Source organism: Nilaparvata lugens, chromosome 14 (assembly GCF_014356525.2).
Source record: "Nilaparvata lugens isolate BPH chromosome 14, ASM1435652v1, whole genome shotgun sequence".
Lineage (NCBI taxonomy): Eukaryota > Metazoa > Arthropoda > Insecta > Hemiptera > Delphacidae > Nilaparvata > Nilaparvata lugens.
The window spans coordinates 7,691,457-7,763,545 of record NC_052517.1 but is presented as its reverse complement, the minus strand read 5'-3'; the positions used below and the strand labels follow the sequence as shown (position 1 = coordinate 7,763,545).

At 33.9% G+C, this 72,089-nt stretch overlaps 2 protein-coding genes across 3 annotated transcripts in view; one reads left to right on the top strand and one right to left on the bottom strand.

Annotated features, from left to right (window-relative positions):
* The window catches only part of LOC111060702, a 56,451-nt gene extending 44,595 nt beyond the window's left edge, over positions 1–11,856 (bottom strand). Inside the window, exons 1-5 of one of the 2 annotated variants that reach the window (XM_039440681.1) lie at positions 11,755–11,856; positions 9,894–10,059; positions 5,683–5,890; positions 3,794–3,854; positions 954–1,073 (exon numbers count right to left, since the gene is read on the bottom strand). In XM_039440681.1, the coding sequence (XP_039296615.1) occupies positions 954–1,073; positions 3,794–3,854; positions 5,683–5,890; positions 9,894–10,059; positions 11,755–11,855 (656 nt within the window). In that variant the 5' untranslated portion in view covers position 11,856. Of the gene's footprint in view, positions 1–953; positions 1,074–3,793; positions 3,855–5,678; positions 5,891–9,893; positions 10,060–11,754 lie in introns of both variants that reach the window. The other variant, XM_039440682.1, reaches the window with a different exon arrangement.
* Positions 11,857–28,022: 16,166 nt separating this feature from the next.
* On the top strand, positions 28,023–68,185 carry LOC111055028 (WAS/WASL-interacting protein family member 2). The gene is made up of 10 exons (XM_039440680.1): positions 28,023–28,440; positions 39,057–39,247; positions 45,075–45,242; positions 49,965–50,035; positions 53,446–53,544; positions 58,000–58,321; positions 62,384–62,724; positions 64,675–64,750; positions 64,881–64,982; positions 65,725–68,185. The coding sequence occupies exons 2-10, from the start codon at positions 39,070–39,072 to the stop codon at positions 65,811–65,813; spliced, it is 1,446 nt and encodes a 481-aa protein (XP_039296614.1). The 5' UTR covers positions 28,023–28,440; positions 39,057–39,069; the 3' UTR covers positions 65,814–68,185.
* Positions 68,186–72,089: the final 3,904 nt, after the last annotated feature.

The following is a 72,089-nucleotide window of genomic DNA, read 5'->3' as shown; positions in this document are numbered from 1 at the left end:
CTGACTGCTTTCAGACAGAAACTTCGCATGTGTAGCAAGAGCACATGAACAGTCACTAGAAGTTGGAGAATGCTGGCCGCTTCAAAACGGCAACATCGCACCTTTGTATCCCTCCCGCTGTATGCTTTCTCTGCTGCGCATGTCCATCCCAAGTAAGAAGTAATTTTGTACAGATTATAAGGCGTTGCAAATTTCAGTCTGCTAGTGCTACCTGGTCGTGGGTTCGAATCCTATCGGATAGGCATGGACATTTGATCATCTCATAACTCACTCTCTCACTTCCCATTACCCACGCACAAGCAGAAAGCTCATTGGGCATCATCCGCAGTAAAAATAAACTTTCCTCTGGTGATATTTCTCAATGTGAAGTTTTTTGATCAAGCTATCAAAATGGGTTTTTCGCGATTTTCTCGAGAACGGCTGCACCGATTTTGATTAAATTTATATCTGGAATAGTCATTGATAAGCTCTATCAACTGCCACAAGTCCCATATCTGTAAAAATTTCAGGAGCTCCGCCCTATCTATGCAAAGTGTGATTTTAGATTCCCAATTATCAGGCTTCAGATACAATTTGAAAAAACAATTTCAAATTGGAAAAGATTGAGCATGAAAATCTCTACAATTTATTTTCAGTAACATTTTCACCTAAAATTGAAAATAAGTTCGAGATTCGAGGAAAAGTGATTATCCATTGCAAACTGTTGGCAACTGTTGATTCTATTAATGATTCACTATGAAGAGATAGCAGACCTTGTGTGTCTCCAGCGTTATCCCCGTGTGGCTCAGATCTTTGTTTATAAGTAGACTTGAGATGCGTGTAAACACTAGCGTCAGGTGATCAATTTTCATAACGGCAAGGAAAGTTGTGTGAGTGCGCCACACCAGATTTTTGAGATATGAGCGCAAAAAGTTTGAATTTTTGTGACAGAACATTTCATGTCAATAACTTACTTGAAACTATCTCCTTCCATGACGTTGGTTGAGTTGCCTTCCCCCACTCTCAAATCATATCCCTCTGGACCAATCAGGGTGCGGTAGAATGTGGTGGGACTCAACGAGAAAGCAATGTCTCTGAAAGTAAAGTTTATCGTATTTTTTCACTTTACACACGATATTGGATCTTGTCGGACTAGCTGGTAGAGTTGGACTAAATTGATGAAAGATCCAACCAGTAGTCGTACTACCAAATCATTCTTTTTAACTAATTATTATTAAGTTATTAATAATCCTATTATATTAAGCGAGCAATTTCTGTATATCTGCTATATATTTTTAATATCGGGGACCGAGCTTCGCTCTAGAGCACAAAAGCATAAAAAATTTATTACGAAAGAGGAAATTATAATGACATTTATACAGGAATGTTTTATATAATCACAGTAAAATGAGATTAATTCCTAGAGGAATTTCCCTCACAAAGGCCTAGTTGCACAAAAGCCGGTTGAATTTTAATCCTGATTAACTCCACGTGGACCAAATCAAAGAGAACCATTTCAAAAAGATGGATCTACTGGAATCAATTGGGATTGAAAATAATCTGCTTTTTTGCAACCGGCACTAAGTACCTGATTAAATGATTACAAAAGTTCAACAGCTGAGTCATAATTTTGACACTGTCTCACACACATGAACTCGCTCACTCACTTCCATCACCAATAGAAGATTAATAATAATTATTATCATTTTAATGTCCTTCAGCGAGGGATGAGACCTAGTGCAATCGAATCTTTATATTATAAACCTACTATGTACTGAATGTCGTGAGAATCGTTAGAGCTGTCATACACGACATCAAAACCTATTCAATTTTTGAAATATTATTTTGTGAATTGGAAATCTGGTCGCGGTTTTAATTATTAAATATAATTGATAAAGCGAGAAGATCTTCAATGTACAAAGATGAAACGTGTGTTTTATCACGTTTCGTGAAGGCAATATTATGGTTTTTAGCTCCATGCTATGCAAACAAGAGTGAGTTGACTTTTGGTCTGTGAATCAAGGCTGCATGTGTTTGTCACATAAATAGATTTTGAATTTTTCTTTCGTGGCCCGTATACTTGAACCGTTTGTGAAGTGAGTTGTTGAGTTAAGGCATTGGTTACCTGAAGGATTCTGTCTTGAGAATTCAATTATAGGCTGGAGTGATCCGTGGTCTAGTGGATAGAGTGCTTGCGTAGCAGCATAGAGATCCCGGGTTCAAACCCCACTGAGAGCCAAAAGTTTTTTAAACAGATCACTCCCGTGTTATCGGATGGGCACGTTAAACTGTCGGTCCCGGCTGAAGTATGACAGTCGTAAGGCCCATTGACGGCTTAAATTATATATTCAGGCGGTGGAACATTCCCGCAAGGAACTCCCCACCAACAAAAGCCATACGAATTTTTTTTTTTTTTAATTATAGGCTGTCACAGTCCGGGCAGTTTAAACCGACATAATTGTTTTTCAGGATTTGAATCTTGTAGAGAAAGCTGGTGTTTTAGATTCAATCAACTGGCAGAGATTTTTTTATTATAAATTCGGGAGTGTTTTAACTGGACCTTGAAGAGCAGGCCAAGGGACTTTTTGTTAAGGTAAAGTAAGATATATATTCTAAATAGTAATTTTTGTTTTTATTATCATAAACTGAACGACCACAGATCAGCAAAGCGAGTAGCCCCTGGAATATTCATCTGATTATTATTATTTCGTAATAAATTCTAATTATAATTCTAATTTCGTAATAAAATAATTTATTGTTTTGTTTTAATATCAAAAACCTGTACGATCTTTTTTTCTTGTTTTTCATTTTCCTACCCTTACATATTTGGTGAAGGCATATCTTGCTTACAGAGCCATTTTCGAGATCCGGTGAAATACAAACATATAAACATCTAAACATCCAAACATCTAAACATCCAAACATCTAAACATCTGAACATCCAAACATCTAAACATATAAACAGAAGTTCCTTGTTTAATAGTATAGGATATTTTTATATTTGGTTATTCATGTTCAACGGATCTCGAAAACGGCTCTAACAATTTTCACGAAATTTGGAACATGGTAGGTTTATGATATAAAAATTCGATTGCACTAGGTCTCATCCTTGGGAAAACTCGCTGAACGACATTAAAAGGATAATTCATCCTTGGCTGAAACAGCTGAGACTTTCGTCGTCTGTGGATAGTAAAAAGTGAGCGAGTGATTCTGTTGAAAATCAAAATAATTATCGCATCCCCGAAATTCATAAGCTGACGTATAGCCAGCTGTAAGATATGAACACGATGATATTAGAGAATTGTGTTCTGTTTATCAATGAATAAAAATAACGAGCGAAGCTCGGTGTCCCGATATTTATTATCAATTTTTCTTGAACCAAATTCTCAAATAGAGACAAATCTTTACTTCACTTCACTTTACTTTTCTTGTTTCTCATAATTATTAAACTGCATTAAGGGAGCAACGATCCCGCAGTATATGACACGTCAAAGTTTAATCTAATATCTACTATCCTTCATATTTCAACAAAACAGATTTCACATAATAAATCAAACATTGATCAACAAGGAAGTCTGCTAACACAATACAATAAGGAATTCCCTGAGTGTTTTTTTGAACTCCTTCAAGCCATCAATTTCTCGTATGCGAGATGGGATTGAATTAAATATTTCCATTCCCATATAAAACGGGCCACTCTCTAGCAGGCTAAGTCTATGATGTGGGTGAACAATACCTTTAAATCTTGTATTAAATGCCCAATAATTATAATAGTACAAAAAATTATTAGTCAAGTTATTGAGTTGAATCTTACATGCTTTTGTCCAGGTTTTGTATGGATGTTGGACTTTCAAAATTGGTAACCTTCTCCCTGTCTGTAAAACAATACAGTGTCAGACTAGATCCTCAAATATCTTTATATCCTAAATACTAGTAGTTCTGCGAACAGTAGACCTCGCGCTCAGTTATAGTTACATTGACCTGTTGTTATGTTTTCTCAAAAATTAATAAATAATTTATCATAATAAGAAAACAAAGATATTGTCAAATTTCACTAAAATTTTTTTAATGAAATTCGACAATATCTTTGTTTTCTTATTATGGAGAGATTTCACAACATCACCATCGATTCTACAAATAATTTATCAATTTAAAAAGTCTAGAAAAAATCCTAAATAAACATAGACCTTTCTTTCCTATCGTACCGTGACGTTTCGTCCCGGAAAGTGAGTGTGAGCGCTGTTATCAGGTCTGGCTGCAATACTGTCTACAACGTTGATGGAAAGATACATTTTCAAGATGTTCGATGCTTTTGAATGAGTAGTATTATAGTCCACCAGACAGCTGGTTTATGATGAATAATTCTAAAGTCCTATTTTTACGGTACAGTAATATTGGCGTTCAAAGGAGACTCCTTTTCCTTTTGTATTGTCCTTAAAATGCAAAATTTCAAAAAACCGTATGTATGTATTTATATTTATGTAGGTCTATGTATATTTATGTATGTGGACGCGAAATTCAAAAAGGAACATACCTGTCAAATTTCATGAAAATCTATTGCAGCGTTTCGCTGTAAATGCGGAGCATAAAATAATATAAACATAAAGAGAAATGCAAAACCGTCGCCTTGAATCTTAGACCTCACTTCGCTCGGTCAATCAGTTATAAATATCTCATGTTATTCACATTCTAAATATCAGGCTATTAAGAGTGGCCTGAATATCAGGCTACTAAATATCTCATGTTATTTATATCCTAAATATCAGGCTATTAAGGGCAAAAAATAATGCGTATATGCCTTTTTGATTGAATCAGCTTAAAAGCAACAATATTGTGTACTGAGAAGGCTTCATTGAGGAGACGGCTCCTCTGGATTGGTTCACGTGGAATTAATCACGATTAAAATTTAACTGGCTTTTGTGCAACTGGCACTTATAGTGACATCTACTCACATACTCAACGCTTTGAACAGAAAAGATGGAACTGGCAGATTTTTAGGGCCGGTTTCTGAGCTTGGGATTTGGCTAAGTTGTAGACTTTAAACAGCTGGATGGAGTCAGAAAATAGGCTTTCCAAAACGGAGCGTAGTTACAGCTTTTATAACAGTAGTTGTAGTTTTTATTTTCTCATTTCTATAATTGGAAACGTTTTTCTTCGACGAAATTAGACATTCCTAAATAATTTAAAATATCTGAAACTTTACACTATTTTCTCTTTATTTTATTTTGTGTTTAATTTTCTAGTTTTTTGAAATTTAATTCAAACTTGTGACAATGACTTTGACTACGCCCCGTTTCCGAAAGCCAATTCTCTTACTCTAGCTGTTTAAAGTTTCGAACTTAGTCGAATCCCGAGCTCGGAAACCGGCCCTAAATGTACTAAATAATCTTATTCTTGCATGATCAATCAATATCAATTTAGTATTTACTAACAGGTAACCAGTGCTCCGCAAGGGTCTACTTTAAAACATGACAAACTGAAAACTTGACGTAATGAAATCTTGGAGAATTGAAAATAGGCCTATAACAATCCTTGGTTGATTATTTCGAAATTTCAAGTTAATCAGTTGAGTAGTTGAGACATGATGATTCGTCAAACATAATTTTTCTATCCCGTACGTGAATAAGACAGTTCTTTCCTTTATAATGATAGATTAGTATTAATATGATTTATTGTTATAGCTATAGTTATAACCTCACCTACCTATCCAGACAGGTTGCCACGAGAGTGTACCAAAGAACTTTATTTCCTTGTATCGAACAGTAACGCCATCTGGTATTGATAGATGCATAACTATTGTCACATCATCGGAATCGTGGATTAACTGCCTGACAGCCACTCTACCAATCGCTTCATTCTCCACACGGAAATAGATATCGCTATCGCCAACAACCGCCAAGTTTTGCTTTGACTGAAAAACAGTTAATACCAATCACAGTAAATTCAATCATTAAAGACAATAGAGAAACAATAGCATAAGTTATGCTACTTATAATCACTCCTCTCTCTCTCTCTCTCTCTCAATTTCATTTATTGTATAAAGCACTATAATCATAATATAGATTATAGAATATATAATTTACTAGCTTACCCGGCGACCTTTGTACCACCAAAAAGTCAATGTATCTCATGTCACACTTGACTTTATTTGGTGAATCATGAAATTTATCTGACAATCAATATTTTTATTTCCTACAGTTACGTTGAAAAGTGGCCATTGCTGCACTGATTACAGAACGCAAAGAATCACTTTTCCGCTCTAGTGCGGGAAAAATTTTTCTGCACTCCAGATTTGCAACATGGCAACGCAAAATACTTAGTAGGTTATATGGAGCAACAGTGCAGCAAAATCAAAATGAAGTTGGTAACAGTGACTGCTGTGGCTGCTATTATAGTGAGCAGAGGTGCAACCAAGCACAACGCGCTAATTATTATTCATTATATATTATAACCAAGGACAACGAGGACTTTAGGATTTTAGGATTAAGGTTTTTATCAATAATAAAATTACACAGAAAAACATTTGATGGAATTCAGGCAATTTTACCCATAATTACCCACTTTTCATATTCAATGGTAACTGTAGGAAAAACTTAATGTGAAATACGTGCGCAAAGTTCCTCTGCTGCACTCAAGAAACCATTCCGCCCTCGCCTACGGCTCGGGCGTAAACGTTTCTTTCGGTGCAGCAAACTGACACTTTGCGCACTAGTTGCACAAATAACTATTTACATCTCAACACGGACTTCCTATGTGCTTAAAACTACCGTTTTAATACCATTAAACAATTTTATCACAGAGTGACGTGTTTATTACAGCTGGTAAGTTCATATGCTAAATCATATACAGTATCACAACATGATCTTAAATCATGATGATCTTTCCGTTCTATGTTAGCCGGTCAGTCGACCGGCAATTTCATTCAATGTTTTTGAGACACCACTAGCTTTGCTAGTTCAAACGTATGGAAATACAGGTCTGTAAAATGGATTAATATATAATTATTATTAGCCCCCCTATTGAAATTTCCAGTCAGAAACCATCCCAAATATTCACACAACATATTCCCAAAGTTTCATGCCGTTGTGTCAAGTAGTTTTCGAGTCTATAGGGAACAAACTAACAAACAAACAAACAAACTAACAAACAAACAAACTAACACACATTAACAGACATTCATTTTTTTAATATATAGAGATTCTGACATTGGAGGAAAAACTAGGCTGAGCCTGTACTATTTATCTCCAAAAATTTTGATGGAATGGTAATGTTTTCCAAAAGTTGAGGTTATGTAATCACACACTGCTTCGTCACCTGATTTTTGGTCCAGGAATAATTATTTGAAAATTTCTAATTTTAAAGGTCAAAATCACAAAACTACTCATTATTAGAAATTCACAGCTGATATTGTTTTTGAAATGGCATAAGCTATGCTATGCTATTTCTCCATTGTTCCATAGAGAAACGATGGCATAACTTATGCGATAGGCCTAGTTATGCTATCGTTTTTCTAAGGAATAATAGACGAATAGCATAACTTATGCTATTGTTTATCTATGGTAACACTTGAAGTGCGTACAGATTTACGCGCCGCGAGCATGGGCAATTCACTTTTAATCAGCTGGTGTCAAGCTTTTTATATCTGTATCTTACCGTTTCTGTAAAAATACAGATATAATCAGCTGATTAAAAGTGAATTGCTCATGTTCGCGGCGCGTATATCTATAGGTGCGTATACAGATTTACGCGCCGCGAACATGAGCAATTCACTTTTAATCAGCTGGTGTCAAGCTTTTTATATCTGTATCTTACCATTTCTGTAAAAATACAGGTATAATCAGCTGATTAAAAGTGAATTACTAATAGTAACCTAATACCTTCACACCAGAAAGGGGTTTTACAGTGCGCGTTCCACAGCTTTACCTCCGTGACTTTGAGACGGCACATAGGCAAGGTATGATTCGCGGGGTGATATCATAGAGAAAATATGGCATAAGGAGATATGCCATGGTATAGGGCGTTTATATTGAAAATGTCACTGTTGACTCAATTAGTCCTAGTAGTTATTTTTCGTGAAGTTATGTGACGCTGATAGTCTCTCATACTGTGTCTTTCAAGTTTTTTAACCTAAAAGGTATGTAGCCATATATAGACAAAAGATAGCATCATTATAGAGAAAAGACAGCATAAGAAGATATCGCATGGCTTGTGAAAAACATTCATAAAGTTCAAGTTTTGTATCAAATTATGGTGTTGTGTATCAAGTTGAGATGATACTGTATCGTATTGTGGTGATAATGTATCATATTATGTTGATAATATATCATGTGTGTTAACACTGTATCAATTATGGTGATATCCCATGCTATAGGACATATTTATGGTACAACATTCAATGGCAACTCAAGCTGGTGGTCTAGGTGAAGCTATGTGACGCTGGTAGTCTCTCATACTGTGCCCTTCTTACACTCTCACACTCCCAACAACACACTAATAATAGACAGTGTATAGGGTGTCTATGTTGCAAATGTGAGTGTTAACTGAAGCCGATAGTCCTAGTAGTTGTTTTTGGTGAAGCTATGTGACGCTGGTAGTCTCTCATACTGTGCCCTTCTTACACTCTCACACTCCCAACAACACACTAATAATAGACAGTGTATAGGGTGTCTATGTTGCAAATGTGAGTGTTAACTGAAGCCGATAGTCCTAGTAGTTGACTTTGGTGAGGCTATGTGACGCTGGTAGTCTCTCATACTGTGCTGCTTTTGCACACTTACACTCCCAACAACACAGTAATTATAGACAGTAGTCGACAGTAATGATTGGGTTGAGTTCAACACCTCGGCTTCAAGTTTGGAACAAGAACGAACAAGATATCCCATGGTTTAGTGCGTTTATGTTCCAAAATGCAATGTCAACTCAAGCCGGTAGTCCAAGTAGTTGATTTTGGTGAGGCTATGTGACACTGGAAGTTTCTCATTCTGTGCCGTTCTTACATTCTTACACTCCCAACAACACACTAATAATAGACAGTAGTCAACAGTAATCGGCTCCAGTTAACAAAATAGCCTACGTAAGAAAGTGACCTCATTATAGCAGAAGTCTTCCAAGAGGTTTACACCATTCAACTTTGGATTTTCGTTCATCAATAATTAAAATTATTATGTGAATTATGTTGGACGAAGAGTGCAGGATTTGGTTTTGGATGGTGTGGGAGGACGAGGTAGACCTAGGATGAGGTGGGGAGATAGAATAGCGGCTGACTTGCGGAAGAGTGGTTGGAGGAGAGAGGAAGCATTGGATAGGGCTTTGTGGAGAGGCAGACTAAGAGGAAGGAATGCCGACCCCATCTAAATGGGATAAGGCACAGCCAAAGAAGAAGAAGAAGAAGAATTAAAATTAAGGTGAAATGAAAACGATATTGTCAGTTTTCATTACCTCATTATTGAAAATAAATCATTAGTATAAATTAGGTCTGTTCAAAATAAAGGTCTGTTGACAGTGATGTCGATTGAAACTTTGCCCGATGCCAGGACATTGGTGGATAGAAGCATGTATGGAAAAATGTGAATAGAGCTGCAGTGTGACCTATGTGTGATGCTAATTCGAGATATAGCTAAATGGGTTCCGGCAAACGACTGTGCAACGACCAACCATTTATGTCAGTGATTTTGAACTATGTCTCACAAAGCTATGTTTGATTTTATGTAACGACTCTGCAACCGGGCGTGAGGCATGTACGGTAGGTATTATATCAATTACAATAAATTATTACACTTTTATGCATTTTGGTTTCAGTTTTGGTTTTTCCGGGCTGTTTCCACATATACAGCAGTTTTCATTTCACCTAGATATGGAGAAATCCCACAATATCTCTGTTCATAGTGTAAATAATTGAAATATTTTACACTCACTTTATGACAAAAGAAAACTTCTCTTTTGATAATGGTGAAGTATTTGGAGAATTCCTTGTCAGGTATTTCTGCTTCGATTGGCGGGACCCCCTCTATGGTCACCAATTCATACAAATGAGTGTTAAATATCGGGGAATGTTGACTTCCTTCCGTACTTCTTGTGCAACTATGGAAATTGAGATTTTCATTGAGATTATTTTTTTTTGCAAAATAAAAATAGTTACAAACATCATGAATTGAACACATCAATGGAACATAATAATAGTACAGTACTCGTCCCGTAGCTTTGCCTCCGTGATTCTCTGTGACGACTGTCTCCACATATTGTATGTTATATGACAAATATTGGGGCACCGAGCTTCGCTCGTTATTTTTATTTATTGATAAACAGAACACAATTCTGTAAAATGATCGTGCTCATATTATACAGCTGGCTATACGTCAGCTTATGAATTTCGGGAATGCGATGATTATTTTGATTTTCCACAGAATCACTCGCTCACTTTTTACTATCCACGGACGACGAAAGTCTCAGCTGTTTCAGCCAAGGATGAATTATCCTTTCAATGTCGTTCATCGAGTTTTCCCAAGGATGAGACCCAGTGCAATTGAATTTTTATATCATAAACCTACTATGTTCCAAATTTCGTGAAAATCTTTAGAACCGTTTTCGAGATCCGTTGAACATAAATAACCAGATATAATAATACAGAAATTGCTCGCTTAATAGGATAAACGATAATTTGATTTGATTTGAAACGGCGTAATAGGCAAGGCATGGTTCGCGGGGTAGTATTCATGATTTTGCAAAAACATCAGGCTTCAGATACCCTATAGTGAGGTCCACGTTATATGGCAGTGAAGAAAGATAGGAGAACAACGTTGCCGATCCTCACTGTCTTGTCAATGCCTTCTATAGACGATAGCTGATACAAGTTGATGAATCCTATACTATTAAACGAGCAATTTCTGTTTATATGTTTGGATGTTTATATGTTCATATATATGTATGTGACCGGATCTCGAAAACGGCTCTAACGATTCGCACGAAATTTGGAAGAAAGTAGGTTTATGATACAAAAATTCGATTGCACTAGGTCTCAACCCTGGGATAACTCTCTGAAGAACATTAAAAGGATAAATACGTCCTTGGAGAGACAGCTGGAAATTTTGTCGTATGTTGATGATGGAAGTGAGTGAGCGAGTGCATGTGTGTGGAACTGAGATAAAATTATGACTCAGCTGTTGAATTTTTGTAATCATTCAGTCAGGTACTTAGTGCCGGTTGCAAAAAAGCCGGGTTATTTCCAATCTTGATTAATTCCAATAGATCCATCTTTTTGAAATGGTCTTCTCTGATTCGGATTAAAATTTAACATGCTTTTGTGAGAGGAATTTGTGCATTCTTTTGGGAATTAATCTCAATCCACTGTGATTAGATAGAACCATTCTGTATGAACTATAAATTAATTATAATTTCTTCTCTCGTAATAAAAATATATGTTTTTGTACTCCAGAGCGGAGCTCGGTGCCCCTATATTGTAATATGAATTGTTCATTCTCGTTTAAAATAATCAATATTATATTATTCTCATTGAGCAATAAATTATATTTTTTAGAATTTTCATAATTATCAAGAAAAAATATTTTGTTAATTAATTAATAATTCTACATTCAGTTATCAATTCTACATTGTTAAAAGACGATCTGGCAACAGAGCAAAGCGAGTAAGAGATAGCGCTATCCGCTTTGTTGGATGATAGACAAGGATAGTAATACCATTGCTAATCAAACACTGCCATTATAACGTGGACCTCACTATAGAGCTAATGTGAGAATAATCCTCAGCAAAAAAACTTACCTTAATTCAGGTGGTGTATAATGTCTGCTTCTTTTAGAATTAAGGCCTTTTATTTGCAGTGTTTTCCCAGTGTTCTCCACTGTTTTGTCTATGACACCCATGTGGAAGCTGAGTAGAAGTACAAAAAATGAGTAAGTTTAAGGCTAGGCTCACCACACCAGTTAGTCAAGACAAGACAAGACATGATCAGACACAATACTTCACATTGCTGCTTATGACGCAACTCACACTGATTAGTCATTGCAATTAGACATGTCTTCATAAGCAACTATGTGAAGTATTGTGACTAAACGTGTCTTGTCTTGTCTTGACTAACCAGTGTGTGCCTAGCCTAGGGACTATTATAGAACCTGATGAACTGAAAAAATGACGAATGAAATCTTGAAGAATTAGAAATAGGCCTATAAACTAATCAGTTAATCAGTTAACTATAAGTTAATCAGTTGAGTAGTTGAGACGTGGTGATGCGTCAATCGTGAATTTCCTATCCCCTACGTGTATTAGCCAGTTCTTTCCTGTACTCTGTACTATATTATTATACATGATTAATTTTCATAATATGAGATGCACAAATTTTGTTAATCCATTATTCTTTTTCATCAACAAACGATTTGACAGGAGTGTGGAGGTGGGTAAAGATATAGAGCTATCTGCTTTGATGACAGACAGAGATAGCAAACGTATGTTAATCAGGTGCTAGCATTATCACTATAATAATCGTATTCTATTCTATTTCGGAACAATTGCCTGGACCAATCTGCTAGACGAGTTAATTAGACCGATTGAATAAAGACTAGAATATAGTGACTATAGTCCGAGAGATATTACTTTTGAAATGAAGAGGGGAAACCGATTTGAGGTTGCACAGTTTTTAGCATGGACAGAGAGGTGAGTTCATTAATATAATATGTAATTATTATGATGTTCGAATTGAGACGAGGCTGGTACGTGTGATGTGACATTCCGTGCCGACTCGTTTAAAAAAACGCCTCGTCTAAAAAAACGCCTCGTGTGTTTCCAGCCTAATTCAAGAGCTGGTTCACCAGTCTTTAGTTGGAGTGAAATCAATTGGAGCCAATCTACAAGAATCGTTTCTCCAGACGCTTTAAGGCTGTGCAAAGGCTAAAAATAAACTTTGTACTGGTGATATTTTTCAAAGTTTTCCGATTGGTATATCATCAAGCCATCAAAATGATATAGTTTTCTCAGGAAAACATTTTTTTCGATCATTGCTTTTCGAGATATGAGCGCCTAAAGTTTAAATCTTTGGGACAGAACATTTCAAATTCGGTAAGAGATAAATCCATGGGATTTGAAGGATGAATTCTTCATGGTAGTTTTGATCAAATGAAACAAAAATTATCTTAAAATATCAATTTTTGAGAAAGTTATTCAATTTACTGAAAATAACTTTTAGGTTAGTTATTTTTGGTAAATTGAATTACTTTCTCAAAAATTGATATTTTCAAAAGATTTTTGTTTTATTTAATCAACAATACCGTAAAGAGTTCATCCTCTAAATCTCATGGATTTATCTCGTACCGAGTTTCAAATATTCTGTCCCAAAAAATTAAACTATAGGCGCTCATATCTCAAAAAGTAATGATCGGGGAAAAATTCTGAGAAAACTTTTTCATTTTGATAGCTTATTGATGATATACAGATCGAAAACTTATTATTTATAAACTGTTTATTTTTAGCCTTTGCATAGCCTTAAGACGATGTCGCAGAGCAGAAAGCTCTGCAGACGTCTTCGGGTGATTTACAGCATTAAATTTGGATTCTCGTTTAATAATAATTATTAAATATGAAAGTATTGTATACTCACTTCGGGGTCATTTTTGGTATGATATCCTTATCCTGAAACTTCAGAAGGCAAGCAGATCCTCCTGCGGAATTTCAAGTCATTAGATTATTAATACTTCATATTTTCCATCACACCTAGTTGGAGACTAATAAGATATTCTAGTCATGTTTGTAATATTCATAGTTTTGGGGCCCTTTACACAGTATCAGTTTAAATCAAAATTGGATCAAATCCATATCAAGTCTTGCTCATTATGATGTGGATCATCTTTAGTTTAAGCCACCACCTGATTGAATTCAGTTTAAGCTTTGACTGTGCAAACGGCCCTTGAGGTGCGTACAGATATACGCGCCGCGAACATGAGCAATTCACTTTTAATCAGTAAGATACAGATATAAAAAGCTTGGCATCAGCTGATTGAAAGTGAATTGCTCATGTTCGCGGCGCGTAAATCTGTACGCACCTGTAGGACCGGTTTCCGAGCTCGGGATTTAGCTAAGTCCTAGACTTTAAACAGCTGGAGTCAGAAAATTTGCTTTCCAAAACGAGGCGTAGTAGCAGTCATTGTCATAGTCACGTTCGAATTAAATTTTGAAAAACTAGAAAATTGAACACAAAATAAAATAAAAAGAAAATAGTGTAAAGTTTCAGCTATTTTGAATTATTTAGAAATGTCTAATTTCGTCAAGGAAAAACGTTTCCAATTTATAGAAATGAGAAAATAAAAACTACGACTATTGTTATGAAAGCTGCGACTACGCCCCGTTTTGGAAAACCAATTTTCTGACCCCAGCTGTTTAAAGTCTAGGACTTAGCTAAATCCAGAGCTCGGAAACCGGCCCTTAACCTAGCTCCGCAGTGCAGGCTGGATGCTTGTCTGACTCGGACTAGGCGCTGAGACAGCAAATAATAGCAGCGTTGGTGGGAATGCGAGCGGCCGCAGTATCATCTTCCATCCAGCAATGGTCTGCGTAGTTCCGCCTAGCGGACAGACGAAAGATCAATCCAGTCGGTTATTTGATCCCTCCAGCCAGGCTCAGCCAAGCAGCCGAGACAATAGAACAATGGAGTGGCGGTCTTATTCGCGTTCATCAGCAGTTTTCTTTCTCACGATTATTTTGATTTTTTTGTTGCCTATAAACTCCAGTCACCAGTAAAAAGTTTCCAGAAACGTGGTATACTACCATATTGATGACTTTTCATGATGATTTTTAATTATTTGAAAACATTGTTGAAATTCTGATCCTTCAGGCTAAACTTGGGGTCGCTGAGAACGAATCTGCAATCAGAATTTCTCTATCACGAGAAATAACGAAAAAAACCCCAGATGTTGATCTTCCGGCAACTGTTAACAGTCATCCTGCAATGCGGCCGAAACACTTCCAAGCCAGACACCCATCTCAAATGACAACAACGCCAAGCTGTGAGAAACCATCCTGCACTGCGGCGCTAGGTTTAGAGGTGTATACGAAAAATCAAATACACCTTTGAACCACCCCCACCCCCTTAGATGGTAGGGGTAGAGACTTTGGGTAAGTTCACCTCCTTACTAACCTCAGGACTGCGGGGTCAAAAATTGTATTAAAAACTTTTCCCTCTATAACCTTTCCTTGACTGGACTAATGGGATAGATATCATCTTCTCATGCTCTAGTGAGGTCCACGTTATAATGACAGTATTTGATCAACTTTGGTTTTGCTATCCTTGTCTATCATTTGACAAAGCCGGTGGTAACATCCTTCTCTAGGTCCACAACCATGCCAATTATGTTTTTGACAGTGTAGAAATATAATTAATTAATACAGAGAATCGGCATCGCTATTCTTTTATCTTTATCCACTGCTATTATAATGTGGACCTCACTATATCTTTCCTCAATGTTATCACCTTGAATGATACAGAATCACCACAAATATCATCTCAACTTGATACACAACACCATAATTTGTTACAAAATTTCCAAACTTTTTAATGAATTCTACAAATCATGGAATATCTTCTTAATGCTAAATTCCCTCTATTGTATCATCATACATGATACAGTATTACCAAAAATAATGCAGTATCAACACAATATGATACACTATCGTCGGAACTAGATACACAACACCATAATTTGATACAATACTGCCAAACTTTTAATAAATTCCATGTAAACCATGGGATATCTTCTTGATGCTAACTTTCCTCTATTGAATCACCATAAACGATATATTTTCTCCACAAATGATTCAGTATCAATACAAATGATACAGTATTATCTCAACTTGATACACAACCACATAATTTGATACAAAACTTCAAACAGAATGAGTACTACAAACCGTAGGATATTTTCTTATGCTATCTTTCCACTATGACATCTCCATAAATGATACAGTATCAACACAATATGATACAGTATCAACACCAGATAATACAGTTTCAATGCAATATGATACATTATCAACACAATATGATACAGTATCATCGTAACTTGATACACAACACCATAATAACACAAAACTTCCAAACTCTGAATGGATTCTGCAAACCATGGGGATATTTCATTATGATATTATTCTTTTCTCTATGGTCTAGCAGAGACTCACCAAATCTGACCTTGTCCCATACACTTCCAGCGGACTTTCTGATGAACTTGATCTCTTCAATTTTAGTATAGTATTTGTCCTGTTCGTAGTTAAGACTTGTCACTTTCACTCCGTCATAATACTGCACTATGGCGACTTGTTTCGTCGTTATAATCTCATTTACAACTCTCTGCATATCTGGTAACTATGCAACAAAACACTATCAGTGAATAATCTATATATATAAAAGCGAAATGGCACTGACTGACTGACTGACTCACTCACTCACTCACTCACTCACTCGCATAACTAAAAATCTACCGGACCAAAAACGTTCAAATTTGGTAGGTATGTTCAGTTGGCCCTTTAGAGGCGCACTAAGAAATCTTTTGGCGATATTTTTACTCTGAGGGTGGTTTTTAAGGGTTTAAAGTTCGTCTTTTAACATGTATATTCTTCTTATCCCAATATCTTAAAATTATAATTGAAATATGTTAATACAGAACTATAATCTAGAGAGAGTACCTCTTCGAAACAGTTGTTCTGGTAACTAAATTCAAAATTTCGTCAGGTTGGCATTAAGTTGACGATTGAAATGCATTTATCCAGGACCTCCTAAATACCTATTTAGGAGGTCCTGATTTATCGCGGAAAAATTGATTGGGTACTGCTACTTCAATCAGAGCTATTCCTGGGAATATTATATTACTAGCCGTCAGGCTCGCTAGATATGGCGAGCGAAGCGAGCCTAACGGCTAGTCTATAATATAATAAAGGAAAGAATCGGCTTATACACGTAGGGGATAGGAAATTCACGAATGACGCATCATCACGTCTCAACTACTCAACTGATTGATTTGAAATTTTGTTTATAGGTTCTTAATTTACCGAGGATGGTTATAAATCTATTTTCAATTCTTCGAAATATCATTACGTCAAGTTTTCAGTTTGTCAAGTTCTAAAATGGACCCTTGCGGAGGACGGGTTACCTGCTAGTCTATATTATAATGAAGGAAAGAATTGGCTTATAGCCACCTCTAATACAAGGCCCCGGTCTACGATATTGCAACGTCGCAGTGTTGGCCTACAATCTAATACATGATTGGTGAAAAAGATTTTAAAAAATACCAGCTGATCTTTTTCAGCAATCATGTATTAGATTGTAGGCCTACGCTGTGACGTTGCAATATCGTAGGCCGGGGCCTTGTATTAGAGGTGGCTTTGCTTATACACGTACGGATGGGAAATACAAGAATGAATCACACCACAGCTGAACTACTGGACTGATTAACTTGAAATTTTGCATATTTATAGATTCTTAATTAACAGAGGATATGGTTATAGGCCTATTTTCAATTCTTCAAAATATAATTAAGTTACGTCAAGTTTTCAGTTTGTCAAGTGTTCAATTTGTCATGCTTCCAGTTGTTGTATGAGTATGAGAGCAGCAAACATTTCTTTTAAACGGGAAATTGGATGATAAGTATGATTGGGGATCCTATTCGAATAAAAATAACTGTTTCTCTGTAGCATCAAAATTATGGTTCGTCGTCTTGGAACCGCCATTTCAAATCCAACTTCATTTTCTTAAATTGAAATCATATGATACATGATTTTGATACAGAATTTCATGAGGAAATGAATGGTGAAGACAGTACATCGATATTTCAAACCGTTCAAAAGTTATTGGTATTCAAATATACATCTATCCATCATAGATAATACCGTAGCCACCTCTAATGCAAGGCCCCGGCCTACGATATTGTAACGTCGCAGTGTAGGCCTAGATCTAATACAAGATTGGTGTAGAAGATCAGCTGGTATTTTCAAAATCTTTTGACCATATCGTAGACAGGGCCTTGTATTGGAGGTGTCTATGATAATAATAGGCTACTGTAATAAAGTAAAGAACTTTAAAGTAAAGAACAACGGCTTATACACGTTGGGGGTAGGAAATTCATGAATGACGCTTCATCACGTCTCAACTACTCAACTGATTAACTTGAAATTCCGCATATAGATTCTTAATTAACCGAGGATGGTTAAAGGCTTATTTTAATTCTTCAAGATTCCATTACGTCAATTTTTCAGTTTGTCAACTTATCAATTAGACCCTTGCGAAGCACGGGTTACCCGCTAGTCTATATAATATAATAAAGGAAAGAATTGGCTTATACACGTAGGGGATGGGAAATACACGAATGACGCATCATCACGTCTCAACTACTCAACTGATTAACTTGAAATTCATCTTATCTCATACACAGTAACTGGAACTAATAACACAGAGTAGATAACATAAGATTCAATATATTTTAGTCACCTTTTATCTATGGTAATAACTAGAGGTATGTGCTCATACCTTACTGTGTATGTCCTTACAATCCCATACTTCTCGTCTTATATGAGTGAAATATTCTGACAACGGTAACTCAGTTTTTTCCCCGGATTCAATTGCAAGTCCCTTCCCAGGCAATTTCCACACCTCTATTTCGTGATTTTTATTATGATTCTTCAAATCCAATATTGTGCATCTTTAAATGAACAAAAAAACATAAAGTATAAGAACGTTTGTAGAATAGAACAATTCAGTAGGCCTATTATTTGTTTCTCCCAGATAGGGATGTCAATCCCGGGACTGATTTCCAATCCCAGTATTTCGGGATTATCCAATATCAATCTCGGGACTCCGGGACTGATCCCGGGATTTGCATAAATGAGTTTCATGCATTTTCAACTATGTAATAGGAATGAGAGTGAACACGACATAAGTATTCAATACCTTTAGAAAGGTTTTTAATAACTTGAACTTTACAGGTTTCGAATTGGAATGAGTTTGTTTGGAGACTTAGTAACAGTAATAACAAATTCAAAAACATATGTTGTTATACTACAAACCAATGATTGTTCCTCCTCAATTACATGTTCAGTAGCAGTGGGTGGAGATGAAAAAGGGCTCATAGAGGGAGAGGATATTATTGAAATGAAGAAATACTTGGGAATAATATTAAAATTAAACATTCTATTTCCATAAATATTCTCAAGATTAGGAGTAACTTTTTTCAAAAGATGAACCACTACTAAATGAAATGTCGTAAAGCCAACTATTTTTACTTCAACGAGATATTCTACTTATAATAAAGAAAGAGAAGAGAAGAGGAATATTCGGACAGAGAGTGAATAGATGGTGCTTGTTTATTTCTGATTCCTGAAGTCTTTTCAAAGTTCTGAGTGCATTCCAAGGAAATGACACTGTTGCACTGTTGCAAATATTGCGCCGTCTGGTCCAGTGAGTATAGAATATAAGAATGTATGGAATGTAAGAATGTATTTAATTCTATATTCACAGTTCTAGACTGGTAATTGTGGTGCTGTGTAAACAGAAACAAACGTGGAGGCATAACAACTGATCATCAACCATTCTGCGAATGATGGGAACCGAATCTTATTATATTAAAGCTGCAAAAGACAAAAAATTACGAAAAATTCTCAGCCAATACGGCTGATTGTATCGGAGAACCAACCTCGAAATCAGTTAGAGAACACACTGGAGGCTATGGGAAAACCTCCAAATCACGAAAATTTTACCCCCCTGGCATTCTATTTAGCCAGTACAGAGTACAGTATATTATGTACTGTATATGCAACTGTAGGCTGTGCCTGTAGAATAAATTAGTCAAACACTTAGGATGAAAAATGTGTTATGCAAACCTCATCATATTCATCACCGTGAATGGATTCTATATTGAATTGCTTTTGAAAAAATACCATTCACAATTTTAGGTTTTCCAATCCCGAAAATCCCGGGATTGACGCTGAAAATCCCGGGACTGTTAGGTATCAAAAATGGACCGGGATCCCGGGATTGACATTCCTACTCCCAGATAATTTTTAGAGTGGAAAAGCCTTTGGCATAAACAGAAATTTGGACATAATCCAGAAATTTGTACTAGATTTTTCAAAATTGTGTTTGAAATGGTAAGGACTAAGGGCATTGAATAAATAAAATCAATAAATAATATTACGAATTCGAAAAACTTTGAAAAATATGACTAGTAGAAAGTCTATTTTTAGCCTTTACACAGCCTTAATCAAATACTGTCATTATAACGTGGACCTCACTATAGACTTACTGGAAGTGATCTTCAGCTGCTCCAAAAGACAGCTCAGTGTATGATCCAACGATTAGTTGATCTCCTTTATAGTCGATATTTTTTGTGTGAAGATTATCTTTCTCCAGATTGTAAGCTATCTCCTTGGTCACTAGTGCATCAACACCTTCTTTGCAATTGGTTGGCTTATCATTGTAGGCTCTGAGGAAGAAATATTTCTTCAAAATCATCTATAATATAATAAAGGAAAGAATGCCTTATACACGAACGGGATAGGAAATTCACGAATGACGCATCATCACGTCTCAACTACTCAACTGATCAACAGTATAACTGATCAATATATTTCGCATATGGATTCTTCATTTACCAAGGATGTTGAAAGGCTCATTTGCAATTCTTCAAGTTTTCCAGTTTGTCAAGATTTTAAATAGACCCTTGAAGAGCACGGGTTCCTGTCAGTCTATAATATTATAAAGCAGTGGTTCTCAAAGTGTGGGGCGCGACCCCCAAAGGGAGCGCGATGAATGCTGAGGAAGGCACGAAGCTTTGTTGGAAAATTATTTAAATTTGCTTCTAAAATAATAAATTACGATAAGCAATCTTTCTACTTTCAAAATTCTACTTGAAAATATTTTAATGAGAACTTAAATGGTTTGGCATGGATTCAAATTCTCAATCAGTGAGTGCCTCCTCAACATGATTGAAAAAGAAAACCTCATTGATCTCCAAAGTGACTATGCGCTTAAAATTAAGTTTGAAGAATATTCCCTTACATCCTTCTGGATTGGTGTGCACAAGGAACACCCAATTTTGAGTGAAAAGTCATTGAAGATATTGACTCCATTTGCAACAACTTCTTCGTGTAAAACTGGGTTTTCTTCTCTAGCTGCCATGAAAATTAAATGTTTGTCAAGACTGGATGTGACCCAAGAACCTAGAGTAGCCTAATCAGAGCTGACATCTCTTTTCAACAAACTCTGTGCGAAAAACAAGCTCATCCTTCACACTGAAGCTCTTTCTTATTGCTAATTGCTATGAGAAACAAAAGTAACAAGTATGTACTATAGTAGCTATAGTACCTGAATAAATTATAATTGTTTTTATAGAATTTATTGTTATATGTAGGGGGGCCCGGCTTACAGCTGAATTATGCAGGGGGGCTCGAAGTGGAAAGTTTGAGAACCACTGTTATAAAGGACGGAATTGGTTTATACACGTACGGGATAGGAAATTCACGAATGACGCATCATCACGTCTCAACTACTCAACTCATTAACTTGAAATCGCATATAGATTCTCAATTAACCGAGTATGGCTCATTTTTAATTCTTCAAGATTTCATCACGTCAAGTTTTCAGTTTGTCAAGTTTTGAAACAGACCTTTGTGGAGCACGGGTTTTCAGCTACAGTGAGGTCCACGTTATAATGGCAGTGTTTGATTAGCAATGGTATTGCTATCCTTGTCTATCATTCAACAAGCGGATAGCGCTATCTCTTTCTCGCTTTGCACTGGCGCCAGATCGTCTTTTAACAATGCAGAATCAATCATTAATTAACAGAAATATTTCATCTTCATTATGAAAATTCATTATTAAATTATTGAAAAATTTAATTTCTTGCCTAATAAATTGATATAATTGATTATTTCAAACGAGAATGGACAGTTAATATCAATAAGCCTTTATCAGCTACTATCTATGGAAGGCGTTGACAAGACTGAGGATTGGCAACGTTGTTCTCCTATCTTTCTCCACTGTCATTATAACGTTAGACCTCACTATTATAATAAAGGAAAGAACTGGCTTATACATATGGGATAGTGATGAAATTATGTTTGACGCATCATCAATAATATTATAACTATTTTTTCCTTTTTTTAATCTAAATATTGTATTGTACAATAATATGTAAAGGAGACAGATTTGGGGTGACCCCCGTTGTCTCCATTTATGAATGAATAAATAAATAAATGAATAAATAAATAAATAAATCACGTCTGAACTACTGGGCTGAATAACTTGAAATTTTGCATATAGATTCTTAATTAACCGAGGATGGTTATAGGCCTATTTTGAATCCCTTAAGATTTCATTACGTCAAGTTTCAAAATGGATCCTTGTAGAGCATGTGTTTTCTGCTATAGTTAGGCCCATGTTATAATGGCAGTGGAGAAAGATACGAGAACAACGTTGCTGATCCTCTGTCTTGTCAATGCCTTCTATAGACAGTAGCTGATACAGGTTTATTGATGTAATATCAACTGTTCATTCTCTACTTTTGACAATTGGAAAAATAATTTTGATTATTTGTGAGAAACTTTCTCGCTTTCACCACCTACTTATCTTTTGAAACAAAAAAGTTTCTAGCATGTCGAAAATTTCATGTTTTCTGCTCGAAATGTCTCGACATTGACGAACATAATCATTTATTGAAAAATAACTATAAGTCGGATAAAAATGATCCAGACATCAATAGAAAGGAGACATTCTCCCCGTTAATTTGATATAAGATTATTACGCATTACGACGCCCCATGATTCTGAGAGAAGTGATATTCAAAAGAAAAACAAATCTTCGCGATGTTTCCAATTTTACCATAAAAGTTAAATTCCCTTTTAATCCATCAACCTTGAAGCTTTTTTAATACTAATAGAATATCGAGGATGATATTCTACATCCAATTCTGACGTTGAATTGGAAATTTGAGAAAGTTGCAATTTTACACAAATTGGCAACTCTGTAATTTCTTCGGATGGAGGGCCAAGTCTCAACTTATTTCACACAAACTATAATTAATTATTTATTCTACATTGTTTAAAGACGATCTGGCAACAGATGCAAAGCGAGAAAGAGATAACATTATCCGCTTTGTTGAATGATAGACAAGGATATCAATACCATTGCTAATCAAACACTGCCATTATAACGTGGACCACACTATAGTAGATAATAATATTCAACTTACCCAATGCTGTTTATGTTGCCCAACCCTATTTGAACATTCACAATCAAAATGAAAATGCATTGAAAAGACAACACTGTATTACTCCACATTGTGTTGATGCACTGTCTCACTTAGAACACTTTCACTCTATCAATCAGTCATTGGTTCTGATCAATCAATCATTGATATCTGATGTAATGTGTCACACTTTCACTTTTTCAATCAGTCATTGATTCTGATCAATCAATCATTGATATCTGATGCAATGTCTCACACTTTCACTTTATTAATCAGTCATTGATTCTGATCAATCAATCATTGATATCTGATGCAATATCTCACACTTTCACTCTATCAATCAGTCATTGATTCTGATCAATCAATAGTTGATATTGATCAATCAATTATGGGCCTACTGATAACTCGATTGATAATCAACTATACTGGTGATTTTGAATGATAATATGCAGATCAATTGACAAAAAAATTTATACCAATAGTACCACTGTACACTCTACAACAGTAAGCTGTTAATATGTAGCATAGAGAAACGATAGCAGATATCCCATGGTATAGGGCGTTTATGTCGCAACTTTTACTGTTACCGTATCTCAAGCCGATAGTCCACGTAGTTCTTTCCTATGCAGTTGTGTGATGCTAGTAGTCTCTCAAATTGTGCCGTTCATACACTATCACCCCAACAAAACAGTGAAAATTGACAATAATCGACAGTAATCGGCTTGAGATAACAGTAAAAGTTGCGACATAAATTCCCTATACCATGAGATATCTACTTACACTATTGTTTCTCTATGATATGTAGTTTGAAAGCCTACTTTGCACTTGATATTGATAAATTTCATTCAGAAAACTACTTGAGATTGTAATTGATAAAATTTGATAGTCTACCTTGTACTTCAAGACTTAACAACTCACTAAGGCTTGATCTGAATTTGATAAGATTCCACGTAGTAATTTTAAACGTCAGACAAATAAATAATTTGCATAATATTCATGATAAAGTTGACGTGTGTTTAGGATGCTTGAGTTAGATTCATATTAACAAGTGAATTTCATTTTAATTGTCATCAAGTCAGCACATCATTAACGTTGGATTGATATCCTTGTCTATCATCCTTGTATCATCTTTGTATCATCCTTGTATCATCTTTCTATCATCCTTGTATCATCTTTGTATCATCCTTGTATCATCCTTGTATCATCTTTGTATCATCCTTGTATCATCTTTGTATCATCTTTGTATCATCATTGTATCATCTTTGTATGATCTTACTATGGTGAGGTCCACGTTATAATGTCAGTATTTGATAAACATTGGTGTTGCTATCCTTGTCTATCATCCTTGTATCTTAGAGGATAGTATAGTCTTATATAAAATAACATTCTAAGTGTATAATTATGCAAATTATATAATTTTGTTTTAAAATTAATATCGGGGCACTGAGCTTCGCTCGTTATTTTTATTTATTGATAAACAGAACACAATTCTCTTAAATGATATTGATTTTTCACATACTCACTCGCTCACTCACTTTTTTACTATCCACAGCTGTTTCAGCCAAGGATGAATTATCCTTTTAATGTCGTTCAGCGAGTTTTCCCAATAAGGATGAGACCAAGTGCAATCGAATTTTTATATCATGAATACTATGTTCCAAATTTCGTGAAAATCGTTAGAGCCGTTTACGAGATCTGTTGAACATAAATAACCAGATATAAATATAAAAAAATCTGGTGTGGCGCACTCACACAACTTCCTTGCCGTTATGAGAATTGATCACCTGACGCTAGTGTTCTCGCGCATCTCAAGTCCACTTAGGCTATAAACAAAGATCTGAGTCAGCTGGTGACAGGACAATAACGCTGGAGACATACGAGGTCTGCTATCTCTTTATAGTGAATCATTTAATAGAATCAACAGTTGCCAACAGTTTGCAATTGGATAATCACATTTTCTCGAATTTCGAGCTTATTTTCAATTTCAGGTTAAAATGTTACTGAACATTAATTGTAGAGATTTTTATGCTCAATCTTTTCCACTTGAATTTTCTGTTCAAATTGTATCTGGAGCCTGTTAATTGAGATTCCAAAATCAAACTTTGCATAGATGGGGTGGAGCTCCAGAAATTTTTACAGATATGGGACTTGTGGCAGTTGATAGAGCTTATCAATGACTATTCCAGGTGTGAATTTAATCAAAATAGTTGGAGCCGTTTTCGAGAAAATCGCGAAAACCCCTGTTTTTGACAACATTTTCGCCATTTCAGCCGCCATATTGAATTGCATTTGATCGAAATTGTTCGTGTCGGATCCTTATAGGGGAAGGACCTTAAGTTCCAAATTTCAAGTCATTCCGTTAATTGGGAGATGAGATATCGTGTACACAGATGCACATACACTCATACACACACACACACACACACACACACACACACACACACACCACACACACACACACATACAGACCAATACCCAAAAACCACTTTTTTGGACTCAGGGGACCTTGAAACGTATAGAAATTTAGAAATTGGAGTACCTTAATTTTTTTCGGAAAGCAATACTTTCCTCACCTATGTAATAGGGCAAGGAAAGTAAAAATACAGAAATTGCTCGCTTAATATAATAGGATTGTAGAATGTTTCAGCTGGTTCAAATAGGTTTTTTTGTATGGAAAATTATGCGCGCGTTCAATACTGGGCAAAGACTTAAATAAACAATTATTATTAAACGAAAATCCTAATTAAATGCTTCAAAACACCCTGAAGACTTCTGCTACTACAAATATTGACAACAGGCTGAACAGCTATAGTGAGGTCCACGTTATAATGACAGTATTTGATCAACTTTGGTTTTGCTATCCTTGTCTATCATTCGACATAACCGGTGGTACTATCCTTTTCTAGGTCCACAACGATGTCAATTATGTTTTTGACAGTGTAGAAATGTAATTAATCAATGCAGAGAATCGGCATCGCTATTCTTCTATCTTTATCTACTGCCATTATAACGTGGACCTCACTATAGATGGAAATTCCATGAGTGCTACTATACAAAAATGACTACGGTACCGTATATCTTGAACGTTCTACTGGTGATATTTTTCAAAGATTTTCGTTTTGTATAGGCCTACTATCAAGCTATCAAAATAAAAATTTTTCTCTGATTTTCCCCCCCGAACATTAGTCTACTATTTGAGATATGAGCGCATAAAGTTTAAATTTTGGTGACAGATCATTTGAAGTTCGGTAAGAGATAAAATTGATGAAACTCTAGAGATAAATTCTTCATAGTATTGCTGATTGAATAAAACAAAAATCTCCTAAAAATAACAATTTATAAGAAAATTATTAAATTTACTAAGAATTGCCAAAAACAACTTTTAGTTGAGTAAACTCACGGTATTTCTATTTACCATGAGTAAACTTTAGTTGCCTAGTCTGCCTGTTTTATCAATCGGTATGAGAATGATAATATTTATATTATCATCTATGATCAAGAACGATTTATCAAACTATTAGTCATTGTAATGAAGTAATGACGTAATTTCAGAAGGCGCGAGCCTTGAATGTGTCATTTCATTCCACAATAATTTTATCATCCTGAAACTGGAAAAGGTCGGTTTACACTATCAATGCTGCGTATCACGAGTGTGATACAGTATCATATGTCGGCCTCTCTATAGTGAGGTCCACGTTATAATGGTAGTGTTCAATTGACAATGATATTTATTTATTGGGTTAGCAAAGACAATACAATGATCGGAAAAGAAAATAAAGACTATTGCCAAAAAACTTCTTCAATTTCCTAATTTAGTTTCAAATTATCCAAATATAATACATAGGCTACATTCATTTCAATTTCAACACCAAATCACAATCTGAATATATGAATTAGGATAAAACAAAAAAATTAAAATTTGAATAGATTGATAGTAAAACTTTCGTAGAAACATGAAACAAACTTTAAATTCACAAAATAAAGATTGAAACCACTTGAATTTTGAGCTCAAAATTGCTATCCTTGTCTATCATTTTACAAAGTGGATAGCACTATTTCTTTCTTGCTTTGCTTTGTTGCCAGATTGTCTTTCAACAATGTATTACTAATAATGGATTACCAAAATATTTCATCTTAATTATGAAAATTCATAATGAAATATTGAAAAAAATTTCTTGTTTAATAAAATATAGTTGATCATTTTGAATGAGAAAGAACAGTTGATAATTATTATTACATCAATAAACCAGTATCAGCTACCATCTGTAAAAGGCATTGACAAGACAGAGGATCTGCAATTTTTTTTCTCCCATCTTTCTCCACTGCGATTATAAGGTGGACCTCACTATAGGCTGGGGCATCCAACTATAGAAGGATTTGATAATGTTTCCAACAGATTTTTTCCCTTTGCTATCATTTTTATTTCCTCAGCAGGACTATGTAGATTCTTATCCCTTCATATTTCAAAAAAGCTCAAGAATAATTGCAAAAAATCTCATGTAGGCATCATTATCTATAGAAAAAATAAATACTGATTGGAAATAGGTCTATAAAATTCAATCATGAATAATTAAAATGAATAAGGTCGTCTTCAACTTCCCTCATTGTTTTACATGATAATAATTGTTAATTAGATAAGGTGATTTATATAGTCACGATTAATCTTAATATACACATACTATCAACCAGGCTTACATATTTTATTTCTTGTGTATCATATTTCTAATCTTTGTATCATAATTTTCATCCCAGGCGTATCATTTTCTCAACATCTGTAGCAACCAGTGTAGAGCGGTCTTTTCAGTCGGATGATGTGAATATCAATGAAGGATATCCGTACACATCCTAACCTGTTTTACGAGTATGGATTTGCACCGATTGTTTTGTGTTTGTCAATTCTTGGTTTAGAATTCTATTTCAAACTTTATTCCCCTCCTATTTAAAAATATCCATTTCTTAGCAGGAGTAAAATTCAAAACGGACCAACTCAAATACTGAATTCCTCCCACAGAGATTTTCTAAGTGGTGTCATGTCATATGAGAATATACAGTCTGCCATATTGGGACTATAGGCGGAGCTACTTTATTTTCTATAGAAAGCGGAAATTGTTTTGTGATTCATTTTGTTGTGTTCCCAACAAGAAATGTGTCATAAATTTGTGATGTTTTCAAAGAAATAGTTGAAAACTAATGGTGACCAATGAAAATCATCTACATTTTGACAACCTAACCCGTAAGTAGAATGATTCATCCACTTGTAAATACATTCATTATTTGTGATAGTTTTTGAAAAGAGGTCAATTAGTTTGTTCAATTACTTAAAAACCTGTAAATAATGTAATTTTACATATCAAAAGACTCAAATTTTATTGTGGAACGGATTGTCATATAAGTTAACCCGTGATTTCTACAACTTGATTCGAATTTTTGTTTCCTAACCTATTTCATCCTTATAAATACTTCCGCTTAAAAGCAAGTAATTGGGCATTTCAAGTTAAAATATCTACTAAATAGTGTTCAATTTTCAAAACTACAAATATATACAACATTTTAAAAGCAAATAAATTCTTAAATTGTTGATAAACTATTGTTTCTCTTATGATAAACATTTAGGTTAGCCTAGTTTGATATAGTCTAGTTCTAACTCAAAGTTTCAATAGAAGATAGCATTTAACTTAGAGACTAGTAGCCTCCAAATTGTATAATAAAAAACAAAACAATATCAATTAAATCTAAAACAACTTGGTTTTTGGTATTTTGAAAGTTTTTATTCAAATTTTACCCAGCCTGCTTACTTGGTAGCTTTGATTCAATCTTATCATTGATTTTGATTTCTCTAAACAGATCTTTAGTCAGTAGTTAGGTTATGATTTAGAAAACTAAATATTAATGCCAAAAGATTTCTATTTGAGGTCAAAAATTTATAAATATAACCTAGGTTATATTTTTTGGTAGGTTTGTAGATATAATTGCAAGAGCAAACACAGTTTGTCCCTAGTTTTAGATTTCCCAAATTAACCAAACGTTTATAGGTTTTTTTTATCTTGAAGTAAAGTTTTAACCAAACGTTTATTGGTTATCCTAAAGTAAAGTTTTAACCAAACGTTTATAGGTTATCCTAAAGTAAAGTTTTAACCAAACGTTTATAGGTTATCCTACAGTAAAGTTTTAACCAAACGTTTATAGGTTATCCTAAAGTAAAGTTTTACTTTGAAATCGACTTGTTTTCTTCAAAGTTACTCAACTCATTCAAAACAAAGTCCAAATTCATATCATTTTAATTTACCATCGAGAATAATAACCTAATCAGTATTTACACTAATCTTATCTAATCTAATCTTATCAGTATCTATCTTATCTAATCTCTCAGTATTTAATCTTCTATAATATAGAAGATTATTATTAAATCTTGAAGAGTTAAACATATACCTATAACCATCCTTGGTAAATGAAGAACCTATATATAAAATTAGGCTACAAGTTAATCAGTTGAGTAGTTGAGAAAAAACAAGTTATTAATAATTATTGTTGTACAAACTATAGCCTGTAACTTCGGTCAAGGAATTAATTTAAATAGATGCGTCATTCGTGAATTTCCTATCCCCTACGTGTATAAGCTAATTCTTCACTTTATTATAATATAGACTATTAGGAAACCCGTGCTCCGCAAGGGTCTAACCTTATTTAAAACTTGACAAACTGAAAACTCGACCTACTGAAATCTTGAAGAATTAAACATATACCTATAAAGATCCTTGGTAAATGAAGAATCTATATATAAAATTAAGCTACAAGTTAATCAGTTGAGTAGTTGAGACGTGATGATGCGTCATTCGTGAATATTCTATCCCGTATGTGTATAAGCTAGTTCTTTACTTTAAAATATTATAGTAAAGATTAGGCCTATCGTATTTTTGTAATATTCTGGTAGTTGATTGAGTTTTTTCAGTTGATTTGGCACGATTCTTAAAAGACAGTGCAAAGCTTCTTATTAATTACTAGCAGGTAACTCGTGCTTCGCAAGGGTCTGATTGAAAACTTGACAAACTGAAAACTTGATCTACTGAAATCTTAAAGGATTAAAAATATACCCATAACCATCCTCGGTAAATTGAGAATCTATATGCAAATTTCAATTTAATCAGTTGAGTAGTTGAGACGTGATTATGCGTCATTCGTGAATTTCCTATCCCGTACGCTAGTCTTGTATAAGCTAGTCTTTTACTTTATTATAGTAGAGATTATAGTATTTTTATAACTCCGCGAGGGTCTGATTAAAAACTTGACAAACTGAAAACTTGACCTACTGAAATCTTAAAGGATTAAAAATATACCTATAACCATCCTCGTTAAATCAAGAATCTATATGAAAAATTACAAGTTAATCAGTTGAGTAGTTGAGACGTGATGATGCGTCATTCGTGAATTTCCTATCCCCTACGTGTATAAGCCAGTTCTTTCCTTTATTATATTATAGATAAGGTCTCACTGGATGACGATTCAAATGATTGCTAATTTCATATGAATCTTCTCAAAATTAGCTCACTCTGAATTGTCAACATATCCATTATAATTATTATAGTGTGGTCCACGTTATATTGGCAGTGGAGAAAGATAGGAGAACGTTACCGATCCTCTGCCTTGTTAAACCTTCTATAATAGACGGTAGCAGATACAGGTCTATTGATGTAATATTAACGATTCATTCTCGTTTAAAATTGTCAATTATATCTTATCAAGCAAGAAATTATATTTTTCAATCATTTCTTAATAAATTTTTATAATAAAGATGAAATATTTTGTTGATAATTATTAATTCTACATTGTTAAAGATTCCAATTCTTACTGTATTAATTCTCTCCAGTAGCTTGTCTTTTATTTTGTTCTAATTTATTTTTTGCTTTTTCTTTCAGCAGTGAAGTGATTGAGTTTATTGGAAAACACTTATTTTCTAAAATACTTTTATTATTCAATATTAATCTCTCATATTTATTAAATTTTATTGTAATTTCTTGCTTCATTTTTTTTTTGTTATCTCTGCATATTTTGTATTGTATTGTTTGCTAACGACGTGGTCAAGTGGTAGAGTGGACAATATTGTCCAAACTTCGCCAAGTCAACATAAATAAAAAAGTCATTCTATTCTATTATTCTATTCTAAGACGATCTGGCAACAGAGCGAAGCGAGAAAGAGATAGCGCTATTCGCTTTGTTGAATGATAGACAAGGATAGCAATATCTTTGCTAAACTAACACTGCCATTATAACGTGGACCTCACTATAGTATAGATGCTTCCAAATTAAACCAATGCTCAAAGTTCATAGTGAAAATATCCTTTTAATAGACTATTAACTTTGAATAATCTATCCATCATGAATTGTTGGAAAGCTATTAAATATTTTCCATTATTGATCGAATTTATGTTGGTAGGTTGATAAGTCACAATCACATCTAATTATAAGCAGGTCATATTTAGAATTGTCTTACAAATATTAGTCACTACATTATCTATAGGAATGAAATCATGGGTTTCTTTTTGGTATCATGATTATTTTAATGAAATAATGATTTTTCCATTTATTTAGGCTAACCCTCACAAGGTATTTCTATTTTTAGGTACACTGAACCGATGAATATTTTTTTTAATAATGAATTGTATCACTCCTATAATAGCTCTACAGTTTTTTTTTCTAATTGAAATCCAACATCGTCGGGGTTTGTGCTTTGTTTCTCATTTCGAGTTTTCCCTGTCCTCCTCTCAATATCTCAGGATACGTCAACATCCTTTTCCAATATAAATTAATGAATTTATATGTAATTTAATAATAAAATTTCATTCTCGTCAGGCTGACTGATGGGGGCTCATCCTTGCTCACAGACCTTAGGTCCATGCAGGGATAAATTCCTTTAAGTACGGCCTGTCAGCTTGCACTATTAGAAGAATAATAAACATTAATGGTAGAATAGAAAGTCTTTATGTTATTACGCTTTATTATTATTATTATTATTAATATTATTATTATTATTATTATGATTATGCTTTGTAAGTAACATTATTGTATTGTAAACATTTTTTCTGATAGTGTGGGTGACAGAATTTATTTACATTTGTTGTATTGTTTTTTGGATGAGGAATAAAAGAATTTGATTTGATTTGATTTGAATAGTTTTCAGTAATTCTTCAAAATTATATTATTAATATGTCTATGTGAATATTTCGTATTTTAGTTAAATATTATTGTGAAATATTTCTTCTATGTTTAGTTTTGAAGCATCTAAATTTGAAAGTCTACTTTGTGAAATACTTGAGGACTGAAAATTTTGTGAATTGAAGAACTACAAGACGACCTATTTAGGACTAGGCCTATGTGTTATCTGAATAGTTATATGAATAGTTTTTCAGTAATTCTTCAAAATTAAATTATTAAAATGTCTATGTGAATATTTCCTATTTTAGTTATATTATTGTGAAATATTTCCTCTATGTTTAGTTTTGAAGCACCTAAATTTGAAAGTCTATTTTGTGAAATACTTGACGAGTGAAAATTTTGTGAATTGAAGAACTACAAGACTTTACCTATTTAGGACTATGTGTTATCTAAATTTGGGAGAGGAATAGCACAAGGTTACCTTATTTTTCCTCTCCCTAACATTTTGATAATGTAGCCTTATTTAGAATTTAAAGTATTTTATTTCTAATATATTGTATAAATGAATAAAGAATGAATAAAGAATAAATTAATTATAAACTGCATCCCATTCAACTAATAAATAAATAAATTTATTTTAAATGCTCACAGTTTTTAGTTGATCTCACAAGTAGGCCTATAGCAACACCAATGTTAATCAAATACTGTCATTATTTATTTATTAGTTTGATAGAGTAAACAATACAATAATCGGAAAAGAAATAAACAGGCTATTGCCCAAAACTTCTTCAATTTCGTAATTTTGTTTTAAATTATAACGTGGACCCTCACTATAGGAAGATGATAGACAAGGATAGCAACACCAATGTTGAACAAATACTGTCATTATTTATTTATTAGTTTGATAGAGTAAACAATACAATAGTCGGAAAAGAAAAAACAGGCTATTGCCCAAAACTTCTTAAATTTCGTAATTTTGTTTTAAATTATAACGTGGACCCTCACTAACTTATAGGAAGATGATAGACAAGGATAGCAACACCAATGTTGAACAAATACTGCCATTACTATTATATCTATTAGTTATAATATCGGGACACCGAGCTTCGCTCGTTATTTTTATTTATTGATAAACAGAACACAATTCTCTAAAATGATCGTGTTTATATTTTACAGCGTGCTATACGTCAGCTTATGAATTTCGCGTATGAGATATTTTGATTTTCTACAGACGCACTTTTTTATTATCCACAGACGACGAAAGTCTCAGCTGTTTTCCCAAGGATGAATTATCCTTTCAATGTCGTTCAGTGAGTTTTCCCAGGGATGAGACCTAGTGCAATCGAATTTTTATATCATAACCCTACTATGTTCCAAATTCCGTGAAAATCATTTAAGCCGTTTTCGAGATCCGTTGGACATGAATAACCATAAATAAATATAAATAACCAAATATAAAAATACAGAAATTGCTCGCTTAATTTAATAGGATAGAATTAATAATACAATAGTCGGAAAAACAGGCTATTGCCCAAAACTTCTTAAATTTCATTATTTTGTTTTAAATATAACGTGGACCTCCATATAGGAAGGATGATAGACAAGGATAGCAACACTAATGTTAATCAAATACTACCATTATAACGTGGACCTCACTATAAAAAAATGATACAAAGATGATAGACAAGGATAGCAACACCAATATTGATCAAATACTGCCATTATAACGTGAACCTCACTATAGAATGAAGCGTGCTATACTAATGTAATGCTACCATTAATTTATATAACTTACTTCAACTTATTTTTAAAATTATTATTGAACGAAAATCCCAATTAAATGCTGTACATCTCCCTGAAGACTTCTGCTACTGCAAATATTGACAATTAGCTATTTCCATCTAGCTGTTTACCCTGTTGTCAATATTTGCAGTGGCAGAAGTCTTTGGGGTTATTCACAGCATTTCAATTCTATTTCATTTCAATTTATTCACAACACATAAAAATACAATGAGTAAAAGCAATATACGACAAAACAATTACAGTAACAATGATATTAATAGATTAAAAGACAATATTGCTAAAATGAATTTAATTGGGATTTTCGTTTAATAATAATTATTCATTAATTAGCATTTGAACAAATTCAACTTCCAATTTATTTCCATCTGTAGACTTATTTTTTCATGACATAATTATAGTGGTTGCGTAATGTTTATGACATTGTTATGTTTTGACACTTGTATTTCGTTTTTGATGACATCATAGAATTTTAGGCTAAATCTTGATAAGATGTATATTATTCAGGTCTACTCGATTTCTTATTAGTAAAATAACAGTATAGTACCCTCTTTGAAAAGTTTTTAATATAAAATAGCCTAACAATAAAAACACAAGTTTTTTTTAAACTTGAAAATGAAGTGAAACATTGTAACTATTAGTGAGGTCCACGTTAGAATGGCAGTGAATAAAGATAAACGTTGCCGATCCTCTGTCTTGTCAATGCCTTCTATAGACGGTAGCTGATACACGTTTATTGATATAATATTAACGGTTCATTCTTGTTTAAAATAATAAATTATTATTTTATTAAGCAAGAAATTATTTTTTCCAATAATTTCCATAATTAAGATAAAATATTTTGTTAATTGATATATTAATTCTACATTGTTGAAAGACGATCTGGCAACAAAGTAAAGCGAGAAAGAGATAGCGCTATCCGCTTTGTTGAATGATAGACAAGGATAGCAACACCAATATTGATCAAATACTGCCATTATAACGTGAACCTCACTATAGAATGAAGCGTGCTATACTAATGTAATGCTACCATTAATTTATATAACTTACTTCAACTTATTTTTAAAATTATTATTGAACGAAAATCCCAATTAAATGCTGTACATCTCCCTGAAGACTTCTGCTACTGCAAATATTGACAATTAGCTATTTCCATCTAGCTGTTTACCCTGTTGTCAATATTTGCAGTGGCAGAAGTCTTTGGGGTTATTCACAGCATTTCAATTCTATTTCAATTTCAATTTATTCACAACACATAAAAATACAATGAGTAAAAGCAATATACGACAAAACAATTACAGTAACAATGATATTAATAGATTAAAAGACAATATTGCTAAAATGAATTTAATTGGGATTTTCGTTTAATAATAATTATTCATTAATTAGCATTTGAACAAATTCAACTTCCAATTTATTTCCATCTGTAGACTTATTTTTTCATGACATAATTATAGTGGTGCGTAATGTTTATGACATTGTTATGTTTTGACACTTGTATTTCGTTTTTGATGACATCATAGAATTTTAGGCTAAATCTTGATAAGATGTATATTATTCAGGTCTACTCGATTTCTTATTAGTAAAATAACAGTATAGTACCCTCTTTGAAAAGTTTTTAATATAAAATAGCCTAACAATAAAAACACAAGTTTTTTTTAAACTTGAAAATGAAGTGAAACATTGTAACTATTAGTGAGGTCCACGTTAGAATGGCAGTGAATAAAGATAAACGTTGCCGATCCTCTGTCTTGTCAATGCCTTCTATAGACGGTAGCTGATACACGTTTATTGATATAATATTAACGGTTCATTCTTGTTTAAAATAATAAATTATTATTTTATTAAGCAAGAAATTATTTTTTCCAATAATTTCCATAATTAAGATAAAATATTTTGTTAATTGATATATTAATTCTACATTGTTGAAAGACGATCTGGCAACAAAGTAAAGCGAGAAAGAGATAGCGCTATCCGCTTTGTTGAATGATAGACAAGGATAGCAATACCATTGCCAATCAAACACTGCCATTATAAAACGTGGACCTAACTATAGTTGTTTTAATTTGTCTTTTTATCTGTTAATTTATATTGAAAAATTTTCAAAAGGGTACGATGATGTTATTTGACAAATATATATATATATATTATATATATATATATTTACGTTTTTGTGCCTGTTGTGGGTCCAGTAAAATTTCAACTCTTATGTAGTTCCCCGGGACCCCCCATTTTAAATTTGATCAGATAGTCACAAAATGAAACTATCATGTTATACCTGAAGAACTTGACTTGCTGAATGGTTATATTCCACTCAATTTATGATATATTCATCCATAATTAATCTAGATCCTTGTGAAGTTATTCACCTCATGATGGTCCTTTCTAACCTCCAAAGTGCTTATATAATTCTGCTATATAAAATCTACTCCTATGTTGTCTATCGACCTCAGATAAGATTATATGTTTCTACGGTGATAGAAGCTATTCCGTTCTTGTACTAGCCTATGAACAAATTTTTTTTTGTATTTTGAGGGCTGTACGATCATTGGTACATCACAATATATATATATATATATAATATATATATATATATATTATATATATATATATATATATATATATATATATATATATATATATAATATATATATATATATATATATATATATATATATATATATATATATATATATATCTTCTATATTATATAATATTATAATATTATATTGTTAATAATAATAATTTAATTAATAGAGTCCTGAATTAGAATTAACAATTGAAAACTACTACTACTGAAATAACTACCGATTTCGGAAATTGAATTATATATCTTCATAATATTTTCTAATGAAGTATTTCAATATGACTACTTGAATATTGTTGATTATTTCAACCACTCGCATATGAATTAGTTGTACCAATTCAGCAATTGGTAATTTTGTTTTGTCAGGGTAAAGATTTTATTTAATCCAGTATTCTTATTAATAAGTGGAATTGTATTATTTATATATTTTTTTCGTTCAGGATCAATTTTATGTCATTTGATTTATGATTGTTTTGGCAAAAATAAACTGATCAGATTTGTAAAATGGATTTATAGTACCATTTGAAAGTAATAAAATAGTAGAATAAGAACTAGTCGTTATTATTATTATTATTTTTCTATTATTTTATTAATTTCAATGGGTACTTTAATTCTATTCTATAAATACAAGAAAGTAGCCCTGAATTTATACATTTTAAGATGATCTGATTTGATTTGTTAATATTAATAAATTAATAATTTCATAGTACCCTTTTTGAAAACTTCCTATATTAAAACTTATATAAAACGCAACTAGTTTTGGCTCTCAAGCCATTTTCATTTTTTTTTTTTTTGAAAATTAACTTTTCTATTAAATTATTTACTATTAAATACTTTATCAATTATATTGATGAAGATAATAATTTAATTAATAGAGTCTTGAATTAAAATTAACAATTGAAAACTACTACTGAAATAACTACCCTTTTTGAAAACTTCTCATATTAAAACTTATATAAAACGCAACTAGTTTTGGCTCTCAAGCCATTTTCAATTTGTTTTTGAAAATTAACTTTTCTATTAAATTATTTACTATTAAATAATTTATCAATTATATTGATAATAATAATAATTCAATTAATAGAGTCCTGAATTAGAATTAACAATTGAAAACTACTACTACTGAAATAACTACCCTTTTTGAAAACTTCTCATATTAAAACTTATATAAAACGCAACTAGTTTTGGCTCTCAAGCCATTTTCAATTTGTTTTTGAAAATTAACTTTTCTATTAAATTATTTACTATTAAATAATTTATCAATTATATTGATAATAATAATAATTCAATTAATAGAGTCCTGAATTAGAATTAACAATTGAAAACTACTACTACTGAAATAACTACTGATTTCGGAAAACTGTTATCTATCTATCAACCTAATCTAATCTAATCTTAAAATTCAAATCTAGTTACTTTTGTAATAATTATTTTAAACATCCAATGAAATCTATAAACATTTGAAGACTTCATTTACTGCAAATATTGACCGAAGAGCTAAATAGCAGAAGGAAATTTGAAGAATGAAACAGTCCAAAAATTCTTACTCTCACAATAAGGAGGATATTTTGAATATTGTTTCCGAAGAATGGACATTGATATGTCCAAAGCTCCGCCAATTTATGTAGATGCATAACAATATAATTATTATCTATAGTTATTATATTACAAATTGCTTTTTCATATCATATACAGTTCAATTATTATTTTCTTAGTTTATATCATATAAATTCATCTATAATTTTGCTGCATCGTAAGCTATTGTATGTAAGTGTATAAGCCAGTATATACTGTAATCTACATAAATAAAGTACTCAATAAATAAGTAGGCTAAATCATAAAATTGATAAGGAGAGGAAAAATAAGGTAGCCTTTATTTATTTATTTAATCATTCAGAATTACAAAACTTACAGAAAAATACCACATGCTTATAAGCCCAAAACGGTTCCAATTCTAATTTATACAACAGTGCAAATGTAGCTGGGTCATGTGTCACTCCAACATTATTCAATTACATACCCAATGTACAATCCATACACACAAAAATCATTTTTAAACTAAAAAAATACTCCTAAATTGAATTAAATTAATTATAAATAATTGGAAAATTCCTCAGTTTGAAAAAACTAAAGTTTTGGGACCAAAAAGACAAACCGAATAGCCTTGTGCTAATTTCGCCCGGACCGGGAATCGAACCCGGGTACCTCAACGAAATAATTATTATGAAAGAGATAATATACCAGCAGTTGATTAAACTGCGATTTCGATAAAGTCTTCCATCTCTAATCTATTTTTTGTTTTTTTTTTGCAGGTAGATCACCAGCATGCCTTTCGCCCCTCCGCCTCCTCCTCCTCCGGGTCCCCCTCCTCCTCCCAGTTTCCCCGCCGCTGCCCCCACCGCGACCTCAGACCCGAATCAGCGCAATCAGCTGTTGCAATCTATCAGAAAGGGAACCAATTTGAAGAAAACTGTCACCAATGATAGGAGTGCGCCGGTTGTGGGTAAGTTGTTCAACATCATATTGTGGTGATACAGTATCATATTGTGGTGATACTGTATCATATTGTGGTGATACTGTATCATATTGTGGTGATACTGTATCATTTGTGGTGATATGCCATGGTATAGGGCGTTTATGTTGCAAATGTGAGTGTTAACTGAAGCCGATAGTCCTATAGTTTGTGTAAAACAAGTTGAGACTTGGCCCTCCATCCGAAGAGATTACAGGGTTGCCAAATCGTGTAAAATTGCAACTTTCTCAAATTTCCAATTCATCGTCAGAATTGGATGTATAATATCATCCCCGATATCCTAGTAGTGCTAAAGAAGTTTCAGGGTTGAAGGATTAAAAGGAAATTTAACTTTTATGATAAAATTGGAAACATCGCGAAGATTTGTTTTTCTTTTGAATATCACTTCTCTCAGAATCATGTAGCGTCGTAAAGCGTTATAATCTTATATCAAATGAACGGGGAGACTGTCTCCTTTCTATTGGTGTCTGGATCATTTTTATCCGACCCATAATTATTATTCAATTAATAATTATTTCGAGCAGAAAACATGAAATTTTCGACATGCTAGAAACTTTTCTGTTTCAAAGATAAGTAGGTGGTGAAAGCGAGAAAGTTTGTCAGACATAATTTAAATTATTTTTCCAATTGTCAAACGTACTCGGAAGATCGTATTTTGGTCTCTCAGGAGTTTCAGGAGCCGATAGTCCTAGTAGTTGTTTTTGGTGAGGCTATGTGACGCTGGTAGTCTCTCATACTGTGCCCTTCTTACACTCTTACACTCCCAACAACACACTAATAATAGACAGTGTATAGGGTGTCTATGTTGCAAATGTGAGTGTTAACTGAAGCCGATAGTCCTAGTAGTTGTTTTTGGTGAAGCTATGTGACGCTGGTAGTCTCTCATACTGTGCCCTTCTTACACTCTTACACTCCCAACAACACACTAATAATAGACAGTGTATATGGTGTCTATGTTGCAAATGTGAGTGTTAACTGAAGCCGATAGTCCTAGTAGTTGTTTTTGGTGAAGCTATGTGACGCTGGTAGTCTCTCATACTGTGCCCTTCTTACACTCTTACACTCCCAACAACACACTAATAATAGACAGTGTATAGGGTGTCTATGTTGCAAATGTGAGTGTTAACTGAAGCCGATAGTCCTAGTAGTTGTTTTTGGTGAAGCTATGTGACGCTGGTAGTCTCTCATACTGTGCCTTCTTACACTCTTACACTCCCAACACACACTAATAATAGACAGTGTATAGGTGTCTATGTTGCAAATGTGAGTGTTAACTGAAGCCGATAATCCTAGTAGTTGTTTTTGGTGAAGCTATGTGACGCTGGTAGTCTCTCATACTGTGCCCTTCTTACACTCTTACACTCCCAACACACACTAATAATAGACAGTGTATAGGGTGTCTATGTTGCAAATGTGAGTGTTAACTGAAGCCGATAGTCCTAGTAGTTGTTTTTGGTGAAGCTATGTGACGCTGGTAGTCTCTCATACTGTGCCCTTCTTACACTCTTACACTCCCAACAACACACTAATAATAGACAGTGTATAGGTGTCTATGTTGCAAATGTGAGTGTTAACTGAAGCCGATAGTCCTAGTAGTGTTTTTGGTGAAGCTATGTGACGCTGGTAGTCTCTCATACTGTGCCCTTCTTACACTCTTACACTCCCAACAACACACTAATAATAGACAGTGTATAGGGTGTCTATGTTGCAAATGTGAGTGTTAACTGAAGCCGATAGTCCTAGTAGTTGTTTTTGGTGAAGCTATGTGACGCTGGTAGTCTCTCATACTGTGCCCTTCTTACACTCTTACACTCCCAACACACACTAATAATAGACAGTGTATAGGGTGTCTATGTTGCAAATGTGAGTGTTAACTGAAGCCGATAATCCTAGTAGTTGTTTTTGGTGAAGCTATGTGACGCTGGTAGTCTCTCATACTGTGCCCTTCTTACACTCTTACACTCCCAACAACACACTAATAATAGACAGTAGTCGACAGTAATCGGCTTGAAATTTGGAACATGAACTACCTATACCATCTTCTTATCTTATATTTTATCTATGGTAATCAATTATATTTTATTCGTTAGGAAAATTTATTTTTAAATTATTTAAAAATACATTTTCATAATTGAGATCGGATATATTGTTAATAAATCATATTTTTACATTGTTAGGGGAGTCGGAAGGGGGGCCTATACCACCAATGTTAAATTGGCCAACTTCAATGTACCTTCTTGAGATTTCCCACAAGATTTTTTCAAATGAAAGAATGCATCTTCATCTTCAATCTTATGGAAGGAATAATTCACTCTAAAATCATTTTTTCTCTGAATACCTTTTTTTCAGAAAAATTGCATGCGATTCCTGAAAAAAATATATTTTACATAAAAATGTTCCTTTTTTGAGACTTCTGTTGAAGATTGAGCTTTGAAATTTTGCAGACATGTACAATAGGCATTACTCTAAAAAATGATGGAGTCGATTTATCATATTTTCAATATTGGCAGAGATATTGATGATAAGTAGGCTATATTGAAATAATTGGGAAAAAATACACTTTTCTAAAAAAATGTATTTAGAGAAAAAATGATTTTAGAGTAAATCCCTTCCATCAGATTGAAGATAAAGATGCATTCTTTCATTTGAAAAAATTGTCAATCTATCTCCAGTGGAAATCTCAAAAAGGTACATTGAAGTTTGCCAATTTAACATTGGTGGTATAGGCCCTCCCGACTCCCCTTAAAAACGATTTGGAACGTTGCGGAACTAGAAAAGGATAGTGCCATCTGCTTTGTCGAATAATAGCATAACCTTTGATATAAGAATAATATTTCCATTATAACGTGGACCTCACTTTACAGGAAAATATTTTGAATGTTATCCGAGAACGATAAAACAGTGCCTCGTTTCAATGGAGAGTCACAATGTTTGTATTTTTATTGTGGAAACTTATCAGTTTTTTAAGGAAGTAGGTTGGTTTGTTCTTGAGAGATAACGAACGGTCTTTTCAAGTTGTATTTCATAACACATCAATAAATATCAAGTCTATTTTTCAAACTTAACACTTTTATAACGTCATATAGTGAGGTCCACGTTATAATGGCAGTGTACGATTGACAATACTGTTGCTGTCCTTTTCTATCATACAACAAAACAGATAGCTCGATCTCTCTCTAGCTTTGCAATATTGTCAGTTTGCCAGAATAATTTATTTTTACTTTTGACAGTAACTGTACAAAAGTAACTCAGCCGCCATTTTTTTTTTCTCCATTCTATCAAAATACTTTGGTACAAAAGTCGTATAATTGTTTAAAATGTATTTTTGAAACATTGAAATAATTTTTAGACATTACCGTTTGAGAAACACAAATTAAAATACCTGAAATGACATTTTAAAAGTTGATAACTAATCATCATAGACTTCATCCATGCTTCAGTTAGCCTACACGTTTAGGTTAGATCTACTCGTACCGGTATAAATAATATTGAAAGGTTATTTCAGAATTATTTCAATTGAAATTACTTATTTTAAAAAGGATTTCTATTTTTCTATCATTTTTAAAAGAAATTGGAATAGAATACCTACCAATTAACTTAATTTCTGTTGTTTTAAAATTCAGATTGATGTATCACAGCTTTTTAAATTAGCCGCCATTTCAGGTTTGTGTAAAAATAAAAATCTGATCTTAGTTATGGAAGCACATTTTTGAATCAAATTATGAAAAAATATATTTTCTTGATTAATTTGACATTAAATTGATTATTTTATCAAGGAAATGATAATTATTATTATATCAATTTTAATGGGATAAATTGAGTAACAGCTGTGTACAATCAGTGGCAAAACTGAGAGACTTGGCAACGTTTTTCTCTTATATTTCTTCACTGCCATTATAACGTGGACCTCACTATAGCAGTCTTAATGTTGAAGGTCCACGTTATAATGGCAGTGAAGAAATATAGGAGAAAAACGTTGCCGATCCTCTGTCTCTCAATGCCTTCTGTAGACGGTAGCTGATACAGGTTTATTGATGTAATATTAACAGTTCATTTTCATTTAAAATAATCAATTATACTTTATTAAGCAAGATATTATATTTTACATTAATTTCATAATGAAGATGAAATATTTTGTTAATTAATTATTGATTCCACATTGTTGAAAGACAATCTGATAACAAAGCAAAGCGAGAAAGAGGTAGTGCTATCAGCTTTGTTGAATGATAGACAAGGATAGCAATATCATTGGTGATCAAACACTTCCATTATAACGTGGACCTCACTATAGCTACATTTGGACTGTTGTATAAATTAGAATTGCAACCGTTTTGGACGTAAGCCTGTCTTACTCTCCTGAAAGTTTTGTTATTCTGAATGATTAAATAAATAAATTTTTGATTAAATAATGCTGAAAAAAACATTAATCACCATTTATGAGGTGCTCCATGCTCCACATCCATCTTCATCATGTTTTTATTATCAATGGAGTAAAAAACCTCAAATATAAAACTATGAGTGAAAAATGAGTCATTTAAAAACAAAAACATGAAAACACTTGGTTGTCAAAAATAACACTTGTTTATTGCAAAAATCACAAACCCAACACCAATGGGGTCATTTTAGTGTGAGAAATTGAAAAGTTTGAAATTGTAGGTTAGGATACACAATAGGGTAGAAAATAATTAATTATAAGAACTGTATAATTATAAGAATATATGAACTGTGAATAATATAATAAATGTATAATAATATATAAATATAAGAACTGTAAAAATTATAAGACTAAAATTTTCGTATAATTAATTATTCTCCATCTTTTTTACAACCCTATTGTGTATCCTAACCTACAATTTCAAAGTTTTCAATTTTTCACACTGAAAAAAAGTATCTGAAACAAAATCATGTTGACTAAGTTATAAAAAGTTCAAAAACGTAAAAGGAACAAATCTTATGAATCCCATTTTAAAACTCTTTTTCTCTAAGCATATCCTTGAAATTAGATTTTAACACACATAGTTTATTTATCGACGTTTTCCATAAATTATTGACAAATCGATATATCTTAGAATCTAAGGTCGATATATCTTGAAAAATCTATGTATCTCCACAAAGTAGTCTTCTCTGTGGTATCTCGAAAACTAAGGTCGATATATCTTGAAAAATTGATATATCTCGATAACTGAGGTCGATATATTTTGAAAAATTGATATATCTTGAAAACTGAGGTCGATATATCTTGAAAAATCGATATATCTCGAAAACCGAGGTCGATATAAGAACATTTTACTGTACATTTTTGTTGCAAATTCCATAAAGAATCTACGGTGTTTGGCTGTTACGACTTCCATTGGACACTCTGTATATGTTAATCTATGTATGATCTATCTTTCATCCATCCTAAATTGAAAAATATAAATTATACATTAATAATGTATCTTTGGTGATAAACATAACCTATTTTTGGACAATTTCTATACAAATTTGGGAAATGAACAGTTTTGGGCTTTATGCCTGTTGTTTCTTTTCCAATCATTCATGAGTTGAGAATTATATTGTGATGTTCAATGTGTAAAATTAAAAAAAGTGAAAAAATGTCTCTTCATAAAAATAGTAGTGTTACAATAAAATGAAGGTTACTTGATAATTTTACTGTGGTATTTGGTTGTTATACCTTCCGTGGAAAACTCTGTATAATATAATGAAGGGTATTTGATAATTCGATAATTCTTGTTATGGTCTTAGGCTGTTATACCTTTCGTGGAACACTCTGTATAATTTTTTTTGTGATTTCCAGGGGGCAAATCAGGGGGTACCCCGGGAGGCAGTGGGCCCCCCTCGCTGGGGAGCCCCGGATCGGGGGGAAGTCCGAAATCCGGCTCGGCTACGCTGGGACGTAACAACGCCTTGGCAGGACTTTTTGCGGGCGGAATGCCCAAACTCAAACCGACTGGATTGGATATCGGTGAGTTCGGAACACACCTACATAATTATGGAGACCCATAGTGAGGTCCATGAAACGCTATAGAATTTTATTTCTATTTATTTATTTACTGATTCATACAATAAGTACTTCATCAATAATAATGATAGGGAGAGAAAATATAAGGTAGCCTTGTGCTATTCCTCTCCCAAATTTAGATAAGGTTACACATAGTCCGAAATAGGTTGAGTCTTGTAGTTGTTCACTTCACAAAAGTTTCGGTCCTTAATTATTTTCACAGAGTAGATTTTTAAATTTAGATGCTTCAAAACCAAACATAGAAGAAATATTTTACATTATTATCACTCAAATAGGAAATATTCACATATTAAGGCTATTCGGTACACTTTTTTATTATTTAAATTGGAGATTTTTTTCAATATAATTGTTAAGATCATTATAAGAGTGAGAGAAAAAGTGGCAACTGAAATTTTTAAGTGGTCTAATAAGCGAGTTATGGGTTGTTGAAGTGCTAAACTCCGTTTTCTTTCCAGATCATAAACGGTTCGACTATATTAACAGAACTTCTCTTAAAAGTTCAAAAAATGTATCTTTCCAAACGAAAACATTTTATTCCCCATATCGTTCATAAATAAAAAAGTAACATTTTTTGTAAATTCGATAACTTGTTCGTTTTGGCATTAATCGCGAAAAAAACGCATATTAGAACACAGCCAATGATTTACTGAATGTATTTAAAAAAAACTCAAATGGAAAATTTGAAACCGTTTATGATCTGGAAAGAAAACTGAGTTTAGCACTTCAACAACCCATAACTCGCTTATTAGACCACTTAAAAATTTCAGTTGCCACTTTTTCTCACTCTTATAATGATCTGAACAATTATATTTAAAAAATATCCAATTTAAATAAAAATAAAAAGGTGTACTGAACAGGCCTAAAGAAATAATTTTGCAGAACCTACCTAACCTAACCAGAACCAAAAAACAAACTTTGATATTCAATATTAATATTTAATATTAGAATGAAACAATATTGAACCTAACCCACGTTTGAACGTTTGCATGCTAAATTGGGAAAATTTCTTATATTTCTACATTATTAAAACGATTTGGCAACGTTGCAGAGCTAGAAAAGGATAGCGTTATCTGTTTAGTAGAATGCTAAACAAGGATAGCAACACCAATGTTAATCAAATACTGCCATTATAACGTGGAGTATTTATTATAAGGAGTTGAGTCTTGAACCCTGACTGAAACAACAACAAAGAAATTTGAAGCGTTCGAGATGTGGACCTATAGACGAATCCTGAAAATATCATGGATGGACAAAATTTCCAACAACAGGGTTCTTCAACAACTCAATAAGAAGACGGAAATAATGTACACTGTCAAGAGACGAAAATTGGAGTATCTGGGACACATTATGAGGAATGGAACTGGATATCAGTTGTTGAAATGTGTACTACAGGGTAAAGTTGTTGGCAGGAGAGGTGTTGGTAGGAGACGAATTTCCTGGTTGAAGAACTTGAGAACATGGTTTGCAGTGTCCACCCCGGAACTTTTTAGAGCGGCTGTCAAAAAAGTTATAATTGCCAACATTCGGTAACGGATAGGCACCAGAAGAAGAAGAAGAAGATAACGTGGATTTCATTGTTGACGTGACGACTCATTGCATTGATTCAATCGTCTGTTTATCTATTATGTTATTTATCCAGTCTAATTATTGATTTATAGTCTGTTCATTTATACAGTTATCTCATTTATCTACTCATTCATTCATTTATTCAACTACTGAACTCAAAATGTAACTTTAAGAAGAGGCAAAAGTCTTCTTCTCAAATCTGCTATTTTCCCAATTTAGCATGTAAATGCTCGAAAGTAGGTTACGTTCGATATTGTTTCAACCTCACTAATATTTACAAACCACTGTAAAATCTAAACTATTATTTATATTTTTTCCTACAGTTACGTTGAAAAGTGGCCATTGCTGCACTGATTACAGAACGCAAAGAATCACTTTTCCGCTCTAGTGCGGGAAAAATTTTTCTGCACTCCAGATTTGCAACATGGCAACGCAAAATACTTAGTAGGTTATATGGAGCAACAGTGCAGCAAAATCAAAATGTAGTTGGTAACAGTGACTGCTGTGGCTGCTATAGTGAGCAGAGGTGCAACCAAGCACAACGCGCTAATTATTAGTATTAGATATTATAACCAAGGACAACGAGGACTTTAGGATTTTACGATTAAGGTTTTTATCAATAATAAAATAACACAGAAAAACATTTGATGCATTCCAGGCAATTTTACCCATAATTACCCACTTTTCATATTCAATGGTAACTGTAGGAAAAACTTAATGTGAAATACGTGCGCAAAGTTCCTCTGCTGCACTCAAGAAACCATTCCGCCCTCGCCTACGGCTCGGGCGTAAACGTTTCTTTCGGTGCAGCAAACTGTCACTTTGCGCACTAGTTGCACAAATAATTATTGTATATTTGTGAGAAGAGTGTGTTCTCTCAAAGGAAGAGTGTGTGTTATCTAAAGGTGCGTACAGACTTTCGCTCTGCTCCGCAATCGAACGTCACTCGAGCAGAGCGATTGATGATCGACTGGGGAGCAAGAGTGGAACGCGAGAAGAGCTAACATCTCCCGTAACGTTCATGATCGGAGCGAGTGCGGAGCATGTTGGAGGCGCGTATATCTGTACGCACCTATAGAGAAAAGTTGGCATAAGAAAATATCCCATGGTTTGTAGAATTAATTCTAAGTGTCAAATTATAGTGTAGTGTATAAAGTTGAGATGATACTGTATCATTTGTGGTGATAGGTAGTTTTGTATCAAATTATGGTATTTTGTATCAAGTTGAGATGGTACAGTATCATTTATGGCGATGTTATAGAGAAAAGATACCGGTAGCATTAGAAGATATCTCAGAGTATAGGTCGCTTATTTTCCAAATTTCAAGCCGATTTTTTGTTAACTCAAGCCGATTACTGTCGACTACTGTCTATTATTACTGTTTTGGCCGGGTGAGAGATGAGAGTGTTAAAACGGCACAATATGATAGACTACCAACGTTACATAGCTTCACGGAGAAGAACTATGTGGTCTATGACTATCAGTTGAAATTTGGAACATAAACATCCTATAACATGGCATTATTCTTATGATATCTATTATTCTCTATGTTATCACCATAAATGATACGGTATCAGATCAATATGATATAGTATCAACATAATATGATTGTAGTATTAACACAATTTGATACAGTATCAACACAAATTAAAATATACATCTGAGTACCCTTATATTTTCAGATTTATATTTTTATTTATAGTATCAACACAATATGATACCGTATCATCTCAATTTGATACACAATACCTTAATTTGATACGTAACTTCCTAACTTTGAATGAATTATACAAACCATGGGATATCTTCTTATCCTATGTTTTCTCTACGTTGTCATCGGCTCATTGTCAACACACAAAGTTTTCCTTTGCTTGGAAAATTTATTTGCTAACTTATACTGTATTTGTATTTATTTCTTCAGTATTTTGTACTTTTATAATTTTGTATCTCATAATTTATTGATAGGAATTAATGAGAAATTGCGTCTATTAAAATTCTAATTAATGAAAAATTATTATTAAACGAAAATCCAAATTAAATCTGTAAATCACTCCGATGACCTCTGCATTCCTGACTAGCAATTAGGAGGTACCGGGTTCGATTCCCGGGCAGGGAAATAATTCTTGTAAAAGTAGCTCTCATCGTATTTCCATCTATTTTTTTAACCTGTTGTTAATATTTGCAGTAGCAGAGGTCAGCGGGGTTATTTATTAATCACATTGTGTAGAAATACTTGAAATGAGGAAAGGCGGCACAACAGGCTCATGCCCAAAACTGTCCCATTTCCAATTTATACTATACTGTCCAAATCAAAATGTTGGTTATGTCACTTTCACTTTTCAAAATACAATTTACGCTCTTCAATACTCTGATAAACGAGCAAATTTTGAATCAAAAAATATAATTTAATCTGGATTTTCATTTAATAATAATTATAATTTATTCTTATTTCATGCTGTGTTGATCATACTAACTGAAAGGCTAGTAGGCCTACACAGGTATAGTTCATAATATTTATTTTGTTTCTTGATTCTTCCATATATAGCCTATTTGATGCGGATAAATGTTTTTAATAATTATTATCATCAAATGAAAATCCAAATTAAATGCTGTAAATCACCCCGAAGACTTCTGCTACTGCAAATATTGACAACAGGGTAAACAGCTAGATGGAAATTAGAATATTTTCATGTTTACCCTGTTGTCAATATTTGCAATAGCAGAAGTCTTCGGGGTGAATTTCAGCATGTAATTTGGATTTTCGTTTAATAATAATTATTATAATGAGGAACGACTCTAGGTACTTTTTACTAAAGACAATCATCCAAGGAAAAATCTATGGAAAAAGAGGTCCTGGAAGGAGAAGAATATCCGGCTGCATAACCTTAGAAAGTGGACGGGAAAAACATCAGCTGAACTCTTCCGCATGGCTGTGGACAAAATTAGGCTTGCCATGCTGGTTGCCAACATACGAAACGGATTTTTTCCTATCCAAGAAGAAGAATAATTATTAATTCATTAGCATTTGAATAATTGCAATATCTCAGCAATTTCAATCTGTGTAAATGTTTTTATTTGAATCTAAATGTTTGTTTCAAGGTCAATCGAATTCCAGCCAATCACAGTCGCTGACTTCGTTACCAGTAGCTAATGCTTCCTCACTACATACAGTAAGTAGGCCTACACAGCAATAATACAAAATCAATTCAGAGTATCATTACAATACTATAGTGAGGTCCACGTTATAATGGCTGTGGAGAAAGATAGGAGATCAACGTTGTCGATCCTCTAATGTCTTGTCAATGCCTTCTATAGACGGTAGCTGATATAGGTTTATTGATGTAATATTAACTGTTTATTATCGTTTAAAATAATAAATCAATTTTTATTAAGGAAGAAATTATATTTTTAAATGATTTTACAATGAATTTTTATAATTAAGATGAAATATTTTCTTGATTAGTTATTAATTCTACATTGTTAAAAGTTGATCTGGCAACAGAGCAAAGCGAAAAAGAAATAGCTTAGTTGAATGATAGACAAGGATAGCAATACCATTGCTAATCTAACACTGTCATTATAACCTGGACCTCACTATAATTAGAATATGACTGCTAATGACTATAGTGAGGTCCACGTTATAATGGCAGTGGATAAAGATAAAAGAATAGCGATGCCGATTCTCTGTATTAATTAATTATATTTCTACACTGTCAAAAACATAATTGGCATCGTTGTGGACCTAGAAAAGGATATTACCACCGGCTTTGTCGAATGATAGACAAGGATAGCAAAACCAAAGTTGATCAAATACTGTCATTATAACGTGGACCTCACTATAGTTAGCTATAGTGAGGTCCACGTTATAATGACAGTATTTGATTAACTTTGATGTTGCTGTCCTTGTCTATCATTCGACAAAGCAGGTATTACTATCCTTTTCTAGCTCCGCAACGATGCCAAATCTGTTTTTGACAATGTAGAAATACAATTGTGGATTTCAAGGCGGCATATGATTCCATAATAAGGGATCGTCTCTATGAGGCATTAAGATTAATGAAAGTCCCTGAAAAGATTGTAAGGCTAGTCCAAATGACTATGAGTCAAGTGTTATGCCAGGTAAAAGTTGGTGGTCTCATGTCAGAACCGTTTGAGACAGCTCGGGGACTGAGACAAGGTGACGCATTGGCATGCCTTCTGTTTAATATAGCTCTTGAAAAAGCAGTCAGAGACTCCCAAATAACAACAGGTGGCAACTTATTCAACCGAATGGTACAGATTCTGGGGTATGCAGACGATATTGACATTGCTGCCAGATCAACAGCGGAGATGAGAGGATCATTTTTGGAACTGGAGGCAGCAGCCAGGAGGGTGGGCCTTGAAATAAATGCAGGCAAGACAAAGGTCATGGTGGCATCCACATCTGAGGCACGAACTCGTGGAATAGGAAGCAGCATATCTATCGGGAATCACAACTTTGAGGTAGTGCAAGAATTCAGGTATTTAGGCTCCCATGTCAACAGGAATAATGACTCCAGCACGGAAATAAGAAAAAGAGAATAATTCTGGCAAACGGATGCTACTTTGGTATGGCTAAGTATCTGAAAAGTAAAATTCTCAGCAGAGCAACGAAAATCAAGCTGTACAAGTCACTCATCGTGCCGGTGCTCATTTATGGTAGTGAAACTTGGACCATGACAAGGCAAGATGAGGGTCTGCTCAGGAGATTTGAGAGAAAAATCCTGAGAAGGATATTTGGAGCCATTAAGGAAGGAGATGCTTATCGACAGCGACATAATGCTGAGCTGTATGATCTGTATGGGAACAAGGATATAGTTACGGCTATCAAGCTGGGAAGATTGCGATGGGCCGGACATGTGATCCGGGCAGATGACAACTCACCTATTAAGCAAATCCTACAGGCAAAGCCAGAAGGGAAACGTCGACCAGGGAGGCCGCGCCTGAGGTGGTTAGATGTGGTGGATCGGGATGCTGGAGCGGCCGGACTGAGAGGATGGAGACGATTGGCACGGAATAGAGATGATTGGAGGCTTAGGCTTGGGGAGGCCAGGACCCTTGAAGGGTTGTCGCGCCAGTGATGATGATGATGAGAAATACAATTAATTGAGGCAGAGGATCGGTAACGAAGTTCTTCTATCTTTATCCACTGCCATTATAACGTGGACCTCACTATAGCCTATATGTGCAGTAGGTGAGGCAAAAACACCGGCAAAAGGAGGTTCCTTTTGAGTCGTAAAATCGGCTTAATCAGAGTAAGATATTAACTCAAATTTAGCGTATGCAGTGAGATTATCAACATGAGATTTATAATATGAAATTGATTATTATGTAAAAGTCAGTGTTCTATAATATAATAAATGAAAGAATTGACTTATACAGATAGGGGATAGGAAATTCATGATTGACACATTATCACGTCTCAACTACTCAACTGAATAACTTGAAATGTTGCATATAGATTATTAATTTATCGAGGATGGTTATAGGCATGTTTTAAATTCTTCAAGATCTCAGTAGGTCCAGTTTGTCAAATTTTCAATGATCCCCTTGCGGAGCAGGGGTTACCTGCTAGTCTATCTACAATATAATTGAAGAAGAATTGGTTTATACACGTAGGGGATAGGAAATTATCGTCACGAATGACGCATCATCACGTCTCAACTACTCAACTCATTAACTTGAAACTTTTCATATAGATTATCAATTTACCGAGGATGTTTTGTGTACTTAAAGATTTCAGCAAGTCTAGTTTTCAGTTTGTCAAAAGTTCTTAATTAGAGAACGGGTCACCTGCCAGTTGGAAATAATTTAGGCTCAGTCATGCCTCTATGACTCTTTTTCTGTGTCTATTACTCAGGGAATTATTGAGTGAATAATTATAATTGAATAATTAATAATTATCAATAGTTTATTAGTTTTAATTTGTGTTTTTAATGTGTTATTTAATATTTAAAACTATGAACAAAAAAAATGTTTCTATGACTATTTCTCTGTGTTTTTACTTTGGAAATTATTGAGTAAATAATTATAAATATCGGGGCACCGAGCTTCGCTCGTTATTTTTATTTATTCATAAACAGAACACAATTCTTTAAAATGATCGTGTTTATATTAATTTTACAGCTGGCTATACGTCAGCTTATGAATTTCGGGGTTTTCCACAGACGCACTTTTTTATTATCCACAGACGACGAAAGTCTCAGCTGTTTTTTCAAGGATTATTATCCTTTTAATGTCGTTCAGCGAGTTTTCCCAGGGATGAGACCCTGTGCAATCGAATTTTTATATCATAATCCTACTGTGTTCCAAATTTCGTGAAAATCGTTAGAGCCGTTTTCGAGATACGTTGGACATGAATAAATAAAAATAACCAAATATAAAAATACAGAAATTGCTCGCTTAATATAATAGGATTGAATAATTAATTATCAATAGTTTAATAGTTCTAATTTGTGTTTTTAATCTGTTATTTTATATTAAAAACATATAATATATTAAAATGGTACTGTGATGCTATCTTATAAATAATAATAATTGATTATTTGTTGTTTGATTTTAGAAAATGGAGAACTCAAGGCGGCAGTTGTCGATAGATGTGAAGAATAGGGGTCCACCCCCCCAGCCTCCTCCCGCCAATCAAAAACCTACAATGCCTCAGGTAATTCCAAATCAGATAATCTGAGAGCAAAACGCCCCGTGTGACTTTGCCCTAGGGGCTTAATATGGTCTATTGAGCGTTTATTCATAAGCCAACCCAATCAACCAATCATAGAGCTACCCATCCTGTCGTGCTGACTGAGAAACGCCATGTGTGGCTTGGCCCTATGGCTAGAAACACACGAGGCGTTTTTTGCTCTGGTGGCAGACGAGTCGGCGGCTCAGGCAATTTGGTATAGAATAGTAATGTTCGTAAGACGCATAGTTTTAGAGAGGAACCAAAATATGGTACCTTTGAACAGCTAGTATTACAACAGATATACCGGTATCAGCTACTATCTATAGGAGGCAGTGTCAAGGCAGAGAATCGTCAACGCTGTTCCCCTATCTCTCTGCACTGCCATTATAACGTGGACATCACTATAGCCTGTGAACGACTGCTTAAACTATAGCGTGGTCCACGTGATAATCAGTTGAAGGTGTAACATTTTTGAAAAACAAGATTGCCACCAATTTTTTTTCATTTTTTTCTCTTATAACTATCTAAAAATCGACGGGAAAATCCATGCCGATTATGAGCTTATATAAGGCATTGAATTTAATGTATAATTTCACGCTTTTACGAATTTCCCTACACCTTTTGCAACAGCTTTAGTGTTGTTTGTGAAATCTCCATTGCTGCAACAATAGACTAGGCCTAATTGACAAAGAAATTTGGAGGGAATGTTTTAAACTTTGGTGGAATTTTTTGACTTTGCAGCTTTGTTGAGACTAGTTAGGAGGAGAATATATCAAAAGTCCCCAATCCTAACTGATGTGCTAAGGGGATGAGGGTGGTTTAAAAGTTGCATTTTTCAGCGTTTTGCTTCCACGTTCATATCTTAAGAACAATGCGTTTCAACTGACATGAATAACTATTTGAAAATGAAGCTTGATAAATTCTCTACTCTTTTTGTTCAGTGGAATTTTGTGATATTCCCAACGGTTCCCGAGATATTCGTTCTTGAAGGTGTGTAGGTAATTGTTAAAATAACAGGTTTTTATCCAATGTTTTGCTCTTTCAGGGCTTATAACTCTCCAAAAATGCATCATAAAAACTGATGCTTATCGTAGGTTTGTAGAGCATTGAATTCTCTTTGAAATGATGTATTATTCCACTGTTCCAAGTTCTCCTTCCATTGTTATAGCAGCTTCAATGTAGGGGATGAAATTTTCATTGCTGCAACAATTGATCGTTTGACAATGACAACATTTGAAGGGGGTGTCTGTGATACAATTTTTGACTATGCAGCTTGATTTAGACCAGTTAGTAGGTGAACATAGCAAAAGTGCACATCTTTATCCCCTCTGTTGAAGGTGTGGAACCACTGAGTTGACACTTGTTGCAGCAATGAAAATTTCATCCCCTACATTGAAGCTGCTATAACAATGGAAGGAGAACTTGGAACAGTGGAATAATACATCATTTCAAAGCAGCAGCTTATGTGTCGAGTTTGAAATCCTGAGTTTTGCAACAGTAGACCAAGGAATTTGGAAATAATTTTTTGAGCAGAATCTTTGACTTAGGGCCGTTTGCACAGTGTAAGTTTAAGCTAAAGCTTAAACCAAATCTGGATGTTTTTTTTGTTTAAACTAAAATTCCATTTGCACAGTATCAGTTTAAACTCTGTATTGAGCTTAAACTCTGGGAAAGTTTAAACCTCCAAAGCAGGAGGTTTAAACCAAATAATTTGGATTAACTTATTGACATCTGTAAAGATTTGATAGGGAAACAGCTGATAGTAAATTATTTTTCGACGGTTGTTTATAATGCTTCTGTAGACGATAATAATTATTATTAATTTAGGTTATAGTGAATTATTCATTTGAATGTAAAAATAATTGTAATGGAGGAATTGATAGAAGTTTTTAATGCAATTGATAGAGACTGCAAAGAAATTTTAAAACTGAGAAAAATTGGGCAAAAAACGAATAATTTAAATTTCTTGGATAGAAAATTTTTTTAACGGTTTTGCTTGAGTACAGCAACTGCCAATTTAGTATTTTGATTAAATAAACCACTTGATAGAAATTAAGACAATTTTCAACAGTGGTCTTCGTTTAGAAAACATGTTTCTAATAACACATAATCAAGATATATTGCTTTCGAGAGATTTCTAATAAACGAGGAAGACCATAGTAGATTCAAGTGTAACAAAATAACTTTTTTATCTTACTTTTTAAAATATATTTTCTGGTGCCAACTAAACATAAGTTTTTAAAGAATTTCTTGATCGCTTTTCACTTTTATAACGGTACAGCTTACAGCTCTGTGGATTTCGAACAAGAACAAGAAAATACTGAAATAGTAGCTACATAACCTCAATTTACTGATTGTTTGTAAACAAATAACATATTTCCTGTAAAAATCAGCCTTCCTGATATTTTAAACGATGACATTCTATTACCAACTTAACGCTAAACTAGTTTAACTTAAACTGGATTAGTAAATGCACTGAGAAAACCGATTCAAGTTTAAACTTTCAGATTAACTTAATCGAGTTTAGCAATCTATACTGTGCAAACGGCCCTTAGCAGATTTTTTGGGACCAGTTAGGGGGTAAACATATCAAAAGTCCACATTTCCATCTTATTTTAATTTTTGTACTCTCAGCTCTATATTATATCTTCTCTTCAGATCCCATTCTACATTTATTTTTTTATTATCCTTATTTTCCTCTTACTCTCTTTCTTTATGTATTTATATATGTGTATATATGTGTACATACATATGTGAACATATGTGTGTATGCTTATTTTTCTTCTTAAAAATAATAATAAATCATTACACCGTACAGAACTTGATCTTGAATCTTGAACTTGAATACAATTCAACTCGGTCCCTCCGCACAGGCACGACCCATGCGGGGACCATCCTCCTATTTAACAGCTATTAATTATTAACAGCAATAATAGCTATTGATGCCTATTAATTTAACAGTCTAACCCCCAGTTCTTCGTACGTCGGTTAACGTTTAATCTCGATTAAATGCTTTACTTTAATCAAGATTAGTGCTAACCGATGCATTTTGGTTCCACAAAACAGAAATTTCAAGCGATAACGCCGTGTAAACAATTTTCAATTCTGACTAGTTGGCAGAATTTTAACCGCGATTTGTTGAAACGAAGAAAATTTGGTTGCACAAAGGTAAAAATCGAAAAATAACGCTGGTTAAACTAATCGACGTAAAAGATTTTTACAGGCCATTCACGGGGAATTAAATCCAACTAACTGATAGCTGTCTTCCTATTAGTTTTTGGTAAAAAATTCAAAGTATGGTCTAAATATATGAATGAATTTCATTTATTAATAAAATAGAGAAATGTATTTAGCTGATATTAGCATTCAAAATCAGATTCTGATTTTTGAGGTTAGTTTTCTATCTGTTGTCGTCTGTTAGCAGCATAGCATTTGACACTGGCGACAGACAGAGCATTTTTTGGCGCATGCGCACAAGCCTCTGTCTTGAATGGTCGAACTCACCGCTTCAATAACATAACTACATTTTTACCTTAAAACATACCTATCATTATCAGTTTTCTATTATGTAAATATTCTCTCTTATAAGAATTGAAATCAAACTCACTTTTTCTTTGTCTAATAATATTGGACCATGATCTCGTTTGTTAATATTTTTTCCGTTTCAAATTCACCGCTTCAATAACATAACCTCAATTATTTTGTGTTATTTTGTTAAATTACAGTGTTGCCGGATTGTGAAACCGTTAAAATCTTGGTTAGTTAACCGGTAAACTTAATCGGAATTAAAAACTAACCGATCTTGGTGGAACAGAAATGAATCCGTAAAACTAACGCTGATTTGTTAATCAATGTTAATGTCCATATTTAACAGACGGACGTGCAACTGGCCCATAGCATAGAGGAACAATAGCGTAAGTAGATATCCCATGGTATAGGACGTTCATGTCGCAACTTTTACTGTTATCTCAAGCCGATTACTGTTGATTATTGTCGATTTTTACTGTTTTGTTGGGGTGAGAGTGTATGAACGGCACAGTATGAGAGACTACGAGCGTCACACAGCTTCTCGGGAAAGAACTACATGGACTATCGGCTTGAGATAACAGTAAAAGTTGCGACATAAACGTCCTATACCATGGGATATCTACTTACGCTATTGTTTCTCTATGCCCATAGTTTGTAACTATTAACATAGGCTACTAGGTTTATAGTCAGTTACTTTATAATGCTGTAATATTTTATTGCTGTCTATAACATGTATTGTGTTTGTTTTTTTTGAGAAATAAACAGTTTAATTTGATTTGACATCCCTACCTCTCGTGCTGATGGAATGATGGTGGTTCAGTGACCACCACTAAAGTGACCTCACTATGGATTACTACAACGTTTTTAATGATTTGTAATTTCAATTTTGATTTTGTTTTGGATTCACAGAGTGCCTCAGACTCAGTGCTAACGGGTCAATCAGCTGTGGGCGCGCGTAGCCACAGCACCACCTCTCTCAACCAACCTCCCCAAACCACCAACGGATGGTCCAGCACGCAGCTGCCTCGCAAGGCACCGGCTGGAGGCTACGGCAAGCCTCATGTGGCGCCCAAACCACCTGGAAGCAACGGTCGAGGGAGCGGAGCTGGAGTGGGAGGAGCAGGAGGCGTGTCCAAGCCGTGCCCGCCCCCCAAGAGGCCGGTTGGTATGGTGGCGAGAGCGCACAGTATGCGCGCGCCTAAGAGTCCGCCCATTGCACCTCTGCCGAATGGTGAGTGTTAGGTTATATTCTGTACAAAATAACTTCTTACTTGGGAGGGACATGCGCAGCAGATTTATATATTACGTTTGGTTGGCCTCAATGGCGTCAGATAAGTTAAAGTGCTAGCAAAAAGCGAGACACCATCAATGTTATATGAATTTTATATCTATAGTGAGGTCCACGTTATAATGACAGTATTTGATCAACTTTGGGTTTGATATCCTTGTCTATCACTCGACAAAGCCGGTGGTACTATCTATTTCTAGGTCCATAACGATGCTAATTGTGTTTTTGACAGTGTAGAAATATAATTAATTAATTCAGAGAATCGTCATCGCTATTTTTCCATCTTTATCCACTGTCATTATAATGTGGACCTCACTATAGTATATAGTTACTATTTGTCTTTGACTCTATTACAGTAGTCAAAACAGTCCTTCAGACTATAAAAGCAGAGAAGGCATACAGAGGTAGGAATACAACGGCTGCAAAGTTGCTGTCCTAACTGGCAAGCATACTCTCGTGAGTATATCAATTGATCGTAGGCCTATACAATTAAATTTTTGAGTTTTAAAAACGAGAACGTTGAATCATTCATTCATTCTTCTACTGACAATAGACGCAGAGCAATCATTTTTTTAAAATAAATATAAAAATGAAAAAGAAAGACTAAAGTATTCAAGTCTCCTGTCTGGAATCCCTCATTCAGGCAACTGCGCTTCTACCTATGACTATTCATCACTGTGATTGGCTGATCTCCCTCCATTTCTCTTCGCCGCATATTCCTCCAAGTCAGAATTTTATTTGTACGAAGTATAGGATGTTTTTTACAGAATGTTGAGTCAGGTTCAGTGGATGTATGGCCCTAAAATGGGACCTCAATATTTCTTGTGGCTGGATCAGTCACACAAATATTAATTAGCCTCATATTTTCTTTATATTCTAAAGGTTGAAGAAATATAAAGAAATGAGAGAATAGCACAATGATACTACTGTATTATGAACTAGAGAGAGATAGACTGAGTGGTCTAGTGCTTAGCGACTAAGATTGCAGGAAACTACAGATAGCACTCCAAAGTTTGTCAATTTTGTTACTTTTTACCATCTATAATTCGTAAAAAACTTGAAGGAATATCTGGTGAACCTATCGCTATACTCTTCACAAGAGTTAATTAATCTTTGACTAGTCAAGTTGACAATTTATTTTTAAGTTTTTGTATAGGCTATCCTATCTTTAACCTTAACACTGAACTCATATGTGTTTGTACATGTCCATGCATTTTTAATTGAATTGTTGAATGAAGAAATTAAAAATAATAGCTGCTTATTCTGCTTTTATAGTTTATTTAGTTTCATGTATCTGGTAGAAAAATGTTTCTGCCTATAGAACTTCACATCCCTAACAAAAATTTAGCAGCATTTTCTAGAGACCCCGAAAATTCCCCAGTTGAATATTGTGGTAGTGCATTGAAAGTCTACAAACGATTTGGCGTTGAAGTATAGAAGGCTATCCTCTGTGTCTAATGACAAGGATAGCAAACCAATGTTGATTAGGTTGTAGATTTATAAATTAGAACTCTCAAAATTGGTATTTCCAGAAATAATATACTATTTTATTAGATGAACAATATCTTTAAAAAATATGTTTTCCTCCACCTACTGTCTAAAGTACTTACTTTACTCCCTGAAACCTAATACTTAAGTGTCACTTTTTCGCTCTCGGAAGTAAAAAACAGAAAAACTCCCTAGGGAGTAAAAGTGACTCCATTTAAATAACATGGGGAGCATCTCTATTTTGAAACTTACATTGTAATAGGTTAGAAGGTCTAAGCTCAGATGAGAAAGCATAATAGAGGTGTCTGTCATTGAGTCAACTGAATTCAATACCACAAGCAGAAATTTGATTAACTCATGAAATATATGTTTGTATGATAATTATTATATTATTAATATTAGTAGACAATAAAAATTTATACAATTTTTAAAATATTTTATTCTATTCAAAATACCAGCCAACAAATATTTTTGATCTGCAATTCAAATCTGAACCGCGTGATCTGGAGTCAGCCATTTTTGGTAGCTGCTCAGCTGATATAATTGTTACAACTTTTGCCGATAGATAGTGCAATCGGCAGTGCCAATCAGACGACCGGTTTTTAGGTTTTAGATTTAGGTTATGTTGTTAGGATTCGTTAGGAATCATTGTCACCAATACGTAAGTTATTGAATGATTTTATTTGCAGTTTCTATAAAAAATGTAGATGGAGGACAAATTTTGTGTACATCACGAGCGAAAAATACTTTTTCTCGGCTTCGCCTCGGGCTTCAAACTTTTTCCCACAGGGAGAAAAAGTCGTACTTTTCACTCTAGATATACAAATAACTATTAAAACTGCATTGATATCAATTGTGAAATGATCTGTCACAAAAATGTCAAATACTGATATTACGACTTGAATATTGGTCACTAATACCAATACTACAATACAATAATAATAATAATAATATCAATATCAATAATACTTTTTTCAAGATTTCGTTTTGGTGACTCCAGGAGGGAGTATAAGACAAGCCATTCTTTTAAATACTCAATTGCATACAGTACAGAACAGTCAAAGTGTATAAATCACCAATCTATACGGAATAGTCAAGTGAACATACTAATAATAATAATAATACAACTTGATGTAATACATCATATATTTTACCTTTCAATAATATCCATAAACAAAACTTGACAACAATAAAATAATCCTACCATTACTGACTGTTTATTGTGAATCATATGATAGCATATTTGATGAAGCTGGCATATCGACTTCATTATGAAATGTAATTCCCATTTCAAGGTTATTGACGAAAGTTTTATTTGCTCTTTCTAATAGCACCTGTGCAAATGCATTAAAATTAATGAAGATCACTTTTGAATATTGCATTGCTGTAGTCTCTATCTGATAGTAGCTGAATGTGGTGCTGCAATATTTTTACTTAGGTTTGAAGTGCTCTATAATTTTGAAAAGTTGTTCCAATTTTGTTTTGATATCTACTGTTTTGTTCTCTTATTAAGATTTTTTTGTGTTGGAAATTGTTGAGAAAGGTATTGTAACAAACACGACATTCTGTTCTCTAATTTTATCAATAATTATCATGAGTCCCTATACAACATTAAGTATAACCAGTCTCTTATAATAATATTGTGATCAAGCTTATCTCCATATTTTTTTCAGATTGATTTAAAATTATAGATGAGTTTGCTATGTGGGTTATATGATTTTCAATTTAATTTATTTATTTATGATACAAATTACTATGATCTAATAACATTGTTGGATAAAATAATAAGGCAATTCTTGTGCTATTTTTCTTCCGAATTTAGATGATGACGCAGTCCAAGATTTTTTGCACAAGCCTAAGAGCGTATGTGAGCATCACCCTCAGTATTATTATTATTATAAGATATGGTTGGTTTTTACATGCAATTCCTATTTAAGGAATAACTTTTTAGTTGAAGTTCTCAACCATGAACTTCTTCAACAATGCAAACCTAGTCATAAATTTAATGTCATCAACCTCCCTTCTTTACTCTCCATTTTTCCAGATAATAGAAATCATGTACATGACATGAATTTTGTGAATTGCATATACTGTATTTCTTAGTAACTTGCTAAATATGATTGTAATTAGTAGTGAATACTGTTTTGGGCTTAATGCCTGTAGTCTTCCTTGTTTTTGTGATGAATAAATAAATCAAATATAACTGGTTTCCTTGGAAAAATTACTATGGTCACAAATATTTGCAGTTAGCTGCTGATGGGTTAAATTCTAAAAAGACTGTTGAAATATAAGAGCAGGGGAAATTTGATTATAATTTAACCAATAATTATCAGTAGCCTATAGCACATTCTAACTGGAAACTTGATTGTCAACATAAATGGTTGTTGTGAACAGTATAGTTTGGTTGTATTTTGAAAAATTATTGTGACATATATCACACAATTAAGTAACCTGAGAAAATAGATAAACTTCAAATTTATATATATATATATAATCATATTTCTGTGCTTTTTGCAGCCCCAGCTTTCCCCTCACCATCAAGTCCCGCCTCCAGAGTGGGAGCCCCACCCACCGAGCTGAACCGCATCGGAGCACCACCCCCCTTCCACCAGTCACAGGACTCGCTGATGCAGACCCCGCCCCCACCTCCCTCGCTGCGAGGGGCGGGGCCTCCGCAAAGTGGGCGGAGTCTAGCAATAGGAGCTGGCGGGGCGACACGCCCAATGCAACGGCCACCTCCACCTCCTCCATCCCGGCTCGGCCAATCGCCACAGGCTGGAGCTCCGCCACCTCCTCCTCCGCCCCCAATGCAGGCGCCTCCCCCTCCGCCGCATCGGGTGCCCAGTGACAGTTCATTGGTGAGTGATAACATGAATATTGTATTTATTATATATGTCTATATTTGTTATGTAGACTATGTTTGAAGTTTGTATATGCCATTGGTGAGTGATAACCTAAATTCTGCTTTTGTTCTAAAATTAACATAACTAGTAGTTCTGTGAACAGTAGACCTCACACAGTTTTCTCATCCACAAGTATCTGATGTCACCTGTTCATAAGCTTCTTCAGACATCTGTGTAATGCATGGAATGAATAATCCACTTGTCACCTGATTGATTATGAATAGTTGTATAGTCTGATTGATCCTATCTTCAGAGTAGATGATATATAATATAGTGATATCAGAGTATGGAGGAAAATCATTTTCCTACATATTATCCTTAAAATGCAGAATTTCAAAAAACCTTGTGTATACATCGACGTGCAGTTGAAAAAAAGAATATTCCTGACAAATCTAATAGAATTCTATCAACGTGTTTGGCCATAGATGCATTACAGACATACAGACAAAAGAAAATCCGAGTTAAAACATAGAACCTCACTACGTTTGGTCAAATATTGGTTTTTTGAGCAGTTTCCACACAGTTACAATAGTAGCTTTTGTGGCACTGTGGAATTGGAAATTTACATGGCATTTCTAATTCTGTGCTCCCACATATAGTTGAAGTTTATATTGCATTACAGCTTATAATACAAGCATTGCAGCATTACATTAAGCTTGTATTACATGTATAGATGAAGCTTAGTGGAAGCTACTATTGCCACTGTGCAATGTGCCTTACAAATAATTCTGTTCAACTATAATGCTATAGTGAGGTCCACATTATAATGGCAGTGGAGAAAGATAGAAGAACAACATTGCCGATCCTCTGCCTTTTAAATGCCATCTATGGAGAGTAGCTGATATCAATTTATTGATGTAATATTAACTGTTCATTCTAATTCGAAATAATCAATTATATTTTATTATGCAAGAAATTATATTTTTCAATAATTTCATAATTAAGATGAAATATTTTGTTAACTACTAATTCTACATTGCTAAAAGACGATCTGCCAACAGAACAATGCTAGAAAGAGATAGTGCTTGTTGAATGATAGACAAGGTTAGCAATACCATTGCTAATCAAACACTGACATTATAACGTGGACCTCTCTATAGTGAGGTTCACGTTATAATGGCTGTGGATAAAGATAGAAAAACAGCGTTGCCTATTCTCTGCCTTAATTAATTATACTTCTACACTGTCAAAAACAGAGTTGGCATCGTTGCGGAGCTAGAAAATGATAGTACTACCTGCTTTGTCGAATGATAGACAAGGATAGCAACATCAAAGTTGATCAAATACTGTCATTATAACGTGGACCTCACTATATAGATTTATTATCTATAATACTACAGTTCTCAAGTGAACAGTGTCTATTCAATAGTTATTTTTCCATGTATTTTCATACCTGTATAATATCATAGAGAAACAATAGCATAAGTAAATATTCCATGGTATAGGGCGTTTATGTCGCAACTTTCACTGTTATCTCAAGATGATAGTTCATGTAATTCTTTCCTGTGAAGCTGTGTGACACTGGTAGTCACAAACAGTCCTACACTGGTAGTCAGTCTCTCATATTGTGCCATTCATACACTCTCACCCCAACAAAACAGTGAAATTTGTCAATAATCAACAGTAATTGGCTTGAGATAACAGTAAAAGTTGTGACATAAACGCCCAATACCATGGGATATCTACGTACGCTATTCTTCCTCTATGATAATATTTTTATCTTCAATAGTAGACAAATCTCCTGAATGATGGAAAAAATAAAGTAATGATTGCAAATTATTGTTAAGTAATTGACTGAAGTTAGCATCAAATAAAGACTTTAAAATTGAATGCACTAATTCATTGAAATAAATTTGAATCGATCAATTGATTATTTGAAAAAAATATTTCTCATGACTTTTCCAGATGTCAAATGGGGGTCAGCCACCCCCTCCCCCAACGAGGAATTCTTCAATAAGGAATGGAATGCCATCAATATGTGGTGAGTCAGCAATTTTTTCTCACAAATTTTATTCAACCCTCATATATTTGATCCAGTTGGGGTATTTGAAAAACACCCCCAAATTTTCATGTTGATGTTCTAAATTTGAATTTTAATGTTTTTTTTTCAGCTGACCTTGAAGCACGGTTTGCAGACATGTTCCACCATCCCAGTGAGCTTCCACCCCCACCCCCTTTTAGGAATTTACCGAAATCTTATAATAGTAAATCAGGTGAGTGGGTTTTAGAATTTCTGTTGCAAGCTTAACAAACTTGCTAAGCTGGCCACCAATGGTAGAACATACATGTTATGCAGTTGTCATACTTTGTTGTGTCATCACATATAATATGTAATGATTGTTTTTCAATGAAAAAAGACCTTACTTCAGCTTGTGCTTTGTTGTGTAGTACTAATTTGTTTCTGATTAGTAGCTATGCAAAATATTGTGTTTGATCCAAGCATCAATAATGAAGTCCACCATTATTTATGAACAAGTCCAAAGAACAGGCACAGTCAAGATTGCTTTGGTTATCAATCATAATTGGTGAAGCAGCTACTAGAATCATTCATGATTCTCATTAATGATGTTTTACACTGCACACATACAGAGAGGAACTTGGTGATAGTAATTTGATGAAACCCAAGTTGCTGTTTCACAACACACAACATGTGTATTGTTCATAGTGAGGATATATTAATGCAACTGAAGAAAATGATTGATAATATTGAGCCTGGCTGGCTCAGGTCTGGTGTCAGAGTTTGCAGGTCGCAGCTGATCAATTTCAGGGCCTCTGACATGATCTAACAACTGTTTTTAGGCTTTATTATCAAGTAATGCATCTATCAAGTAATGTGAAAAGTAAAAATGCTCTAGTTTCACTTTGCTTCTTGGTTAGTAACAATTTTGAATTGTTTGAAAATTTTTGAATAATTTTGCAGAACATTCTTACCTATTTTCAACATTTTCTTTTCAGTTTCTTCAAAACAACAAGCACCCCAGCCTCCTACACATATACAACTAGGAAACAGGATGTGGGCGAGAGACAATACTTCAACCTGCTAACAACAGCTTAGATCTAAGATATTTGCATGATCGTCTTATTCATCTTCTTCTTCTCCTCCTTTTTCTGTAAGTGTAGGTCCCACTTTGGGCGCCAATTTTCGTTTTGCTCAGTTCCTTCAAACTCATTTCTCCTTCTTGTGAAAGTTTTGGTCCTGCCTCAGGCACCAATTTTTGTTGAGCTCAGTTTCTACAAACTCGTTTCTCCTTCTTGTGAAAGTTTTGGTCCAACATTGGGCACCAATTTTTGTTTTGCTCAGTTCCTTCAAACTCGTTTCTCTTTCATCATAGTCTTCCCATTAAACTTGATAATTATCAACTTCATCATCAATAATAATATTGTTAGTGAAATGTGGACTGTAAAAATTATCATAATAAGTAAATTGTTGATAGCATTGTAAAATTGAGTGAGGGATGGAGAGATTTGCTGATATTTTTGACTTGATTGCTGTGATAGTTGGATTCTATAGTGAGATTCACTATAAACTGTCAGCATTTATTATAAATAACACTAATGCTGATATTTTGAAGCAAATCTCACTATAGTTTTGGTGAAGAGGAGGGAAATTTAGTGCCAGTTTCACAAAAGCCGGTAAAATTTTAACTGTGATTAATCCCACAAGAACTAATCAGAGAAGTCATCTTATCAAAAAGGCCTTATCTGATTGGTTCTTGTGAAATTACAGTAAGGATTTAACTGGCTTTTGTGCAACCAGGCCTTAGAATTTAGCAAATTAGAAGAGTGTGTGCCAGTTGCACAAAAGCTGGTTGAATTTTAATTGTGATTAATTTCACAAGAACCAAGAATCATGAGAAGGCTTTTTTTGAAAAGAAGGCTTCTCTGATTGGTTCTTGTAAAATTAATCACAATTAAAATTCAACTGGCTTTTGTTTGTGCAACCAGGCCTGTGTGTTTGTGTGAGAGTGAACAAATTGATCTTGTTTGTTGTCCCCTCTTCATTCAAAGAACCTACTATCTTTCTCTATCAGTTCTATCGATGATATAGAAAGGAGACTCCTAGTTTCATTGAGATGTGCTATGTATCTCCAGATTTGATACATGTCTCTCTTGTGATACTTATTGAGGGTACAAAAATGTATCATTGTGAAAGTGCTTTCATTGTTGACTCACTAGTACCTGTTCTATCAATAATATAGAAAGGAGACTCCTGGTTTAGTTGAGACGTGTTCTGTATCTTCAGATTTGATACACACATCCTGTGATTTGATACATGTATCTTTTGTGATACGAGGCCCGGTTGCACAAGAACTTTTTTTATTTTGATTATGATTAAATTCCACGAGAAACAATCTCAAAAAAGGGTTTTCTGAGGAGAAAGTTTCTCTGATTGGTTCTCGTGGCATTTAACCAGGATTAAAAGTTAACAGACTTTTATGCAACCGGGTGTTAGTGAGGATTCGAAAATGTATCATTGAGAAATGCATTCATTATCCCCAAAAATTAATAGTTCTCAATTATTGCAATAATTTCTAGTTATGTTTAGAAGTAGTTTAAAAAAGTTATTTAAATCATCAATGGATTCAAGGCCCCCTTTCTAGTACTCTTATTTAATCTAATGAACCATTAAATCTATAGGTTTCATTGATCCATTATCTGCACTATAATAAAGGAAAGAACTGGCTTATACACGTACGGGATAGGAAAGTTATGTTTGATGCATTATCACGTCTGAACTACTGGACTGATCAATTGAAATTTTGCATATAGATTCTTAATTAACCGAGGATTGTTATAGGCCTATTTTCAATTCTTCAAGATTTCATTACGTCAAGTTTTTAGTTTGTCAAGTTTTAAAATAGACCCTCGCTAGTATTTAATAAGTCTTCTAGAAATCAGGTCTTACATTAGATTGAGTACTGTTAATTATTTTCTGTATTAAGGACTTTATTAATATCATAATGATGTTATTTCATTAGTAGGAACACTTCGTAGAGAATAATATTTGTTATTAGTTCTAGAATATTTGGAAATTAGAGGAATTGAAACAAAGTGAACAAATAATGATGACTGAATTTATGGTAAATCAAAAAATAAACTATTTTAAGTACATGTTTGAATGATGGCAAGCGTACTCTCAAAACAATTAATTTCTCTAGAAAGTTGGAAAATAACAAATTTGTCAAGGGAATCACAAGTTGAATTTGAATAATAATTTTTGTAGACAGTACATCTCACCCTTGGAAGAGTCATATAAATTCTATAAATAATAAAATACTATGTAATTTAAGTAGTCTAATAGATTTACTGGGATAATTTAATTTCAAAGAATATCACAGAGCAAAAACTGATTAATAAACGGACAACTATGAAGTTTAAGCGAAATCTGTGACTTGGACACAGAATAAGTACAGAATGGAAACTTGTAATCAATCGCCTATCTAACCAATGCTTTTTACATGACGCCAATACTAAACACGTCACGTGACCTTGGGGGAAGTTCCAATCCTGGTCTTCTGATTGGCTCGTGGCAGTGAATGAGATCAATTGATCCGGATCATTAAAGTGATCCGAACCTACCATCAATACTATTACAATGCGGCGCTTCCTAACAAGATGGCGGATTTTAGCGTCAGGGTACTAGCCAAGTTTCCATACTGTATGTATACTGTGACTTGGATATTCATGAAAATATTCTAATTTTGATTGTTGAGCTTTAAATACATTTTAATGACAGTACAGACTGGATTATATGAAAACTATTTGAATATAATTTAATTTATATCTTTTCCCAGTCACGCCAAAAACTATTGCAATTTTTATTTGTAAAATATTTCTTGTATTTGGCAATAATTTCATTATTCAATTAATGAAAATCGAATGAAGTAATATTTATTACTTTATTCGTTAATAAAGTTGGTATCTTTAGATATTAATTATAATAACATCAATTTGACATGGCTGGCTCAGGTCTGGTGTCTGGAGCTTTCTGGTTGCAACTGATCAATTTCAGGGCCTCCGACGTGACCCAATAACTGTTTGTTGTTAGCCGGGACCGACGGCCCAATTTCTTTCAAATTTAAATTATTTTTGAACACAAATAATAATTTGTAACACATATTCAATTATCAGTACAATTAATATTATTATACAGTGATTTGAAATAGTTCCTGAATGTCAATTATATTATTCATTATATTAAATATTTGTTAAGTTGGATATTTCTGCCATGTTATGCATTTATCTTGCAACTTGCAATGCTGGGTTGATTTCACATTTTCAAAAGCATGTATCACTTTCTAATATATAGGGTGTTTTAAGAAGATTGACTCAATTTTAAACAGTTATATTTATTTTGTAAAATGGTGCATATTAACCAATTTTAATCAATTTACTCACAAAAGTATCAAGTTTATGGTGATGTATTATGAGGCTCAACTTACACTTAGGCGACTCAGGTGGAGAAGAGACTGGACTCTAGTGGAGAGCATGTGTTTTGAAATGGTGACGTCGCGGAGACTAGAATCGACTGGTCTGAGTGTCACCATTTGGAAACACATGCTCTCCACTAGAGTCCAGTCTCTTCTCGACCTGAGTCGCCTTAGTGTTCTATGTGCCCTCCTTTTGAGACTCGGACGACATGTAGACGGTAGCCAAATTCATCCCAGACTGTTCGCAAGATGATTCTCGGACTGTAGCTACCTACTGCATCAGTTATCCTGGTTTTTAGCTCCTCAATATCAAGAGCTAAGGAAGGAACAACGTTAAAGATCGTGTTTATGTTCCTTTCTTAGCACTTGATATTGAGGAGCTAAAACCCAGGATAACTGATGCAGTAGCTCCAGTCCGAGGAGACATCTTGCGAACAGTCTGGGATGAATTTGGCTACCGTCTGGATGTCGTCCGAGCCTCAATAGGAGGGCACATAGAACACTTATAATACATCATCATAAACTTGATACTTCTGTGAGTAATTTGATGTGAAATTGGTCTGTGTGCGCCATTTTTCAAAATAGATATAACTGTTTAAAATTGGGTCATTCTTTTTTGAAATACTCTGTATGTTAGACCTCCTAAAATATGTAACAGTTTACGAGATTACATATAATACAAAAACGTCCATTTCTATACATGTTTTCTACAGAATCGAGAGGTATTGAACTTTAATTATAGGTTGAAATAGAACTTATCGGCTAGAATTGGATAAAAATGTGATAAAAAAATATTTTCTTTCATGAAGAAACCTTGAAAATCTTTTCTTTGACTTCTACCCCGGTGGCACAAAAGTCTGTTAACTTTTAATCCCTATTATATGTTACGAGGACCAATCAGAGAAGTCTCTTCTCAGAAAAACCTTCTCTGATCTCGTGGAATTTAATTATTAAATGAAAAAGACTTAAAAATTGTCAAAACCACAGATTTATTGGTAATTAGTCAATCTCAGTTTATCAGAGATTGACAATGGTGTAATAACCGAAACCGGTCTTTCTAAATATCAATAAATCTGTGGTTTTTTGACAATTTCTTGGTCTTTTTTATTTAATATGAATAATTAACACAAAGCAACTTCTCAACTACACAAAAAGTGAATCTAATTATGATTATAATTTAACAGGCTTTTGTGCAATTTGGCTTAGACTTGAATTTACATATAAATTTGGGAGATCTCCTTACTCTGAAGTCATAATATTGACATAATTCTTGTATTTCTTCAACTCTTGTTAGCTTGTGAAAACCTAATACTCTTACGTCTTTCTTTCCCTTGAATTTCAGCTATTCTTGTAAAAAATGTAGTTAAATTTCTCAATCTTTTAGGGCCGGTTTCCGAGCTCGGGATTTAGCTAAGTTCTAGACTTTAAACAGCTGGAGTCAGAAAATTGGCTTTCTGAAACGGGGCGTAGTCGCAGTTTTTATGATAATCTTTATTTTCTCATTTCAATAATTGGAAATGCTTTTCCTTGACGAAATGAAACATTCCTAAATAATTATAAATAACTGAAACTCTACACTATTCCTCTTTATTTATTTTGTGTTCAATTTTCTAGTTTTTGTAATTTAATTCAAACGTGGACTGCGACTCCACTACCTCCGTTAAGAAAGCCGTAGTGCATTCGTGTGACGTCAGCACAGGTAGGGCTCCTACACCAAAAATTCGTTGATTTCAGCTGATCTATATCGGCTAGTGTTTTGATTGGTGTAGGAGCCCTACCTGTGCTGACGTCACACGAATGCACTACGGCGTTGTTTACGGAGGTAGTGCTACGACTACGCCCCGTTTGGGATAGCCAGTTTTCTGACTCCAGCTGTTTAAAGTCTAGAACTTAGCTAAATCCCGAGCTCGGAAACCGGCCCTTAGAGAGTATTGCTAAATTGATTAACTTGAAAATCTGGGATTTATTGAAGGCCTTCTCCTCCTATCTCTTCATCCTTCTCCTTTACCTCCTCCTCCTCCTCCTCTTTACCACCTCCTTCTCATCCTCCACCACCTCCCTTTATTGAGGATAAATGACAAATAAATTGATACCCAATAAAGAGCATTATTTGCCGGTTGCACAAAAGCCGGTTGAATTTTAATCGTAATTAATTTCACGAGAACCAATGAGAAAAGCCTTCTTTTCGAAAAAGCCTTCTCTGGTTCTCGTGAAATTGATCTCGATTAAAATTTAACCGGCTTTTGTGCAACCTGGCCTATGCCATTTAGTAATGAGGACTTATTCTTATTAAACTGATCTATTACTAGAAGATGGTTGTAACTTGTATATTTCAATAGTTGTATAGTATTATTAATTGGTAAGGTTATAAATAATAATATGTATAATCATAGAGAAACAATAGCGTAAGTAGATATCCCATGGTATAGGATATTTATTTCGCAACTTTTACTGTTATCTCAAGCCGATAGTCCACGTAGTTCTTTCCCGTGAAGCTGTGTGACGCTCGTAGTCTCTCATATTGTGCCGTTCATACTCTCACCCCAACAAAACAGTAAAAATCGACAATAATCGGCTTGAGATAACAGTAAAAGTTGCAACATAAACGCCCTATACTTTGGGATATCTACTTACGATAATATTGTTTCTCTATGGTATAATTTAGTGATAGATGCAGAATGTTCTAGAGTTTGAGAATCATTTGAAATCTCATAATTTCATAAATAAAGTGGGAATTTTGTGATAAAATACTGCTACTTGTAAAAAGATTGTGGTTTTATGTTCTTCACAGTGATAAATTTTCTTAATCACAAGAAATTGTCCACACTTTTTCTCTTCTAATGTTGTAAAGTCATGTAGGAGTTGACGAAACTTTTAGAGCCGGTCTCC

Bases quoted from the DNA above. Each gene is read 5' to 3' on its own strand.
- LOC111055028 (XM_039440680.1), top strand. From the start codon at position 39,070: ATGCCTTTCGCCCCTCCGCCTCCTCCTCCTCCGGGTCCCCCTCCTCCT. The intron at 50,036-53,445 runs GTAAGTAGGCCT...GTTTGATTTTAG, and splicing joins ATGCTTCCTCACTACATACA to AAAATGGAGAACTCAAGGCG. The intron at 62,725-64,674 runs GTGAGTGATAAC...TGACTTTTCCAG, and splicing joins TGCCCAGTGACAGTTCATTG to ATGTCAAATGGGGGTCAGCC.